The sequence below is a fragment of the Raphanus sativus genome, chromosome 8 (assembly GCF_000801105.2).
Source record: "Raphanus sativus cultivar WK10039 chromosome 8, ASM80110v3, whole genome shotgun sequence".
Lineage (NCBI taxonomy): Eukaryota > Viridiplantae > Streptophyta > Magnoliopsida > Brassicales > Brassicaceae > Raphanus > Raphanus sativus.
In genome coordinates, this window is record NC_079518.1 from 20,273,918 (window position 1) to 20,345,064 (window position 71,147).

The 71,147-nt window shown below is 37.0% G+C and overlaps 9 protein-coding genes and 1 non-coding gene across 10 annotated transcripts in view; 5 read left to right on the plus strand and 5 right to left on the minus strand.

The window, feature by feature from the left end:
* Positions 1–9,002: 9,002 nt before the first annotated feature.
* On the plus strand, positions 9,003–10,089 carry LOC108821101 (cellulose synthase-like protein B6). Its single transcript, XM_056992937.1, has 4 exons — positions 9,003–9,296; positions 9,688–9,813; positions 9,891–9,973; positions 10,059–10,089. Exons 1-4 carry the CDS (start codon positions 9,003–9,005, stop codon positions 10,087–10,089), a joined length of 534 nt encoding a protein of 177 aa, XP_056848917.1.
* An 8,189-nt stretch (positions 10,090–18,278) lies between these two features.
* On the plus strand, positions 18,279–19,925 carry LOC108820227 (cellulose synthase-like protein B5). Its single transcript, XM_018593198.2, has 4 exons — positions 18,279–18,399; positions 18,536–18,714; positions 18,833–19,180; positions 19,279–19,925. The coding sequence occupies exons 1-4, from the start codon at positions 18,339–18,341 to the stop codon at positions 19,855–19,857; spliced, it is 1,167 nt and encodes a 388-aa protein (XP_018448700.2). The 5' UTR covers positions 18,279–18,338; the 3' UTR covers positions 19,858–19,925.
* Positions 19,926–27,018: 7,093 nt separating this feature from the next.
* Positions 27,019–27,125, minus strand: LOC130499266 (small nucleolar RNA R71). Its single transcript, XR_008938146.1, has one exon. It is a non-coding gene; the product is annotated as a small nucleolar RNA R71 (small nucleolar RNA).
* A 15,831-nt stretch (positions 27,126–42,956) lies between these two features.
* On the minus strand, positions 42,957–44,230 carry LOC108821195 (uncharacterized protein At4g13230). The gene is made up of 3 exons (XM_018594240.1): positions 44,074–44,230; positions 43,927–43,983; positions 42,957–43,353 (listed from the first exon to the last, which is right to left on the minus strand). Exons 1-3 carry the CDS (start codon positions 44,164–44,166, stop codon positions 43,132–43,134), a joined length of 372 nt encoding a protein of 123 aa, XP_018449742.1. The 5' UTR covers positions 44,167–44,230; the 3' UTR covers positions 42,957–43,131.
* A 10,986-nt stretch (positions 44,231–55,216) lies between these two features.
* On the plus strand, positions 55,217–56,476 carry LOC130499046 (uncharacterized). Its single transcript, XM_056992938.1, has 2 exons — positions 55,217–56,021; positions 56,100–56,476. The coding sequence occupies exons 1-2, from the start codon at positions 55,217–55,219 to the stop codon at positions 56,474–56,476; spliced, it is 1,182 nt and encodes a 393-aa protein (XP_056848918.1).
* Positions 56,477–56,479: 3 nt separating this feature from the next.
* On the plus strand, positions 56,480–57,472 carry LOC108820222 (uncharacterized). Its single transcript, XM_018593194.2, has one exon. The coding sequence runs from the start codon at positions 56,480–56,482 to the stop codon at positions 57,470–57,472; it is 993 nt and encodes a 330-aa protein (XP_018448696.2).
* A 285-nt stretch (positions 57,473–57,757) lies between these two features.
* LOC108820221 (uncharacterized protein At4g04775-like) lies at positions 57,758–58,201 on the minus strand. Its single transcript, XM_018593193.2, has 2 exons — positions 58,073–58,201; positions 57,758–57,982 (listed from the first exon to the last, which is right to left on the minus strand). Exons 1-2 carry the CDS (start codon positions 58,199–58,201, stop codon positions 57,758–57,760), a joined length of 354 nt encoding a protein of 117 aa, XP_018448695.2.
* A 569-nt stretch (positions 58,202–58,770) lies between these two features.
* On the minus strand, positions 58,771–61,906 carry LOC108820220 (uncharacterized). The gene is made up of 6 exons (XM_056992939.1): positions 61,058–61,906; positions 60,293–60,979; positions 60,193–60,210; positions 59,686–59,991; positions 59,517–59,597; positions 58,771–59,448 (listed from the first exon to the last, which is right to left on the minus strand). Exons 1-6 carry the CDS (start codon positions 61,904–61,906, stop codon positions 58,771–58,773), a joined length of 2,619 nt encoding a protein of 872 aa, XP_056848919.1.
* A 4,618-nt stretch (positions 61,907–66,524) lies between these two features.
* Positions 66,525–68,780, plus strand: LOC130499047 (uncharacterized). Its single transcript, XM_056992940.1, has one exon. The coding sequence runs from the start codon at positions 66,525–66,527 to the stop codon at positions 68,778–68,780; it is 2,256 nt and encodes a 751-aa protein (XP_056848920.1).
* A 1,417-nt stretch (positions 68,781–70,197) lies between these two features.
* Positions 70,198–71,147, minus strand: part of LOC108818851 (probable chlorophyll(ide) b reductase NYC1, chloroplastic) — a 2,425-nt gene continuing 1,475 nt past the window's right edge. Inside the window, exons 6-9 of the mRNA XM_018591798.2 lie at positions 71,036–71,147; positions 70,842–70,964; positions 70,573–70,765; positions 70,198–70,493 (exon numbers count right to left, since the gene is read on the minus strand). The exon at positions 71,036–71,147 is cut by the window's right edge and continues 97 nt beyond it. Coding sequence (XP_018447300.1) covers positions 70,305–70,493; positions 70,573–70,765; positions 70,842–70,964; positions 71,036–71,147 — 617 coding nt within the window. The 3' untranslated portion in view covers positions 70,198–70,304. The remainder of the gene's footprint in view (positions 70,494–70,572; positions 70,766–70,841; positions 70,965–71,035) is intronic.

Consider the following 71,147-nt stretch of genomic DNA (forward strand, 5'->3'; position numbering starts at 1 on the left):
TATTTGGAACTATATTTCTATCAAAATAAATTTGTTAAAGAAAAATAATTTAGTAATGTTGTTGTTTATTTCAAGAGTTTGATCCGTGACCATATAAATATTTGCTTTCATTTTAAATTTTTATTTGTACTAATGGTATAATATATATATATATATATATATATATATATATATATATTTGTAAATTAAAATGTATTACATAATTATTAATAGATCATTTTAAAACATAACAATTTCATTTATTACGTTGAATAATTATATTTTGTGATTTTGATCGTCTATTATACCACAGTGTATCGTATAAACAAATCCAACATTTATAACTAATTAGATTTATATTATGAAACCATTATACTAATAATATATGAATAAATTATTTAATATTTTATTTATATATTATATAAATTGATTATGATGTGTTATTTTTTATTATTATTTTACCAATAAATATTAAAATATTAAAAATATTTAACATGTTAAAACGAAGTATATTGGGAAATCTATTTTCGTAAATATTTGATTAAGAAAATCTACTATTTAAATTAAAAATACATTAAATTTTTAAATTTATTATTTAAATTAGGAAAAGACAAACATACTTAAATATAGGTTCAATAAAGACAAGCATACTTAAATATAGGTTCAATAAAGACAATTATAATTAAGGAAAATGCATTTACAAATCAGAAAAGACAACTATAATTAAGGAAAATTAATTTATTACTTCAATGGCATTCTAATGTAAATAACTTCAAAAACTTAGGGGCATTTTCAAAATGTATTTCTATTTTAATAATATAGATAGATAAACAACATGCCTTTATATTTAGTCACAACATAGTTATAGCCTTATAGGTCTAAATTAAAGATATGCCATAGAAGAATTCAAATAAAACTCTAAATTAATAGGATAGATGCGATCTTAAAGAATATATAAACTGGAAAACCGAAACATTTGAGAAGGAGTTTTCATAAATAAGACCAAAGAGATAAGATATCATCTATTTTTCCTTAAGTTTAAATTGATCTATTAGTATGATGGGACTTAACTAAAATCAAAATCCTAAAACAAAACTATGATAGAACATTCACACATCACTTGAAAATAATCTCTGCGAACTAAAACTTATCTTGGAGAATTTTGAGGATAGAAGATTATTTAAAGCAAAGAAGGAGAGTCACCATATGTAACAGTTGCTGCACATGTGCACTTTAGCTAAAATCATGCAGAAATATAAGAATCTCAATCTAACAAAACTTTCTTCCCAAAGTTCTTTTTTTTTGTTAACTAGGAGTGTCTAGACCTTCGACCCAAATAATCTCTCCAGGCCTGGGATCAGTCGGCGCTAATATCATTTCTAGCGTAAAGTATCCTTCCCAGTGCAAATCGAACTCAGGTGGCGGTTATTGCAGCTGCAATCTATTTATCACCTGGACTAACGCGTCCCGGTAAAATATATTGGGCGAACAAAATAGAATGCATGCCATTTGAGAAAAAATATTTTGTTGTAAAAAAGTTCATGATGTTTTAGTTTAGGCAAGGAAAAGGACCAAAAGCAAATACTAATATGGTTCAGAAACAGATTTCTTTTGTGCACCAAATGTCCAAATCTTACGCCGAGCAAGACAGATGATTATGCGCATATGTGTGGAGAACCACATATGACATATCATATCTATTTTTTGAAAGAATGTTAAATTTAAATAATAAATAAATTTTTTACATCATGTGTGACTTGTTCTGGGATTGTTTAAGTATAATAACTAGAGAGCAAATATAGAGCTTTTGAGCTGGCACTACCCTTTGATGTCAAACCAGGTCTTTAGCGCAGTTGAAAAACGTCGACTTCCTCCTATGCATAGAAATGATATCTGGCTCCTCACTCCTTAATCAATGAATTTGAGTAGAGAAGTCGATGTGTGGTGTACTTCTCGATGTTTTCTTCCATTCGTTTCTCTCCATATTGTATGAATAGAGCTTTGAAAAGCATATCTAAGAAGAAACATATATGTGTCGTTCCTTCCACTTTCAACCAAAATCTCCAGAATACAGCTCCAGTCTTCTGTATAGTGAGAACCCATCAGATTAGCTGTTAAGCCCTTCCAAATCTGCTGAGAATACGAACAACTGAAAAATAGATGTTCTCGTGTCTCCAAATGGCCCAAGCACAAGACGCATTGAGATTCCGACTGGGGGCTCCATCATTGAACTCGTACGCCTGTGGCCAAGCGGTCATGGAAACATAATATATCGGTGTTGCTCCTCTGAACCAAACGGCTTGAGACCAGTTAACTCGTGGCGTCTGCAGTCTTGCGTCTTAAAGGAGTCTCCCACTTCTTTCCATAACTGAATATCAATGTCTAAAGTCAAACCCTGCAATCTCAGTTTCATAATCTCATTCTCAATATCAATCATATGAGCAACCCTGTGGTGATGACTTCGATACCTTTGAACGGCGAACTCAACTGTTACTGTTATAGGTATACCTAGATCGATACATCCTCTAGTGCCTATGATGTCAATAATTCTTCCCAGCTGTGACCATTCATCATACCAGAAAGACGTCTTTGTTCCACTCCTGATTTCAACCCTTATCACGATTCCTTTATTTTAGAATTTTCTTCCAAATCCAAGAACCAAACTACTTTTTTTGTTTGTTTGCCATAAGGATCCTTTTCTTATCAGGTAGCGCTCCACCCATTTCATCCACACAGAATCCGCTGATAGAAGTCTCCATATAAGCTTCAAGCAACTGACTTTATTAGTCTCCTCCAGTGATCACACTCCTAAGCATCCCTCCTCTTTTGGCTTACAGACCACTGACCACGCTATTTTAGCTTTTTTAGAGCTCATTGCAGGACGTGGCCAGAGAAAAGCTGAACAAATCTGATCCACTTCTTTGGTGCATTTGTTAGGTAACCTATATACTGACATCCAGAAGTTTGTGAGACTATGGATGACTGTATTAACAAATTGCAGCCTTCCTGCGAATGACAACTGTCTAGCTGTCCATGATGTTATTTTCTTGCGAATTCGCTCAATCAATGGAGCATAATCAGCCGAGGTCATGCGCTTTGTCATTAGTGGTAACCCCAAGTATCTGACCAGAAGAGACCCAGATGCTAAAGGGATATTGCTAATGATCATTTCTCTGTCTATATCAGTTACACCAGCCGTGTACAATGTAGATTTTTCAAGACTAATAGACAATCCTGATATCTCCTCGAATCTATGAAAACCTTGGAGAATACTTTCTAGCAATTGTTGTTTCCCATCAGCACAAACCAACAAATCATCCGCAAAACAGAGATGTGTGAGCTGTAGGTCTTTACAATATGGATGATATCCTATTTTTCCCTCAGCAGCCGCTTTATCAAGAATCTTCAAGAGAACTTTCATACACAACAAAGAGGTAAGGAGATAGAGAACAGCCTTGTCTCAACCCCTGATAGCTGTTAAAATAGCCTGCTAATTCTTAATTAACCTGAAAAGAGAAAGATGCTAACTCTACACACTTCATGATCCATTCAAAAAACTTATTTGGGATTCTTATTGCCTTGAGTACTGCTCGAATAAAAGGCCATTGAACCGAATCAAACGCCTTAGAGATATCAATTTTAATTGCGCATCTAGGCGCAATGTTGCTCTTGTGGAAACTCTTTAACAGCTGGGACGCTAGAAGGACATTCTCCATCAAGAGATGGTCCTTAATAAACGCAGACTGGTTAGGTGAAATAAATGTCAGCAGTATAGTTTTGAGCCTTCTTGCCAATATTTTGGAGATGACTTTGTATATCACATTGCAACAAGAGATGGGTCGATAGTCTCCCATGTGATTGCTTCGTTCTTCTTCGGAATGAGAGCTAAGATGGTAGAGTTGACACCTTTAGGCAGAAAGCCTTTCTCAAAAGAAAAAAAATTGGATTGCCACCACAAAATATTTGCTGATGATCGGCCAACAGGATTTGTAAAATTTGCAAGTGAAACCATCTGGTCCCGGTAACTTAGTGCTTGCCATCTTAAATAAGACCTGTTTATTCTCCTCCTCCGTGACTGTTTGCATTAGCCTCTCTTTTTATCTCATCTTGAGTGCTGACTATAGAGCCATCCCCTCTCTTTATTTCTCGAATAGAATTTCTAACTTCTCTTAGTCTTGCTGCCTGGTAGAACTGTTTATTATTTCCACACCAACACTTAACAAGTGAAGCTTTTCCTTCTGACTTAAGATTTTTTCTTCCAGCTGCGATAGAAAGCTCCACCTGTTAAATGCTGTAGCTTCCTCCATCATTCTCAAAGAACCAAGGTTTTGTAAAGTTGCAATTTGACAAGCACATAGCCTGACCCATGCTTCTTTAGTTTTGCGCTTTATGTCCCCTATTTGTTCCTTACGCAAGTTCCTGAGCAAAGGCTTTAAATCCTATAGCTTTTTAGAGAGAAGATACAGAGCAGAAGTTGAGTTGAACAATGGTTCTCTCTCAGCCCAAAATGTTTTCACCATCGGAATAAACTCAGGCAACTCTGTCAGAGGATTTGTAAATTTGAATGATCTTTTTGGTTTCATTGATTCCTGTTGGATAATTATTCTACATCTCAGATGATCGTAGCAGCCTCCTGCTTAAAACACACTATATGACTGTGGATAAGTGTGAACCCAAGCATCATTCATAAGCACTCTGTCCAGTTTTTTGCATATCACCCCATTGTCTCTCTTGTTACACCATGTTAATCTGGGACCTTGATACCCCATGTCCATCAATGTACAATGATTCACCATATTCTGAAAATTGTTAGATTCGGGTTAGTTATGGGCTTCCAACTTAAAACCAATTGGCAATTAGTGGACTGTCCCTAACCATTTATATATTAGTTAATGTCCCTTAGAATTCCCGATGTGGGATGTAATATCCCTAATATCCCTCCTCGAGACGATGGCTCTTATCGGCCAGAAATCTCGGAACTTTAAGACAGTTATACTCGGTCGAGCGAGTTAATTACGACCTATAAACCCGGTCGGGAAGGGTTAACTACGACCTATAAACCCGGTCGGGTAGGGTTAATATTAATTAGAAGTTTATGGTATTTTAGGATCTGGGCTCTGATACCATGTTAGATTCGGGTTAGTTATGGGCTTCCAACTTAAAACCAATTGGCAATTAGTGGACTGGCCCTAACCCTTTATATATTAGTTAATGTCCCTTAGAATTCCCGATGTGGGATGTAATATCCCTAATAAAAATCCCTCATACCATTCAGCTGGAATTGATTTTCTTTGTGACCTGAGTGCTCCTCTATATCCAGAATTTCATTAAAATCTCCAAAGATAATCCATGGCTTATTCCTCACCAAGGGAGAATCATGATGCGTTTTCAAGTCTGCCCACAACTCCTTTCTCTCTTCCATTGAATTCGAAGCATATATGAAAGAGCAAAGAATCTCATCCTCCTTACCTTCCAAAAGAATTGAACAAGTAATGACTTGCCCACTCTTAAAACAAGGAGTTACTCTTGTTTTGGGACCCCAAACCACCCAGATCCTACATCTTCTATTGTATTCACAATTTGAAATACAAGACCAGCCTTTGAAAGCCGATGACATATCTATTTCAACACACTACTATATGTATCCATATATACTAGTGAAAGGTTGACAAATTTCTAATGTAGAACTTTTATAAACTTCCATTAGTAAGTTTTGATAAAAGAGCACACGTACAAAACTTTATTTCTTAATATTACCAACATCAAATAAACCCATTTTGCTTATAACAAATATTGGTCGAACAAAAATATCATAAAAATTTACATATTCTCGATTCAAAGAAACAGTGTTGATCATGACGAAGCTGTGGACGAAAATACAATACATATCTAAGGTTTGAGCATATAACATCAAAAGTATTCAATTTAATAAAAATCTGGCTATACGTTCGTCAAAACTTAAGTGTTAAAAATAAGGGTCAATTTGCTTAATATTCATATGATCTCTGACAATTAAGAATATAGCCATACATGGAAAAGTGTGTCAATTTGTGCCATAATCAGACTTTATAGTCCTTTACGGAGAGTGAGCGTGTGTATTATCAAACGCTCGAACTATTTACTATTTTATATATAACATTGATATATAATAGATTATTCCAGACATAAATGTAAACTATAAACCCTAAACCCCAAATCCTAAACTATAAACTCAAACATAAACCCTAAACCCAAACCATATATCCTAAACCCAAACCCTAAACCATAAACCTTAAACCCAAATTATGAATCCTAAACCTAAACTATATACCCTAAACCCAAATCCTAAACCCAAACCATATACCGTAACCATATATCCTAAACACAAACCATAATTCTAAACCCTAAATCCTAAACTCAAACCATTATCCATTACGTGACTATGTTATACATATTATGGTATGGAAAACTCGACACACCCACAAACTTTGTATATATGAAATTCTCTAAAATTTCTTTAGAGCGAGAACTGATAGCGAAAGTGTTGGAGAACAAAACAATGTAACTGATCAAGTAGTGAGTAAGAATAATCAAAAGGCAAAAAAGAAGATACAAAGTGCAAAAGAAGAGAAAAAGAAACGTATCATATTATACTGTAATTTAAAATACAGTATAGTATGATAAATTGAGAGAGAAAGAGAGAATAACCCTAAAGCCTAAACCCAAATCATATAGTATAGGGAAAGACAAATAAACAAACACAAATCCATATACCCTAAACCCAAATCTAAAATCCTAAACCCAAATCTAAAATCCTAAACTCAAATCTAAAGTCCTAAACCCAAACCTTAAACCCTAAACCCTAAAACCAAACTCTGAACCTTAAACCCTAAACCCTAAACTCAAACAATATACCCTAAACCCAAACCCTAATCATAAACCCTAAACCCTATATCCATTACGTGACTATGCTATACATACTATGATATGGAATACTTGACACACCCACAAAGTGTATATATGAAATTTTCTAAAATTTCTTTAGAGAAATAGATGATGAGTGGCAATAGTGTTGGAGAACAAAACAGTGTAACTGATCAAGTAGTGAGTAAGAAGAATCAAGAGGCAGAGAAAGAGATATAAATTACAAAAGAAGAGAAAAATAAATTTATCACACTATACTATCATTTAAAATAATACTAGATTTTGACCCGCACAACCGTGCGGGTATTTATTTTCATGTTTATATATATATTTGGTTTATTTAATTAGTATATATTTTAATATTATTCATATGTTTAAATCACTATTTCAACTACAATAATTTTATAGTTTTCATGTTGTTAATTGACTAACTATTTCAAATGATCACATACAAACATATATATATATGTTGCTTCTTATTATGTATGTATTTTATATTTAATTTATTATGATCCCGATCCGTAATTCAAAGTATTAGATTTCCTTGAAAATTTTGTTTTGTTTATTCAGTTTATATAATAAATTATTGTATGTATAAAAGTTTAAGAAAAGTTAACTTTTTATACATGTATTATATAGTTTATTAATGTTAAACCATTCTACCAACATATTATAATTTTAGAATAAATGTTTTATATTTATGAAAATAAAAATACTAACTTATCAATTTAAAATAATTTTATCATATTTAATTCAATATAATAATTTTAATTAAAATGTTAGATTTGTTAGAAATGACATACTTCAGAATTATTTTGTATTTAATTTACTATAATCCCGACCCGCAATTCAAAGTGCTAGATTTCTTTTAGTAATTTGTTTTGTTTATTCAGTTTATATAATAGAATATTGTATATATAAATTTTTAAGATAATTTATTTTTTATACATGTTATATAATTAAACAGAAATGGATATTGCTCTCCAACAAAATCTTTTTAAAATCTTTGTAAAATGAATTTTTGAAAAGTAATCATTTTAAGTGGCTATTATTATCATTACAATATTTTATATAATTTTATTTTTTGTTTATAAATCAAAACTAAATTAAAGTTAAATTTCTGATTATATTTTATGACAACTAAAATTTAAATTAATCAATTTTAGAAATTGAAAATAAATTTTAAAAGGATTCTTAAAAGATTCTTCAAAGATTTTGTTAGAATTTTTAAAATTTATATTTATTTTATCTTAAATAAAATGAAGATATTAAATGATATTATTTAATATGAAGATTAATAATAGATAAAAATGCAGTGTGACCAAGTCTTGTAAGTAGTCCATTTTTAAAAAAATCATACATGAATTAGAAGTCATGACTTCTGTTTTAATATAATAGATGGAAAATATGACGTATGATATGGAGATATGGATTATGAAGAAAATTAGAGTAGTTTACAAATATCTGTCAATTTTACAACATTTAAAACATGTCATATACAAAAAAAAAATCTATATTTTTAATAAGTATATAACAAATTCAAATTATAATTTTTTAAACTTATAAATTGAATTAAAAAGAGAGGTAAAAGTGAGAAAGTGTAATATGGCAAATATTACACAAATATCATAGCTTTTGATTTGCTATGTACACATGCTTATCGTACAATGTATATGTGATCAAATTTCCCTAAAAATAATCAGATTGATAGTTTTTTTTTTTTGAAAATAATCAGATTGATATTTGTACGTAAGTAATTTTTATTATATACATATACACATATTTATATGTATGAATTTATACAAATTTATCTAATATGTAATGATAAATTATTATTGTGTCGAAATTTATTATTTGATTAGTAACTTACTAACAGGCACGTATCAAGATTGGTGGTAAATATTATCTTGTTTGTTAATTTATTGAGTAATTATTCCCGGCGGTTGTTGTTCGTGAAATCAATATTCTCATTAATTTTGTATCATCACCCTGCTAACTAGCTATGACTTAGCTCTTAGTTTTTCTATCAAGAAATAGTATTCATGTATGTATTGTCTTTCTATTTTTTAATAGGCCTACTAATTCTTAATTTCAGGATTTGTGACCTTCCTTCGGTAGATATGTTCGTGCCCACCGCCAATCCTGTTCGAGAGCCGCCGATAATCGTAGTGAACACCGTGCTTTCGCTGTTAGCTTTAAATTATCCAGCGAATAAGCTAGCGTGTTATGTGTCGGACGATGGATGTTCACCTCTCACTTACTTCTCTCTCAAGGAAACTTCCAAGTTCGCCAAGATTTGGGTTCCCTTCTGCAAGAAATACAACGTTAGAGTTAGAGCTCCTTTTAGATATTTCTTAAACCCTTTAGACGAACCATACGATCCAGAGTTCAGTAAAGACTGGAAAATGACGAAGGTAATGATAGTTGTTTTAGTTCCGCATATGTGTTTGTTTAGAAAAAAACGAGGTTCTTTTAATCGGACCGGGGGTTTGACCGGTCTACCGGGGAACCATTTTTCTTGCCGATATATTGAGTTAAAAATTGGATTTTGTTTGAACCGCTAAACACGGAAAGAGACCAAAAAACCGGTGAACTGGTTTTGAATCTCAAAAATGTGAAACATGGTTCGAAAGTTTGTCAAAAATTCTGAGTATTTACGGTTTTGTAATTTTTTTTTCTGTATCTAAATTTACAAGTTCACAAGAAAATATAGAGTAACTATATTTGAGTATATTAGTGTGCTATGTGTATGACGTTTTGATGTTTTATTAAAGTCTTTGTATGTTTTTGTTAATGAATATTAAGGAGGAGTACGAGAAGTTAAGGCGGAAAGTTGAAGATTCCACCAGAGACTCCTACTTGTTGGACGCGGACGACGAATTGACAACTTTCTCAAACGCAAAACCAAATAATCATTCAACTATAGTTAAGGTATTATACATAATTACATATATATATTAACGGTAGCTTAACTATATCCCAGTCTTGTTTTATGTGTGTATGCGCAGGTGGTATGGGAGAATAAGGGAGGTGTAGGAGACGAGAAAGAAGTCCCTCATCTTGTATACATATCAAGGGAGAAAAGACCGGAGTACGTTCATCACTACAAATCTGGAGCCATGAACTTTCTGGTTATTGATTTTTCTAACACATCTCTTTTTCCTTTTTTTTTTAAGTTTCAAAGTACACAAGTTATGTTCGGCATGACACCATTAATAATAGATTGACATCTTATAATATTTTTTAAAAACCTCTAATATAATTTTATCATTAAAATATTTATTACTATTTATTTAAAAATTTGAAATGGAGTTATCATATAATTTAATAATATGAAAGTGTTGCTTTTAAGAATAATCCACTAAAATTCACTTCTCTACTTAGTAAAGATTTTTTTTTATATTTTTGTCAGCAAAAACGTACATTTTTATATTTTTTTATTCCACGAATTTTCTTAATTGGTAGAATACTTGCGTAATCTTGTTTGAAACGCGATTCCGCCATTCCACCAGATAACCAATCATAGCCAATATGTCGTTTATACCAAAATGTATACCGTGAAACTCTCCCAACACCTGGATAGCGGTCAAGGTTGTACAAGTCAACAGGTTGAACTGTGAAAGGAGAGCAAGTATCTCTCAACAAAACTGCATCTAAGAAATCCCTGAACACAGAAATATTGTCCGACCAATGTTTCTAAGACCAGACTGGAAGCTGAACCAGATCATAGTTCAAAATGGTTCAACAGGGTCAAACCTGGTTCAAAAACTTGATTCAATAAATTTTTAATATATACATTTTAAAATAATGCTAGAAAATATGATATATAATTAAAATATAAATAATTATCAGATATAGAACCTTGTAAATATAAAGTAGTTCTTTTTGTTCATATGGTTTGTTTATGGATTTTTGATAGTTTTAACGGTTTTTATTTTCGTCAATAGCTTAAAAACCCGACACGGCTACGTGTCCGGTTTATGTCAAACCACTGATTAGACTTTACCCGGCTACACACCAGTTCATGGTTGAATCTGGTGCAACCACAAGGCTGGTCTAATTTAAAAAACATAGCATCCAACCCACTGTTATAAGACTGTTGTGACGCGGAAGGGCTCCACAAATGCATTGTTAAGGGCATGGAAAAATTCATTTGGATCTCAGAGATGCCGTGCTCTCCTATATCAGAATAGGGACCGATCCCCCATGTAACCTTAAAATTGCAATGCCTTAAGGGAGCTGATGGAATAGCCGCTTGATAAACCTCCGGACTATCATCCCATGTAAAACTAGGGAAAGACCGAAAGAGAAATAACCCCCAAAGAGCTGCCTAGTCTCAAATAGCTGCCCACAAAAGAACCGAGCAAGAGAAAAATCTCGGATACTCTTTCATCTCCATGGGGCAGCTAAAGTAAATGTCACAGGGTCAATATTCCATGAATATGCTCAAAGCCTATATACCGTGCAATCCATAGAATCAAGCCTAGGGTTTTCCGGAATATCTCAACTATACAAAAATAGGACAATCAACTCAATATATGCCACCTGTATAAAAGGAAATATATCAAAACTCAACGAGGATTCAGTTCTAAAAATTTAAATTTCCTTCGCCACCAGAATCATCATTTTCTAGACCCATTGATAATATCCCACAAGAAAGGGAAATCCAAATGAAGGGAGAATCTTTTAAAAAATTAACTGCAACAAACTAGGGTCAGAACATCTACTACGATGAATTCCTTCTACAACTCTCTTCTCCTACCCCCAGGTTGAGCATTGCTTCTCATATGAAAGGAAGAAAACTTCCCATTAATAATTCTATCAGATATACATGATCATCACCAATCAAACTAAAGTTTCTGCCCATTGTAGCCCTCCATGAGTTATATCTACCGATTTACCCTATAATTTCCTGCTCACAAGTAGGAAGACAGTGTGCTCATAAGTCTATCATCTGGTCTGACCATGCACCCTGTAGATCAGATAATCACAATAAGGCTACGTGCCCATAAGGCCATGCACCATAAAGACCACGTTTCATGTTGGGATTCGAGACTACTTCAGAGACTACCTCAGGAACTACGTCAGCGAATACTTCAGGGACTTCGTCAGGATTTGGTGATGGAAATCAAACAAGATCGCATAACTTAAACCAAGACAAGGACAGTCATATTAGGAAAAGGAAATATCACTTTATTTAAGGTGATAGGTTCCTGGAAATATTACTTCTCATGGAGTTATGGAAGTTGCAAGTATTTTGGAATATTTCTTAATAGGTTTATGGAAAGGGGCGAATGCCCTAATTCAACTAGGTTAATGTAATAAACTCCTACTATATAAGAGGAGTTCGTGTGTACTCTTCTCTTGAACTTGGCAAGCCGTAATAAGGTGACAAAAATAGACCTAGCTTGGTTGTAAGCTTTGGTTGTGAGAGAGAGAGAGAGGTACTATATCTTTGTACTTGAGATTATAGTGATTTGCCTCATTGCCAGGCCCCAGGGACGTAACCACATTTAGGTGAACTCTGGGATATCAAATTCTTGTGTCTATCTTCTATAATTCCGTGTTCTTCTTCTGTTCTCCATAGATCTACAAACTCATATTTTCTAACGTACTACGACAAGTGTATCAGAGAGTGCTATAACGAGTTTGTGTGGTGAGTTTTTCCTAACATTTCATCAGACAGGTTTCATAGACCATTGTTGTAATGCCCCGACCCGTCCACGGCTAATGGGCCATCCAGGCCCGCTCTCTCGATCTGTGAGCCCCATCCCATCCGATGGTCAGTCGTTAATTTTCGAAAACTCGAAATCATTTTTTACTAACCCTGCAATCACCACCCGACCTTTCCTGTGCTCTGGCTTCACTTACACGGTATCGCGCATCACTTCCCGATAGGTCAACCATCCTTTCACTACTCCAGCTCAAGCACGCTTAAATCTGGAGTTCTAAATGGATGTGTGACAGAAAAGGTAAGTCAATTTTGGTGACATAGCTAGCCAAATCAATTTTCTTAAGCCTTTTTTCACATATCACAACTCGGGATGTTACAATTGTAATCCAAATTCGGGATCACGAGTCCCCACGATCATCAGATCATATGTAGCTCTGTGCCAAAATGAGTTGTGATCATAGTCTCTCCTAAGCCTTCGCAGTAGAGCATCTCCTACGGATTCTTTACATTTCATGCCAAGATAATATGGGACTTCCTGCTCACCCCATCCACAAACCTGCTGTAAATGTATGATTCCAGTCTACCATAAGGCACTTGTTATCTTCCGAATTCACTCATGAAATCAGAAGATAAGGGGAAATTTTTTGGAGATAATAAATCCAAAAAGAAATTTCTCCCTTTTAGAGAAGGATGCTGACCTTCTCCTCATGCTTAAACAACTTCTGGCTTCTAGGTCACGTTTTCCTCATACCTCTGGGTAAAGTGAAAAACTTATAATAAATAGAGATTTTTCCACATTTAAGTATATAGAAGGATTTAACCTAGATTTCGACCACAAAGACCTATTAAGGAACGACTAAACCTTAAAAGAGGGGGATAAACTATTATTCGCTTCTGACAATAGAAGGATGCATCTAGAACTAGGGTTTCCGAATTACTACATTGTAATCATGCTCTATTAATCAATAGAACACTATCTTTTATCTACTCATCTTCTTGTTTTACTGTTTTACTCTTTTTCTTAGTAGTATTTCAAAAAACCATGCTTTAATTTACTCTAACATATATTATAATAATAAAAAGTGAATGTATATTTATAATTTTCATTAAACATATTGAAAGATATTATGAGAAATGATGTACAAATTAATTACTTTTTAAACATATAAAAATTTATAATTTTCATTTTAATTTAATATTTTTTGATAATACTATAATAATAATAATAATTACAAATTAAACTAATTATTCAATTCATAAAATTATAAAATTTAATAAATTGAAATATATATCTTACATTAAAGAATATCATTTATAGCAGAATAATCTTATGTGTGAAGATTCTTTTTATTGAAATGGTACAATTATAAATAAGAACAAATATACCTTTATATTTTCGTGAGTTACATGCGGTTTTAATATCATTTTCGTAAGTTACATACAATGTTTTCATATAATTTTGATACAATGTTTCTATTTTATAAGATACTAGATTTTGATCCGCACTTTAAAAATAAAATGGTTATTTTTTTTGTTAACCAAAATATAATTAGTTTAATTTATAATTTGTATTTTAAATATGTTAGTTATGTAGATAATTTAAGTATAAATTTGTTTGATTTTTAATTATTTTTAAGTGGGTGGAAATTTTACGCGTGTTTATTTGTTAACATATTTAATTTTTGATGAGAATAATTTATTTAAAATTTGAAATTCAGTTTTAATTTTAGATGATCAGATTTTCTATTTTTAATGTAATATGTTATAAACTAATGAATTAGTGTTATAGATTTGTATAATTATTTTATAAATTATTTAATTACTATTTTTGTAATTATTATTACGCAATATTTCTATTTATAAATACATATACACTTCTACTATATAAATCATAACTAAATTAATTTCATTTTATAATATTATCGTACAATATGTAATTTCAAAATAAATAATAAAAAAATAATTTTTCCTATAATAAAATGAAATTATAAAAAAAAATTAGTAAATGATATAGAAATATATTATTGAAAATTCAAACTTACAAGAAATATATTTGATATCTTTTGGTTATTTTGTTTAAGAAATATTTAATTTTTTTATATTTTGTTGTCAAATGTAAATGATAAAAATAACCTTAATGAAATTCTTAACATATTAAAAAGTTTAATGACATTTTATATAGTGTAACAAGAAAGACCAAAGTTAATTATAAAAGTATACTTTTAATAAAATTGACGTATATTTATTATTAAAATTAATTGAGGTTAATATACCTTAGAAAATACAAAAGTAAGACATATTTATCAAGTCAACTTTGTTTGTGAATAACCAACTATAACTAAATATAATAACTGGTGTATATAAATGACTAATCAAATTTTCAAATTGCTGATCTTATTTGCGCTTTGCGATAAAACACTTTAGTCGAACAATGGTTTGATTCGTTAAATTAAATAATAATTTGAAAATTAATCTATTTAATTTATCTTAAGTAAATAAAAATAAAATCAAAATTTAATAATATAATAAATATATATGTTTTAAATATCAAATAATATTTATAAATTTCTGTTGAAAAAGTAAATTTAATATGTGGGAATTAATTAAATTTAAATAAAATGAAACTGAAAATAATATAAAGATTAAAAATTTTACATATAACTAATTTATATGGTATATACACTGAAGAAAGTTAAATATATAAAATAAATAATTTAAATGTAACCACTTTGAAATAAAATAATATTAGTTTCAGAAATTAATTTTCAGTGAATGGGGTAGAAAATCTCATATTTCCATATTATTATATTATTTTTTGATAAAGAGACAGTTTTATTCTATATATATATTGTATTATACAGTGACAGTGACAGTGCCGTAGCCAACATTTATCACTAACAGAAGCGTGGTTAAAATAAAATGCTTCAATGTTTTAAATTACAATACAAATTATTACTGTAACTAGCATTTTGTAAAATTAATAACCAAATACTCAAATGTTTCTGAATCAATTTACAATGCAGAAAAAAATACAATGTAGAATAAATAATATTATTTTTTTCTTTATCTATTTTATATATTAAAAATATTTATTTTTATTTTTATTTGATTATTTTACTATATAAACTACTAAAATGTCATTATGTAGCCATAAGACATTATAACCATAACAATCAAGACTCTGTGATTCTCTTCATCTTAGCCTATATTAACTTTACCCTAATTACTATAAAGCTTTGACATAAACCATATATAGATATTTTCTATTATGAAGGATTAAAATATATAATTAATAAAATGCTTAAATCGAAATAATAACCAGTCATATAAGAAAAAACTAACGAAATATGCCCTAAGCAAAGCCCTCATTTCTTCTAATGGAGGCACGGCTCTGGACAGTGAATATACCTCTCATCTTCGTACTTTCATAGTAATTGTTGAAATTAAAGGGAGTCATTATGTGTAGATATATATATAATGATGATTGTGTTTAATATTTTACTAGGTGGTTGCCCGCAAATTTGCGGGTACAAATTTTGATATATATAATATTTTGTGTTTTCGATCTGCGATAATATATTTTAATATTTTAAAATCAAAAGTAAATTTTTGGTAAATAATTTTAAGCATATTTTATTTATTAATACTTTTTAAATTTTAAATAGGATTTTATTTAGTATTTATTTAATTTTTTTACATCTTTTACAAATCAATATTTCATTAAATTGTTTTATAACATTATTTTTAGATCATATATATATATATATATATTATATAATTTAATTGGTTTGTAAATCAAATTTTCGTTCATAAAAATAATTAAAATCCAAAACATCAACTAATTTGACAAATAGACCCACACTTACAACTAAATTATAAACACACAAAAAAATTATTAAGAAAAAACAAAACAATATATATATGTGAATTCTGTTGATTTAATAAAAGGTTAAGAATATACAAAATTTCATAAATTTAGGAATATACTTTATTCATAATATTCTTTGGATTTTTTATGATTAATGTAATTTTCTGGTTACTTTCTTTTAGATAAAATCAAAACAACTTTTTTTTTGTTTTTGAGATTTTGAAATTTTTTTTGAAAATGATGAACATGTAAGAATTAATATTTTGCGATTGATTCTGATTTGATAACATTTAAAACCACTTGGAAAGGAAACTATACAATTATAAATAATACATAAAATATTTACAAATTTTATATTTTATGAATTATTTCTCTGAAGTTTTAGAATCCTTATAAATAGTTTCATAAATCCTAACAAATGGTTTTATAACTCAAGAAAATAATTTGTTATCAATGATAAATAATTTAAAATCTTAACTTAACAATTTTATAAAGATTATAAATATTTTGTAAACTCCTATAAATAATTTTATAAAATATTTTTAAAACTTCTGTGATGATTTAAAAACTATTAACCATCATAAACATTTTTTTAAACTCCTGTAAATAACGAGAAATTCTTCTTTATAAATGGTTTTATAAATATTTATAACATTTTTTATAGATCTTTATATATTGATTTGTAAGCTCTTATTAATGATATAATAATCATTATTGATGATTTAAAACCTTAAAATGATTACCAAATATTTATATAATTATACACTATTATATATCTGGTATAAATCATTATTAATAAATCAATATAAATGACTTTAAGTTTTAAATATATATATATATATATATTAATCACCAAAGATGATTTTAAATTAAATAATTCATAAACTCGTTATATGATGCATCAACAGTTATTATAATATCTTTTATTAAAATTATATGTTCTATATATGTATATTATGACTTATATCGAAAAATAGAGTTTTTACGATTGTTTATAATAGAAAAATAAGCTAGTATATTAGTTTTACTAACAATTTTTAACAACATATTTCATATAATTTATAAATAGCCTATTAGTGAAAAATGGAATGATGGAGTATTGTATAGAATTTTTATATTTGATATCATTTGATACTATAAATGATTATGCATAAAATTATGTAAATAATTTGGCAACTAACATTAATTGATTCTATGATTTCTCTTTTTTTAGATTTGATTAAAATAAAATAAAAATCATCGACCAATGAACTTATAAGAATTTTTCTCAAATTACATGTATGAGTGACATGTCAGAAATCAAAAAGTGACTTCTCATTTAATATATAGGAGAATATTGCTTGTAATACATATAATGAATCCGCCTATGAGTTCAAATACTTTGATCCCTCATTAGTTTATAACAATTAAATTTGATCCAAACTGATGTTTAGGCATTTTAATGTTTTAAGTATTAATTAAACAACTATCAATGTCTTACATCTTTTTCCTTTGTTGCGAGAATAACAATGTGATGATTCATGAAATTGAACAGTTAAGAGTATCAGGATTGATGACAAATGCACCATACATGTTGAATGTAGACTGCGACATGTATGTCAATGAAGCAGATGTGGTGCGGCAAGCAATGTGTGTATTTTTACAAAAGTCAAAGAGTTCAGACCGTTGTGCTTTTGTTCAGTTCCCTCAAGAGTTCTATGATTCTAACTCCAACGAACTAGCCGTCGTACAATCAGTAGGATTTGTCCCTTTGTCTTTCTTTTATATTTTTGGTCAATTCAGTGTACTTTAGCGACTACTAATTAGATCTTTTTTTGTTATTTTTCTTGTTGAAATTAGTATTTGGGAAGAGGAGTCGCAGGAATCCAAGGACCGCTATATTGTGGCTCAGGATGCTTCCATACTAGAAGAGTTATGTACGGTTTATCTTCAGATGATTTTGAAAACAACGGAAATCTTTCGGTGGTTGCTACAAGTACGTATTTTCATTATCGTAACATTCATATTTATATCAAATATACACTTCAACATAACTTTGTTAACTCATATTCAGTTATTTCAGTAGTCAAATTTTTATCATTTATTTCTTCTATTTTTTTTCCATTAAGTAGAGTTTTTGGATGAGGATAGTTTAGCGAGAAAATTTGGGAGTTCGAAAGAGTTGGTCGAATCGATTGTGGAAGCACTGCAAGGAAAATCAAATCCCAGAACTACCCTTACAAACTTCATAGAAGCGGCTCAAATGGTGGGACATTGTCACTACGAACACCAAACCGATTGGGGAAAAACTGTAATTCATCATCAGCTAACTCATTTTATTCTAAACTTAAACTTCTTTTAGAAACGTGCTGTTTGAATAATTTTGAATCATTACACATAACAATGCATTTTGAATATAAAACATGCAGCTCGGTTGTTTATATGATTCTGTGGCGGAAGATATGAACACAAGTATCGGAATCCATTTGAGAGGATGGACTAGCTCATACATTTGTCCAGATCCACCTGCTTTTCTTGGATCTACGCCATCGGTGGGATTGGAGGCGATAGTCCAGCAGCGGCGATGGGGGACGGGAGCGATCGAAGTCCTTTTTAACAAGCAAAGCCCGTTAAGAGGAATGTTTAGCAGCAAAATAAGATTCCGACAACGATTAGCTTATCTTTGGATTCTAATGTGTCTAAGGTCAATCCCTGAGCTATTTTATTGTCTCTTGCCTGCGTATTGCCTGCTTCGCAACACGGCCTTATATCCCAAGGTGATTTTCTCTCTATCACTTATCATGGTTTTGTATAATTTCACATATTTAACAAACATAAAATTTATAACATTTAAAAAAAAATTGTCTGAATATAGGGACCTTGTCTAGCCATAACTGTCACACTGGTGGCGATACACTGCCTCTATACTCTATGGCAATTTATGAACATTGGTTTTTCAGTACGATCGTGGTATGTCTCTCAGTCACTTTGGAGGATTCTAGCCACTTGTGGTTGGTTATTTAGCCTCCATGATATCATACTTAAACTTCTTGGAATCTCGCAAGTCGGGTTCGTAGTTGCTAAAAAGACTATCCCTAAGACCATGCCAATATCCGGGTATGAACCAATCCAAAGAGAAGATGATGGTCCAAACTCATACATAGGTAAATTTGAGTTTGATAACTCGTGCCATTTCGTTCCTGGCACATTTATTATGTTGGTGAATATGGCCGCTCTAGTCAGTAATTTTGTGGGTCTTCAGCGGTCAAGTTGTCATCGTGGAGGAGGTCGTTCAGGTTTGGCAGAGAATTGTGCATGTATTCTGGTGGTTTTGTTGTTTCTTCCATTTCTAAAGGGTTTATTTGCGAAGGGAAAATATGGCATCCCGTTGTCTACCCTTTCTAAAGCTGCCGTTTTAGCAATGTTATTTGTTGTTTTTGCCGTGGGATATTAGTTAGCTATATGGTATATTATGCAAATAAGCTATCTTTATCAAGACATTTTCTTCAGTTTATAATTAATGATATTTATCCTCTATTATTATAGAACCAGCATCTTCATGTCTATCAACTTTTAGTTTTCGTGTTGCGGTTGACAAATTTTTCATCACTCTAGCCAATGGCAAAGCTGAGTGCTATTCCTTAATTTCTTATACGTGGCCTAAGATTTTGAGTATATATTTTAATTCCAATATGTTCCGGAATACTTGAATTGAGTTTGTGTGTTTAGATTTTAGGTTCTTTGCTTAACTGAAGATAGGATGTTAATTAGATGATTCAACATTGTGCGCTTTGTTTAATGAGATATAGAGTTGTTAGTTGGATACATAGACGTACTTCCACATCCTGGATGTAGACATTGTGGTAGATGATACGGCCAGCTTGAGTCGACATTAGTCCCATACATGTCTCTGAGCGGTTAGTGTGGGCACTAGTCCCATACATGAATCCTCCATCGGGAATACCTCTATTTAGGGTGTCCGAGCATTAACCTCGTAAATATGATACTTGCTTGTTATTTCGGTGCTTTATGTGCTGTGTTCATTTTATGTTATGGTTAAAATATTTATATTTGAAGTGCTATGTTCAAGTACTTCGGATTTAACATTTCATACCTTACTGAATGACATTCACTTCTCTTTTTTCGTCATTTCAGTGAGATAAATGAGTTGATGTTATGGATTGGTGCTACTTGACAGTTTTTTTCATTCAGAATTTATTTGGGTTTATAGTGGGTGGAGATGTAACTATGATATATTGTTGGTGGCACACCGTTCTGATAGGAAATAATGGGTGTTACAAAATAATTTCAATGTACAAGGGTTAGAAAAGTGTAGGCAGTATCTAATAACCCTCATACAAAACAGTTTTCATGAATCTTTAATCTTTGTAATACTTCCATTGTTGGGACTAAAATCTAACCTCCAGATTTACATAGATTTGAAGAGACTTTGGTCATGGCTAATTTGGTATATATGGAAGAATATAAATTATTTTCTTTTTGAGGCGCTTTAGATTTTTTAGAGGTGGTGGATAAATCAGTATACGAATCTCGCTATTGGTTCAAGGCGAAAACATATTGATAGTGAATTTAAAAGGGTTGAGAATAGAGGATTACACGGGATAACTAAGAAGTGGACAAAATGTACTATTGATATGGAATGGAGAAAAACAACAAAAAAAAACAAAAAAAGATAGAGTAAGGAGGCTGGGTGCTTCCTAGTGACCACAGCCAGGTCCAAGATCACAGTCGCCATGATCTTTTCAATTTAAAGTGTTTCACCGATGCTAATTTATTTTGTTCTTATTGGCGATTGAAAGTATGCATATTCTCAAGAAAAATAGATTTTTGTTTGATGCAGAATTTGTAGATTTGACTAGCGTTGTTTTAAAACCATCTGCTAGGCCATCCTTCTAATATCAGGTTGGTGAAATTAGTATGTGTCTTAACATTTTACGGATCGTGAGTTGTGAAAGGGGAAGAAATAATAAAAAATAAAAGAGATACTTTCCTAGTGCAAAGTGTCACAAAATATGGGTTAATGCACTCATATGTAGCCTTTAGCCATCCTTCTTAGTTGGCAGAACTCTTTGCCTCCGAAAGTTCTTATCCTTTGAGTTTAGGCTTTTGTCGAATGTGGGGTGATGTGATATGCCAATTCCTTATCTTATTTTGTGGCTGGGGTCTGCTGTTGGTGTAGCGTCAAGCTTGATAGGCTCAAAGTTCACTGATTCCAAGAGGAATATCCATCCCTTCGACGAGAACTTATTGATCGTTGATTCTGAAAAATGGCCGCTCAAATGATCTTGGTAATTGTTGATTCCTAAGAATACTGAAGAAAATACCTGAAAGGTTCTGAGATTTATATTTAATAATAAAAAGTATCTTATATATTTAGTCATCACAAGCTTATATACAAGCTAGTATCAAAAACCCTAATCTACAATGATATACAAGCTAGTATCGAAAACCCTAATCTACAATGAATAAAACCTAAAGTTAAAAAGTCTGGAATCAAAGCTCACAAAGAAAAAACCCAAACGACAAATAAAGAAGAAGCAGTGATAAAGTCCCTTTAGTGATTGGTGATCAATGTAAATATATGTTTCATCAGATTCCTTCAGATAGAAAGGATCCGCCCTCAAATCTGAATTGGGCTTGTTAAAAGCAGACTGGATCCTTTTCTGCGCTTCCCTTAGTAATTGAAACTTGTTAGAGGAATCGAAGATGAAAGTGAAAATGATTATGTATTTCTGTTACAGAGTTGTTACTCTGTTTATATACATATACATGAACCGGCTTATTCAGGTTAAATACTGGTTTACAATTAAACCAACTATACAATTTATATCAACTTTACTACCCCTGTTCAAGGTGGCATGTCGATTGAAGAGAATGCCATCTTTCTAATGAGTATGTGAAAGATTGATGGATATATAATGGCTTTGTAAAGACATCAGCCAGCTGATTGTCTGTTTGAACATGTAGAGTCTTGATCAATCCTTTCAGAATCTTTCCTCGGACCATATGAAAATCAATCTCCAAGCATTTAGTCCTTTCATGAAACAATGCAATGTTAGCTATCTGAATAGCTGCAATAAAATCACAAGAGAACACCACTGCTTGATGTTAAGGAACTGTAAACTCTCAAAGAAGATTGATTATCCAAACAAAATCTCAAACAGTAAGTTCCATGGCTCAATATTCTAACTCTGCATAAGAATGAGAGAGAGTCGTCTGCTTCTTAGACTTTCAGGAGATCAATGATTGTCCAAGAAATAGACAAAAGCCTGATGTAGAACGTCTAGTATCTGCACGAGATCCCCAATCTGCGTCTGTAAAGGCTTTGATAAACAAGTTAGAATTAGAACTGTAGAATAATTCTTTGCCAATAGTCCCTTTCAGATAATGCTATACGCAGCTTTAAGATGTGATTGTTTCAGAGAAGAAATGAACTGACATAACTTGTTAACTGCATAAATAATATCTGGACGAGTTATTGTCAAGAACATCGTCTTCCCAACCAATCTTCTATACAATCCAGGATCATACGATATAAGTTCAACACTGTCTGTACAGAGTTTGATGCTGGGATCCATCGATATTGTTGATGGTTTGCAAGCGAGCAAATGATAGAGTTTAAACTATCGATTCGCTGTAAACTCAATCACACTCCTTTATTGAATCAACGATAACAATGTATAACACTTTGTATCAAGAACAACTGAGAAATCGCTGGCTTAACCCAGACGATAATCTCCTCAAGTCTCTGCGACTCAATCCAAAATACAAAGCTGATTTCATTGTAGACGACACACTCTGTATTTATTCTCATCCAGTTCTCAACTGCAAAGACTCTAGATGAAACAGAGTATCTCCAAGTTGCCAGCTCAGCTAATAAAGCCACTACAAGCTTATCAATACCCCCGCCTTTGAAAAGAAGCTTGACCCCAAGCTTCTAGCTATGGAAATCTCCTGCAACCCATCTATTGGTTTACAACGTTTCTCTTGGCTTGCGTTATACGTTTCTGTCGCAGCAATGTCACGCTTTTGTATCTTGTATCAGAAACCCATAAATTTAGTCTTCCAACGGTGCCACACCAAGGAAGTTATTATAGATTTTTTAAGAAGCCTGCACTTCCACTCACGTAATGTAGACGCTCCATCCATCCAACTCTCATTCTTTTGCTGGTCAGACATAGCTTGCGTATTAAACCTTGACACTGCACAATACTGATCTGACTCTCCACCAAAAACAATAGGAACCATGTACCATAAGACCAACAACGTGAAAGCTCCTCTCCCAGATGCTGATGTCAGGAGTGTTTCTGCATTTACCAAGGCCACGCTACGGTTGCCAAACATGCTACGATTGCCAAACATAATCGTCACTCGAAAGCGCACACACTTATGTATCAACATAGCAACCACTTGTTTCATTCCAAGGGCCTTGATCTCTACGCCCATAATTTTCATAATCCCGTTTGCAGGACTAAGATAAAGAGACAGCTCTCTGCTCTGCATTAGTTTTCTTTCATTCCAGCAATGCCACACAGCAAAATAATCTCCCTTATCAATCAGTGTAAAGTACCGAACAAGTAGATGCAATGGCAAGCTTCTCCACTTCTCAGTTACATCTGACTTCTGTGTAAACTTGAACGACAGAAAATCCTTTCTTTCATCTTTGTATTTGAAATGCCAAGTCTTGTAACACCTCTTCCTATGCTGTATCTGCTCTCGTTCTGAATGTGTCAAAAGAACATCAGTAAACAGTTGCACTTCTGCATAATCTACTGTTGCAGCTTCTTTATCCCTTACATCCCTTGTTTGATGATACCTCTTGGTTTTCTTCTTATTGACACCGGCATCGTTCTTACAGGGAAACCGCACCAAAACATCAGACCCAGAAACTTAGTTGGCAACAGAATCCATTCCATTATTCATCTCCACCAGTATGTCATCCTCTCTCACATTGCTCCTCAACAATAAAGGTGTCTTTCTTTTCTGCAGCCAACCCATTCTGCTTGCCTTCACCTTCATCCTCTTTTTATATTTAAACCGCCAGGATTTTGGAGATAAACGTTGCTTCCTCGTATGCTTTCTTGTTTTATCACTAAGAAACTTTTTGTTGACCAGCTTGGGTACATAATGTATGGACTCAGAATCTATTGATGGTGGTGTCAATTCATCCTCTGTTTGAACCTGTAAAATGTATGGTTCTTCCCCATCCTGAACACATAAACCGACACTGTCCATTTCATAAGGTAACGCCTCCAGCACAAGGCCATAAGATGGCTCCGGTAATGCATTGGAACAAGTCTCAGATGCTGCTTTAAGTGCTTCATTGCTTGTACTGACCACGTGTTTCCCAGACTTCAACATAGGATCTTGAACAATCTCAGGAACGTGAGTGGAAAAATATGAGTGAGAACCATTTTCTTCTGGTGCAAAGCGAGCCAACAGTCTTTTCTTAAAGCTGAACCAAGTTATGAATTCACCCTTGATCACTTCCTCAATATACCAATCCCGAGCAGCTCCTTCCAAACTCGCAGAAACCAAAACAAGCTTATCGGCTTCATTATACTGGCCAGCTCTGAAGACTCTTTCTACTCGACAAATCCAGCCATATGGCATAAAACCATCAAACACAGGAAACTCATTTTTCTTTACCAAACTTCCCTGAGGATGAAAACTGGAACATGCAGAAATGCTGATATATGGTGTTTTTCACATCATTGTATATATGTTTTCATTTGTTTCAAGTCACTAATTCGTGTCAGTCTAGTCCTTTTTGACCTTTTACAGGTCTGGAGTTAGTAGAAGGAAGAAGAGAAGGTGCCTGATGAAAAGAAGTCCTTTTGGAGCATTCCTGCGGAGAACACTCAAGAGAACAGTCCCGAGACTGTTCTATCGCAAGCGGAACAAGCAGACGGAGTGATCCGGAGATTGTTCCAGACGAATATGGAAACTCCTATTTCGGGAATTAAAGCCCTGCTGCCCTAATCTCTTTTCTTCTGATTGGCGCCTCCATATAAAAACGCCATCTATCTATTTTCTATTTTTTACTTACGCTAGTTTTTGCAAGAGACAAGTTTCATACTTTTGGATTCAACTTTTTGTAAGGGCGACGGCTCTCATCTTCACTCGAAGAACAACCTGAACCCTAGTTTACTTCTTCTTAATCTGATCATGAGTATTTCAGTTTCATCTGTTGTTCTTCTCTGCATCATGATTGAGTAGTCGACTGTTGATCTAGGGTGATAGAGTGCATTCGCGACTGAGCATAGATAGGTTATCATTTAGTAAATCTTCATTCATTCATTGTTTCATGCCTGCGTTAAACTGATCATCTAACGTTTGATCCCAAGTAAATCTGTGCATCAAAAGTGTAATAGGTTGCTAGATCCTGTATGAATGAGCACTGCATCCTTAGCCACACGAAAGTAGATGTTAAGGTGCATTGTGAACAAATCGGAGTCATTCATTAAGGTTCACCATCAGATCTCAGACCAAGCGACATCTTAGGAGCTGGGTCTGATCGGTGAAAGGATCAACTACACGACAGTGTGTTGTTCTAGCATGTTCTCCGAGTTCTAGATAGAACTGCATCGGACCTGAATAGTTGCTCGGTCGTGATTGAGATCACTCGCATTCATCCTAGATTAACTCCTTTTAACTTGAATTCATCGCTTGTGCTTTTTTACTTGTTCTCTACGTCACCTTTTTAAACCAAATCTTTATCTTCTTCTTAGCTTGATTTCGGAACTCATAGAACTAGAGTGTAGACTGGTCCTCTGGATTTGAATCTCAATTACTACAATTGCAACTGTTAACTTGGCAATAGCAAGGATTCATTTTTAGTGTATCAAGTTTTGGCGCCGTTGCCGGGGACCAGATTTTTTACCTCTATTTTTCGGTTTCATATCTAGTCTAAGATATCTAACTCGTCTTATTTTATTTGTTTCAGCTGATGATCCAGGTGCATGACCAGTAGACATACTCGGAGCAACGCACAAGGACCATTGCATCAGCTTACTAACGAGGAACTAGCGAGATTGGAACGACAGAACCGTCAACAACCGAGATCAACGAACACCAACATGGGTGATCATCCAGATGATCTCACTGCTGCACTTGCACTCATGCAACAGCAGATGCAGCAGATGCAGCAGACGATCCAAGCGCAGCAAGCTGCTGCCGAGCAAGCTGCTCTGAATGCTGCGAACCAGCATAACCAACAGGAGGAAGTGGTCCAGATTGGGCAGAGAAACTTGCTGCGTAATCTGCCTGCTACGCGATCTGCCATAACCCCTCCACCGTGCACTAGGCAAGACTTCGAGATCAAGCCAGCCTTGATAAGTCTAGTGCAAAGGAAGATCTTCAATGGACTTCCTGCTGAGATACCGATGGACCACATCGAGCACTTGAGAAGATGTGTGGTTTCACTAAAGCGAATGGAGTACCACCCGATTACATCAAGTGTACTCTGTTCCCTTTCTCTCTTGATGGGAAAGTTGCTCGCTGGCTTGATTCACTACCCACAGGATCACTCACCACTTGGGAACAAGTCCGAGAGGCCTTCTTAAGCCACTTCTACACGAAATCGAAGACGGCAGCTCTGAGACAAAAGATCGTGACCTTCAAACAGCTGGTGGACGAGCCGTTCTGCGATGCTTGGGAGCGATTCAATGTCTACCGCAGAGAGTGCCCACATCACGGTTTTGAGGAAGACTATCTGCTGGGAGTGTTCTACGATGGAGTAGGCTGGGAGTACAGAAACGCTTTGAACTCAGCCAGTAAGGGAGATTTCATGACTCAGTCCACTCAAGGTGCATTCGAGTTGATTGAGAACATGGCCTCAAGCTCAGCTGACAATAACCGCGAGACTGATCGCACTCAGAAGGTGAAGAGCATCGACAACAGCAAGATTGATGAGCTCTCTGCCAAGGTCGACCAGCTGATTAAGAGTAACCAGAACCAGGTCTTCATCATGGAAGAATCCCCTCAGGATAAAGCTACCGCGGAAGGCACATCACAGGCAAATCAGTCGGCTGAGGATCAGCATGAAGTGAGTTATGTGAATGGACAAGGATGGCAGTTCAAGAACTATCACCCGAACCCAAACGTGAGGAACAATCCCCACCTGTTCAACGCCCCTAAACCAGACGATAAAGCTCAAGGAAACCAGGGTCAGAACAGTGGATACCAAAGGCCTTATGGCAATCAGGGGAGAACCTTTGTCCTCAACCCAGCTCAGAATGCCCAATTCCACAGTCAGAAACAGCCGGTTAATCAGCAAGCTGCACAACCGACTCAGACTGCTCTGCATGATGACATGAAGAGCCTCGCCAATATGATGAGCTAACTGCTCCAAGGACAACAGATCCAGGGGAAAGCACTGAACCAGGTCACAAACGACATCAACACCAGGATGAATCATATGTTCAATGACCTGAGTGCGAAGTATGACAACCATATGAGACAGATGGATATTCAGATTGCTCAGACTGCTGAGAATGTGAAGAGACAGCAATGAACTCTCCCTGGAAAAACAGACAAGAACCCCAAGGAGTGCAATGCAGTAGGTTTGAGGAGTGGAAAGCAACTGCCTGATCTAGACCCCAGGAGATTCACATCGGCTGAGAAAGGGAAGCAGAAGGAGTCGGATCAACCATCTAAAGCGGTACCCACAGATGAGGAAGATGCAGAACAACCTACTGAGACTGTTCCGACTGAAGCAGAGCGACCCGCTGGGGTTGTTCCACCGACTGCAGCACCTTCCTCTGCTCGTCAGTATGTACCGAAAGTGCCTTACCCTGTTCCAGCTAAGGCTACACGCAAGGATAAGGAAGAGATGAAGTGCAGGAAGATGCTGGAAGACCTAACTGTCAAGCTCCCTCTGATGAGTGCGATCCAGATGATACCATCCATGCGTAGCTTTGTCAAGGGATTGATCTCTGGGAAGATATCTGATGACAGCGAGTTCATGATTGTCTCTAAGGAGTGCAGCGCGGTGCTCCAGAACAGAAGGATCAAGAAGTTGGGTGATCCGGGAAAGTTTGTTCTCTCGGTTCAGATTGGGAGAACACTTTTCTCATGCTCACTGGTCGATCTAGGGTCGAGCATAAACCTCATGCCATATACTGTGGCTAAGCGCCTTGGATACTCGGACTTCAAGCCTACCAGGATGTCCCTAGTGTTTGCTGATCGATCTGTGAAGTCTCCAGTTGGAATCCTATAAGATCTTCAAGTTCTGGTTGGAAACACCATTGTTCCTGCCGATTTCGTTGTTCTGGAAGTTGAGGAAGATTCCAATGATCCCCTGATCCTAGGCAGACCATTCCTCTGCACTGTTGGAGCTATCATTGATGTCCGACAAGGGAAGATTGATCTCCACCTTGGAGATATTGTGATGAAGTTCGAGATGGATCAGATGCTCAAGAAACCGATGCTGGATGGACAAACTTTCACTGTCCAAGAAGATGGTGATCCATTAGAGCCACATGAGGGAATGATAGAGGAGATTCTCACCGAGGATCCTCTTGAACTCGCCCTAGTCAGAGCTGAATCCGAGCAGAGCTTAGAGAGTGTTGATGCTGATGCCTACGCCAAATTCCTGGATTCAGCCAGGAGTATTGAGAGAATGGTGGCGAATCTAAGTCTGGGGGAGAACAGTGAGTCCAGCACAGCGACTGGAACAACCGCGCCTCAGAACCCGTCTGTTCCGGCAGCTCAGACCGATGACTCATGGAGCGAGCTGAAAGCTCCAAAAGTAGAGCTCAAACCCCTTCCCAAGGGACTCAGGTATGCATTTCTTGGACCCAATTCCACATATCCTGTTATTGTGAATGCTGACCTGAACAATGCAGAGACTGCTCTGCTCTTGTGTGAACTGAGAAAATATCGTAAGGCTCTGGGTTATTCTCTAGCTGACATACCTGGCATTTCACCTGATCTGTGCATGCATAGAATACACCTGGAATATGAATCGATGACTTCTGTAGAACATCAGAGGAGGTTAAACCCAAATCTAAAAGATGTTGTTAAGAAAGAGATAATGAAACTTCTAGAAGCAGGTGTGATCTATGCGATCTCTGATAGTAAGTGGGTTAGTCATGTGCATGTAGTACCTAAGAAAGGTGGGATCACTGTGATAACCAATGAAAAGAATGAATTGATCCCCACTAGAACAGTTACTGGTCATCGCATGTGCATTGATTTTCGTAAGTTGAATGCTGCGACTCGTAAGGATCACTTCCCACTTCCTTTTATTGATCAAATGCTTGAGAGATTGGCTAACCACCCTTACTATTGCTTTTTAGATGGTTATTCAGGTTTCTTTCAGATTCCCATCCACCCAGATGATCAGGAGAAGACGACGTTCACATGCCCTTATGGAACATATGCATACAGGAGGATGCCCTTTGGCTTGTGCAATGCTCCAGCGACCTTCCAGCGATGCATGATGTCGATTTTTACTGATCTGATCGAAGACATAATGGAGGTTTTCATGGACGATTTCAGCGTCTATGGGAGCTCCTTTCATGTCTGTTTGTCAAATTTGTGCAGGGTGCTGAAGCGATGCGAGGAGAAGCATCTGGTGCTGAACTGGGAGAAATGCCACTTCATGGTCAGGGATGGGATTGTTCTGGGACACAAGATATCAGAGAAAGGCATTGAGGTGGACAAGGCAAAGATCGAGGTCATGATGAGTCTGCAACCACCAACTTCAGTGAAGGGAATCAGGAGTTTCTTGGGACACACTGGCTTCTATAGGAGGTTCATCCAGGACTTCTCTAAGATCGCGAGACCACTCACTCGATTGCTCTGCAAGGAAGCTCAATTTGCTTTTGACAGTGACTGCCTAGCCGCATTTCACACGATCAAGGGAGCTCTAGTCAGTGCACCAGTTGTCCAACCTCCAGACTGGGATCTTCCTTTTGAGATCATGACGGATGCAAGTGATTTTGCAGTGGGAGCAGTCCTTGGACAGCGTAAAGACAAGAAGCTTCACGTGATTTACTATGCAAGCAGAACCTTGGATGAAGCTCAGTGCCGATACACAACCACAGAGAAGGAGCTCCTTGCCATCGTGTTCGCTTTTGAGAAGTTCAGATCCTATCTGGTTGGATCAAAAGTGATTGTGCACACAGACCACGCGGCTCTCAAGTACCTACTCACGAAGAAGGATGCTAAACCGCGGCTTTAAGATGGATTCTCTTGCTCCAAGAGTTTGATCTGGAGATAAGAGACAAGAAGGGGGTTGATAATGGAGTAGCAGATCATCTCTCCAGGATGAAAGTGTCAGATGAGACAGTTCTAGATGTGGAACAACCGATGGAGTACGTCAATGCGATTGGTCTGCGCAACATGGAACAGTCGTCACCTGTCATCAAGGACTGTTCCCGCGTAGAAGGAGCATTCGTTGCAGTGATCCAGAAGGAGTACCCGAACCTTCCATGGTTTGCTGAGATTGCAAATTTCTTGGCAGCTGAGAAAGAGCCTTTGAGGTTCACTGGGAATGAGAAAAGGAAATTTCTAAGGGAGGCAAGACACTACTTCTGGGATGAGCCGTATCTCTATCGGCAAGGCAAAGATGGGATCTTCAGGAGGTGTGTTCCAGAGGCTGATATTCCAGGGATCCTTCACCACTGCCACGGTTCTTCTTATGCTGGTCACTTTGCCACCTTCAAGACAGTTTCCAAGATCCTACAAGCCGGTTTCTGGTGGCCCACTATGTTCAGAGATGCTCACGCTTTCATATCTCGATGCAATTCATGCCAAAGGATGGGGAGTATAAGCAAGAGAAACGAGATGCCTCAGAACTACATCTTGGAAGTTGAAGTGTTCGACTGCTGGGGGATCGATTTCATGGGACCCTTCCCAGTCTCTCACAAGAACGAGTACATCCTAGTTGCTGTGGACTATGTCTCCAAATGGGTAGAAGCGATTGCTAGTCCAACCAATGATGCGCGAGTTGTAACCAAGATGTTCACCTCCATCATCTTTCCAAGATTTGGAGTGCCTAGAGTGGTTATAAGCGATGGTGGAACTCACTTTATCAACAAGTTGTTCCAAGGATTGCTGAGCAAGAATGGTGTCAAACACAAGGTTGCAACCGCCTATCATCCTCAAACAAGTGGTCAAGTGGAAGTTTCCAACAGAGAGATCAAGAACATCCTGCAGAAAACTGTCAACACCACCCGCAAGGACTGGTCCCTTAAGCTTGACGATGCTCTCTGGGCGTACAGAACAGCCTACAAGACCCCTCTAGGGACCACTCCCTATCATCTGGTCTATGGCAAGGCGTGCCACCTACCTGTTGAGCTAGAGTACAAGGCCGCTTGGGCTGTCAAACTACTCAACTTCGACATCAAACCCGCCAAGGAGAGGCGAACCATTCAGATCCACGAGTTGGAGGAGATCAGGCATCTGGCCTATGAGAGTTCTAAGATCTACAAGGAAAAGACCAAGGCGTTCCATGACAAACGGATCATCAGCAGAAGCTTTGCTCCGAACGATCAGGTCTTACTCTTCAATTCACGGGTTAAGCTGTTCCCTGGAAAGCTTAAGTCCATATGGTCCGGACCTTTCACCATCAAGGAGGTTCGCCCTTACGGAGCTGTTGTGTTGCTGGACATAAGAGGTGGAGAATTTGTTGTTAATGGTCAGCGTCTTAAGCCATATCTTGCTGACACAACAATCGCTGAAGGTGTAGAGATACCCTTAAGCGATCCCCCTCAAGCCTAATCGGCTCATTGAAGTCAAGCTAGTGACAGAAAACAAGCGCTTGGTGGGAGGCAACCCACTGGTGAGTGTAAATATTGTTTTCTTTTTGTCTTTGTTGTTCTTTCTAGGAACTAACTTGCAGGTTGAAAAATCAAGAAAATTCGAGATCACTCCAGGAGAACACTCCAGCGGTTGTTCCGCCGATTGTTCCAGGTAAGTGCTCGAACCAAAAAAAAAATAATAAAAAAAAAGAGAAGAGGAAGCGGTTTTGATGGACCTATTTAAGACCCAAACACTCCACTTCCCCACTTCATCTCTCTCGCCGCAAACCACCCCCTTAGAACCCTAAAATCGCGATCACTCATCTCTCTCTTTCTCATCGATTTTGGTTCTAACCTCCTGGGATTCTCTTGAGATTGGGTTGTTTTGCAGGAATCACCTCTCCAATAAAGGTAATCGGACAAGAACTCTTCCCCTTTAGCGCATGCAAATCGCGATTTGGGAGTGATTTCTTGGGCTCTCTCTTTCCTTTATGCTTGCGATTTCATCCTAGGTTGTAGCTCTTGATAGTATACTTGCTACTAGGATTGAACTCATGATTGATTTTCAATGGAAGAGGAACCGATTTGTTGCTTGTGATTCTTGGCCTTTGCGATTTCTACTGTTGAGATTGAGGCTTGTGTAGGTTGTCTAGTAATCGATGGACTTGGATAGAACAAGAAGATTGGATTGTTCCATCGTTGCTAAAACAACCGACGAACTGTGCTGATGTTGGGTTTTGTTGTTGTTTTGCAGATGCCTCCAAAGATGAGAAACGCTAGAACCGCTAAGAGCACAGCTTCTCCAGCCGTGAGAGCTCCACCTGGTTACCCATGGCCGAACAAGAAAGAGGGCGAACCCATCGACCTCAATGATCCGATGCTCCTTGACTACAATGCTGAGGGATGGGACAAGGAGTCAGCGGGGAGATACAACCGGCTCCTTCAAGCGGAGATCTTACCCACGCGGTTCGCTCACCAGGATACTCTTGGTGATCTCGGCCTTGACACAGAGGTGTTCGATACGATGCAGGCTATGGGAATCATGCCTATCTGTTTCCAAGCCCAGGTCCTGTACCCGGATTTGGTTAGGCAAGTGCTCGCGACGTGCCAGATCACTTTTCTGAACCCCAATGAGCCTACATACGAGAACTGCTTCTTCTCCTTCATGGCCGATGGCAAGTTCTGCTCCATCTCCCTTCACGATCTGAACGAGCTACTCGAGATTGCGGACACGCCAAGGGGAGTTTCAGTGGAGAAGAAGTTCAAGCCGGCTGACACCTTCTGGGACCTCATTGCATCTGGCAAGTTCACCTCTCGCAAGGCCTACCAATCGCAGATCCGGAACCCTGCTATCCGGATCATTGCCAAGATCGTTTCCAACGTCCTGTTCGCGAAGGAGTACACCTCCAAGATCACGAATGGAGAGCTCCAGGTTCTCTACACGGGTCTTGAGGACGAGATGCGCAGAGAGAAGATCACTCCGATCCAGGAAGTCAAGACCAACCCAGGGTTCCATCTCATCTCCATGTTCGCAGAGCGCAAGGATACCTTGATTCAGACTGATGACAAGAAGGATCGTTCCGGCAGTCTGCACACTCCCTTGTTCCAGCGCTTCAACATCAACCTCAGCTCTTACACGGTTGTCTCTGAGATGGAGTACATTGATACCCCTTACCTGATCGCATGCCATATCTTGCGCGATGAGAACACCTACAAGTTCCAAGACAAAGAAGGGAACCCCCTGTACTGCAAGCTCCCTATGCATGGGTTCACAGACTTCTTGTCCCTGGAGAACATTGTGTTCTCACTCAGTGAAGAGCACCTCTGCGATGATCCGCGAGCACCGGTACAGAACGATGACGATGACATGGATGATGTGGAGCATGTGCCCCAACCGGCTGATGGTGAGTATGACCTGGAGGACTTCACCGATGTGGCCGATGATCACGCCTACAGACGCTGGATGGTTGATTCCTAGAAGAAGAACAACAGCCTCATGAAGAGGATACTCAAGGCGATCACAGGCGGCTGCATTGGAGTGCAGGAAGAGCGTACGCCGCAGAGAACAAGGCGCCCAGGCAAGGAACACGCGGGAACATCGACTGGAGCAGAGAGACTGCCGCGGAACAGGAGGACAGCTGGTCACTCCGGTAGCGGCGATTCAGACTGAGTCCGAAAGGACTATTTCTATCCCTTGTCATATCCATCTGAACTATTTATTATTTATGTTATTTGCTTCTGTTTGGAGCTTCCACTGATTTATTTTCACAACCAGGGATGGTGTGAACTAAGTCTGGGGGAGCGATTGTACTATTTTCGCTTGTGTGCTTTTTGAGTCAGTCCTTGTGTCATTTTAATGTTTTTATCGAGTCAGTTTTTAGGATCGAGTCAGTCAAAACTATTGTGGGAATCAGGACCTTATTTTGTGATGCTCTTTAACCACCTCGTGCTTTAACCTTCTTATTCAGTGACCTTAGCAGTGATGAAAGACTCACACATGGACCTGGAACACCCTGACTTATCTCATTTGACACTCCAGAAGTTCTATACCGATCAGGTTACACTGGGCAGACTTAACTCCACTTTATCTGAACCTAATCTGGACTCTAATTCTTCTTGTCATGGGCACTAGATCAGGGTAGAATGAGAACTACACTCAGGACTTCTTATCCGATTTTTATCCCTTTTGCTGTTCCTGAGTGGCTAGCTCATCTTTAGCTAGTTCCCACCTTGAACCCAGACCTTTTATTCCACCCTCATGCATTTGCTTTTCTAGTACTTTATGTGCAGATATGTGCAAAAAGGTCGGAGAGGAAAGGATCGACGCAGTTCTTACTCATCAATGCTCACACAGTGGAAGCAGGCAGAACAACCGGAGCGCTTGTTCCGGCACGAAAGAGAACAACCGAGGTGCCTGTTCTGATACCATAGAGAACAACGAAGAAGTAAGTGGCTAGAACAGAGCAGAATGAATCACCAGTGGCATCATGTACATCACTTGTTACCTCCTTGCTCGTCACCCCAGCATTTTGTATTTCAGTTTAAAAAAAAAAAAATTGTTTTTGCTTTGATTTACTGGTGACGAGAAGGGGAAGAATCTATGATGCATGCCACTGGGAAGTTGAGAAGGTAATGGTGGTTTCAGTGAAGTGTTCTGAAGGGGAAGATGAATCACGCAGAGCAGTCCTATGATCGATCTATCGGAGAGCAGTCCGATTGGCAGAGATGAGTAAGGACTGTGGACCTCAATGGAGCCGTCCTCTCACGACCATTTTGTGCGATATCCTGCACCCGCTCTTGGTAAACCCTAAATACTCTTGAACTCCACCATAAAAGTTAGCATGTTCTATACCTAGCCCGTTCTCTCTGAGTAGAGCCTGTGACAAGAAGCTCACGCTGATCTTAATTGAACATAAGGAGTTTTGTCTCGAAAGTGTTGCCTTTTCAGGTTGAGATGTAGAGTAAGGAGCCGATCTTCGAACAGCGATCAGGGGGTTCTCAGTAAGTGTGTGTGGTCCTAATCTACAGCTTGTATGGTTGCTGAGAATAAGCGAGTTCCCACGCTTTCAAACCTTTCTCCATGTTCTTGGTACTTGCCTTGTTCGAGGACAAACAAGGATCTAAGTCCGGGGGAATTGATATATGGTGTTTTTCACATCATTGTATATATGTTTTCATTTGTTTCAAGTCACTAATTCGTGTCAGTCTAGTCCTTTTTGACCTTTTACAGGTCTGGAGTTAGTAGAAGGAAGAAGAGAAGGTGCCTGATGAAAAGAAGTCCTTTTGGAGCATTCCTGCGGAGAACACTCAAGAGAACAGTCCCGAGACTGTTCTATCGCAAGCGGAACAAGCAGACGGAGTGATCCGGAGATTGTTCCAGACGAATATGGAAACTCCTATTTCGGGAATTAAAGCCCTGCTGCCCTAATCTCTTTTCTTCTGATTGGCGCCTCCATATAAAAACGCCATCTATCTATTTTCTATTTTTTACTTACGCTAGTTTTTGCAAGAGACAAGTTTCATACTTTTGGATTCAAGCTTTTGTAAGGGCGACGGCTCTCATCTTCACTCGAAGAACAACCTGAACCCTAGTTTACTTCTTCTTAATCTGATCATGAGTATTTCAGTTTCATCTGTTGTTCTTCTCTGCATCATGATTGAGTAGTCGACTGTTGATCTAGGGTGATAGAGTGCATTCGCGACTGAGCATAGATAGGTTATCATTTAGTAAATCTTCATTCATTCATTGTTTCATGCATGCGTTAAACTGATCATCTAGCGTTTGATCCCAAGTAAATCTGTGCATCAAAAGTGTAATAGGTTGCTAGATCCTGTATGAATGAGCACTGCACCCTTAGCCACACGAAAGTAGATGTTAAGGTGCATTGTGAACAAACCGGAGTCATTCATTAAGGTTCACCATCAGATCTCAGACCAAGCGACATCTTAGGAGCTGGGTCTGATCGGTGAAAGGATCAACTACACGACAGTGTGTTGTTCTAGCCTGTTCTCCGAGTTCTAGATAGAACTGCATCGAACCTGAATAGTTGCTCGGTCGTGATTGAGATCACTCGCATTCATCCTAGATTAACTCCTTTTAACTTGAATTAATCGCTTGTGCTTTTTACTTGTTCTTTACGTCACCTTTTTAAACCAAATCTTTATCTTCTTCTTAGCTTGATTTCGGAACTCATAGAACTAGAGTGTAGACTGGTCCTCTGGATTTGAATCTCAATTACTACAATTGCAACTGTTAACTTGGCAGTAGCAAGGATTCATTTTTAGTGTATCAAATGCCTTTGACCTTTGATTCATTCCAAGGACGAAAGCTTCGCAACTCTTCCAAACTTTTCTGGATTTCTCTTTGATTCTTCATACTGTACTCCATCTTCTCAGGATCGCCATCTTTTCCAAACCTCAACCACAAGGATTCCTTCAGCGCCTCCCAACTTTTGAACAACCACAACGATTGTCGCCATTGAAACCAGGATACAGCTTCACCATCCATGAAACTTTGAGCGAAATTAAGTTTATCATCGTCATCAGTGAAATCTTCTCGCACAAAGAACTTCTCCAACCACGAAATCCATGATCGCAAGTCCTCGCCGGTGAAGATTGGAACCTCAATGGATCCAGTCGCCATTGCTTCTGATCTAGACGTCACTATGCGATTCTTCGATTCTCTCACTGTCTGAGTCAACACTTCACGCGAACTCGAAATCAGCTAAAGCACCACCGTCGCGCTGGCGCATTCACTCGATCCGAGTCCACCGTCACCGTCGCAGCGATCGAACGGCTCACCGCACCAATTGATAGAGTTTGAACTATCGATTCGCTTTAAACTCAATCACACTCCTTTATTGAATCAACGATAACAATGGATAACACTTTGTATCAAGAACAACTGAGAAATCGCTGGCTTAACCCAGACGATAATCTCCTCAAGTCTTTGCGACTCAATCCAAAATACAAAGCTGATTTCATTGTAGACGACACACTTTGTATTTATTCTCATCCAGTTCTCAACTGCAAAGACTCTAGATGAAACAGAGTATTTCCAAGTTGCCAGCTCAGCTAATAAAGCCACTACAAGCTTATCAATACTGTAACAACCTGTCCTGCGGAACCACCTGCCCATGGACCCCAGGTTCACAGCGCTGCAGCGCACCGACCCCAACCCCTCTATTATGAGATCTCACTATCTCCATAATTAGGTTGTTGGTGAGACTCGAACCCAGGTCCTCACCCTTTAACAGCATTCCCACAGGACAAGCTGTCACCAATTGATCTGCTGTGAACCTGGGGTCCATGGGCAGGTGTTCCACGGGACGGGTTGTCACAAATACCCCCGCCTTTGAAAAGAAGCTTGACCCCAAGCTTCTAGCTATGGAAATCTCCTGCAACCCATCTATTGGTTTACAACGTTTCTCTTGGCTTGCGTTATACGTTTCTGTCGCAGCAATGTCACGCTTTTGTATCTTGTATCAGAAACCCATAAATTTAGTCTTCCAACGGTGCCACACCAAGGAAGCTATTATAGATTTTTTAAGAAGCCTGCACTTCCACGCACGTAATGTAGATGCTCCATCCATCCAACTCTCATTCTTTTGCTGGTCAGACATAGCTTGCGTATTAAACCTTGACACTCCACAATACTGATCCGACTCTCCACCAAAAACAATAGGAACCATGTACCATAAGACCAACAACGTGAAAGCTCCTCTCCCAGATGCTGATGTCAGGAGTGTTTCTGCATTTACCAAGGCCACGCTACGGTTGCCAAACATGCTACGATTGCCAAACATAACCGTCACTCCAAAGCGCACACACTTATGTATCAACATAGCAACCACTTGTTTCATTCCAAGGGCCTTGATCTCTAAGCCCATAATTTTCATAATCCCGTTTGCAGGTCTAAGATAAAGAGACAGCTCTCTGCTCTGCATTAGTTTTCTTTCATTCCAGCAATGCCACACAGCAAAATAATCTCCCTTATCAATCAGTGTAAAGTACCGAACAAGTAGATGCAATGGCAAGCTTCTCCACTTCTCAGTTACATCTGACTTCTGTGTAAACTTGAACGCCAGAAAATCCTTTCTTTCATCTTTGTATTTGAAATGCCAAGTCTTGTAACACCTCTTCCTATGTTGTATCTGCTCTCGTTCTGGATGTGTCAAAAGAACATCAGTAAACAGTTGCACTTCTGCATAATCTACTGTTGCAGCTTCTTTATCCCTTACATCCCTTGTTTGATGATACCTCTTGGTTTTCTTCTTATTGACACCGGCATCGTTCTTACCGGGAAACCGCACCAAAACATCAGACCCAGAAACATAGTTGGCAACAGAATCCATTCCATTAATCATCTCCACCAGTATGTCATCCTCTCTCACATTGCTCCTCAACAATAAAGGTGTCTTTCTTTTCTGCAGCCAACCCATTCTGCTTGCCTTCACCTTCATCCTCTTTTTATATTTAAACCGCCAGGATTTTGGAGATAAATGTTGCTTCCTCGTATGCTTTCTTGTTTTATCACTAAGAAACTTTTTGTTGACCAGCTTGGGTACATAATGTATGGACTCGGAATCTATTGATGGTGGTGTCAATTCATCCTCTGTTTGAACCTGTAAAATGTATGGTTCTTCCCCATCCTGAACACATAAACCGACACTGTCCATTTCATAAGGTAACGCCTCCAGCACAAGGCCATAAGATGGCTCCGGTAATGCATTGGAACAAGTCTCAGATGCTGCTTGAAGTGCTTCATTGCTTGTACTGACCACGTGTTTCCCAGACTTCAACATAGGATCTTGAACAATCTCAGGAACATGAGTGGAAAAGCGAGCCAACAGTCTTTTCTTAAAGCTGAACCAAGTTATGAATTCACCCTTGATCACTTCCTCACTATACCAATCCCGAGCAGCTCCTTCCAAACTCGCAGAAACCAAAACAAGCTTATCGGCTTCATTATACTGGCCAGCTCTGAAGACTATTTCTACTCGACAAATCCAGCCATATGGCATAAAACCATCAAACACAGGAAACTCATTTTTCTTTACCAAACTTCCCTGAGGATGAAAACTGGAACATGCAGAAATGCCTTTGACCTTTGATTCATTCCAAGGACGAAAGCTTCGCAACTCTTCCAAACTTTTCTGGATTTCTCTTTGATTCTTCATACTGTACTCCATCTTCTCAGGATCGCCATCTTTTCCAAACCTCAACCACAAGGATTCCTTCAGCGCCTCCCAACTTTTGAACAACCACAACGATTGTCACCATTGAAACCAGGATACAGCTTCACCATCCATGAAACTTTGAGCGAAATTAAGTTTATCATCGTCATCAGTGAAATCTTCTCGCACAAAGAACTTCTCCAACCACGAAATCCATGATCGCAAGTCCTCGCCGGTGAAGATTGGAACCTCAATGGATCCAGTCGCCATTGCTTCTGATCTAGACGTCACTATGCGATTCTTCGATTCTCTCACTGTCTGAGTCAACACTTCACGCGAACTCGAAATCAGCTAAAGCACCACCGTCGCGCTGGCGCATTCACTCGATCCGAGTCCACCGTCACCGTCGCAGCGATCGAACGGCTCACTGCACCAATTGATAGAGTTTGAACTATCGATTCGCTGTAAACTCAATCACACTCCTTTATTGAATCAACGATAACAATGGATAACACTTTGTATCAAGAACAACTGAGAAATCGCTGGCTTAACCCAGACGATAATCTCCTCAAGTCTCTGCGACTCAATCCAAAATACAAAGTTGATTTCATTGTAGACGACACACTCTGTATTTATTCTCATCCAGTTCTCAACTGCAAAGACTCTAGATGAAACATAGTATCTCCAAGTTGCCAGCTCAGCTAATAAAGCCACTACAAGCTTATCAGCAAACCAGTTTCATCAAGAAGCTCCAGAATATATTTTCGTTGACAAACCAAAATGCCTTGGCTTGCTCTTGCTATCTCGAAACCAATGAAATATCTAAGAGGACCAACTCTTCTTAAGATCTTCCTCAATTGATCTACAACATCATTGTTGCTTGCGATGACGATGTCTTCAACATGGACGAGGACAGCCACATATTTATCCTTCACATTCCTTATGAACAGAGTATGATCTGAATGAGAGGATTGAAATCCAATAGATAGCAGAGTTGAAATCCACAACCACACATACATAGTGAATATAACCATAGCTCTTTTGTTGGAGGCGGTTTTTACCTTGAGAATGTTATTTCTTGGCATTTTTGTGGTTCCTTAGTTTTTGGAGTCATCTCCGTTTTCTTCCTCTTTGTTATTTTTATTCCTTTACGCAACTCAGCATTCATATGTGGAATGACTTTTTCGATCGTAAAAGGTGCAGTGCTTGCTATTGTCGTAGTTGGGTTTGCCTTGACTGTTTTCTTCCGGTGGAAGTTCTTCTTGGTTTCATTGACTTCTATATAGATTTGATACCAATTAAATATAAACAGAACTGAAAGTAAATAATACATTTTTAACTAGGTGTTTTTCTGCACCATGTGCAGTAAAAAAAATTTAAAATATTTTTTAACAGATAAATATAAATTATATTTAATTTTTATTAATATTATAAATTTTCTTTTTCTTATCAATATTTTAATATAAATTTGATTTAACTGAACTTTAAAATTAAGATAAAAAACAATTTTTTTTATTTTGAATTGTATTTAAGAATGTGCATGTATATATTTAAATTATAATCTTAGGTAGATTTTTCTATCTATTTATTTTAATTAAATATATTAAATAAATATGTAAAATTGCATAGTTGTCAAAAATTAAAATTAAACAACATTTATAAAATCTGTAGATATATATAAGAAATTAATGATTTTACGATTTAATTTGATTTTATGATTTAATTTTTATAAATTTCTAAAAATATGTATATATTTTTGAAATATTTTTAATTTAAATGATATTTCGAAATTTGAAATTCCATAATTGAATATATTTATTTTAATGATGATTTATGAGTTATTACCATATTTTAAAAAGTCCAAAAATATAAATCAACAATAAATGTAATATATGAGTTATTACCATATTTTAAAAGGTTTACCAAAAAATAAATTAATATTAAATATAATTGTCCATGTCATATTAATCTATAAGACATGTCATCAATTTTAATAGCCATGTCATATTATTTTTGTCAAAATAATTGTATAGAAGACATGTAGCAAAATCACTTCTCAAATATGGTATAATGAATAATATTTTGGTTGATACTTCTCTGGATTTTTTTACTGAAAGACAACACAAAAATTTATAGAAAGAAGTTCATAAATGCATCCATTAACCAACTTAATTATATCTTATAGTTTTCTAATTTGAATAGTAATAAATTTAGAAATAGTAATTAAAGCCTTTTGTAACATTCATACAGTCTATTCCTATGTTCAAATCACATTTAGCATAAAATGAACCCAAATGATGTAATTTCTAGTTTGATCGTGGGACGAAACTTGAAGGTATCCATAGAGGCATGTTTCACCATTAAACCAAAACACAAGGCACCAGCTCTTAGCGTTGGCCATTGATTACTTATTACTAGGCCTAGGCGTTCGGGTACCCATTCGGATACGGATCGATTTTTTCGGGTATCCGGTTTTTCGGGTTTTGAAATTAACCTCCATTCGGATATTATAAAATTTTGGGTTGGGTTCGAGTCGGGTCCTTCCGGGTCCGGATGGGTTCGGTTCTCATGCATAGGAACCTGAAAAATAACCAAATAACCAAAGTATCTAAAACGGGTTCCGTTATTTATATCCAAAGTAATCAAAGTACCTGATTCAGTTCAAATTTTTGTATCTAAATTACTCAAAAATAACAAAAATATTCATTATATACAGTTTTTTTGGGTAAACTTTTATCCAAACTATCATATTTTATCCAAAAATACTCAAAAGTACTGAAAATAACTACTATAGTTAACTTATAATATTAATTTAAAATATTAAAATAATTATAAATATAATTATAACATGTGTTCTTATACATGTATTCACATTTCGGATATTTTCTGGTACTCACTCGGTTCTCGGTTCGGGTCGGGTTTGGGACCGGTTCTTTGGATATAGCAATTCAGAACCCATTCGGATATTTATCCTGGATCTAATCAGGTTCGGGACCCTGATTTTCGGATCAGTTTCGGGTCGGTACTTCGGATCCGGATATTGTGCCCATGCCTATTTATTACTTATTATTTTACGAATATATTATAACAAACATAAATTTCCACATGTTCGATAACCCCAGATTTATTCTTACCTGATAAAGTAATTTATTTTGTTAATACAAAACCAGGTGTAAACATACTGAACCAAGCTCCATACATTACGTAAGTACATTTTATTTGATTTGTTTCTTAAAATTAATTATTTGATTTATGGATAACTTAAAACTGACAGTATGTTTATTATTTGAGGTTCTTGGTATTCATGCTTTTCTCGACGGTCTTGGCTTTGGCTTTGATAGACTCCTTGGTTTCCTCAGTTTTTCCTGTGACGGTATCTTTGATCTTTTCTGTAGTGTCCTTCACCTTATCCCAGGCCTCCTCTGCAGTGTTCTTCGCCTTATCCTTCAAGTTACCGGCGGCCTCGGAGATGGTTTGTGCTCCTTCGTCCGCCTTCTTGGCCACCTACATAATCCAATAAAATTGGTTATTTGAAATCCGTTTGTGAAACGATACAGTGGAATCAAATCACACACAAACACATATATGTATATACATCATTTTTCTCTCTCTATGGTATACGTATCCATCTGATTTTATCTTTCTCTGTACTTTTTCTGTTTCTAAACGAACTCGATCGCAGTTTTAAAATTTTAAACAAAATATGTTTGGTTCTTATAAACGCACAGTCAAACACAAGCTGGATGCTATACTTTCTTTTTTTTTTTGGAAAATATACTTTCAAAATATTTAAAATTTGGATATGCAAGCGCAGTAATATGTATGATTAAAACAATTGATTCCTAAGTTAAATATAACCGGGCGTAGCCCATTAAACAAGAGAACATAAGACCCATAATTGAGAACCCAATTGAAAAGTAAACAACGACCATAATTGAGAACCCAATTAAAAACGTTTACAAGCTGTGGGCTTGTAAATGTTTTTATTTCTTTCTGCATTTATATTTGAAAGCCAGTTTATAAAAAAAAAAAAAGTTAAATATAAACCGAGGTGAAGTTCTTAGGAAAATGTGATACCTTTTGTTGAGCCTCGGTGGCTTTGTCACAGACGGAAGCTTCTTTCATCGTACTCCCCTTTGAATAATTTAGTCAAATCATCAAGAACAGAGAAGGTTAACTACACGTATCTTATCATGGATACATAAGAAAAACAAAATAGATTACATGGATGAGTCTTGTCGGGACGGAAGAGAAAACTCTTGGAGTGATGAGTGCCTTGTTGCGGAGGGAAATTGCAATAGCTGATAAGCTTGCCATTTTTAGGGGCTGTTCTTTTTTTGATTAAATATGGGATGAGTTTATTAGTGAGTTGAGGTTTCGCGAAGTATTTATAAAGAAACTGAAAAATGTATAAGAGTTGAAGTCCTATGTGAAAAAGACATATGGATTTTTGGTGGGACATGCGGAGTTTGACTCGGAACATCGAATGGTTCCAGTTTTGATTAGCTACTTTTAGCTTTGTCTGTGCGTAACACAATCCTTGCAGTCTATTTCATTTCCTTAATTGATGCTTATTTAATGAATTATTCTTGAGTTTATATCCTATAATGAATATATATAGGTTTATATTTTTTTTTAAATACTGTCAACTTATATTATGTTTTTTTAAAATAATAATAATAATAATAATAGTAGTCACAACAAATATTATTTTTTAATATTTTTAATGTCGTCAGCAAAACCCTAAATTCTAAATCCTAAATCTTAAACAATAAATCTTTGGGTAAATCAAAAACTTTTGGATAAATCCTAAATCCTAAATCAAAAACACTAAACACTAAATCTTAAAAAAACAATAAATCATTAATCATGAACTTTAAACCCAGGATAAATCCTAAACCATAGAGTTTATGGTTTATCCAAAGATTTAGAGTTTAGTGTTTAAGATTTAGTGTTTAGTATTTAAATATGATATAGTGTTTTGCTGATAATGTTAAAAGTAATTTAATTTTTTTTAGCAACTACTACTACTTTTATATATTTTTATTCAAGGCTTTAAAGGTTATGATTAAGGGTTTAAATTTTTTAAAATTTAGTGTTTAGGATTTTTTATTTAAGTTTTAGGATTTATCTAAATATTTAGGGTTTACCCAAGAGTTTAGGGTTTAGTATTTTCCTAACAATGTTCAAAATATTTTTAAAAACAATTTTTTTCAACTTCTATTATTTTTATTTGTTTTTAACTTTTATTTTAAAAAATAATATAACTTGAAAATATTTTATTTTGTTTTTAAAATATATTGAATATGAAATAATTAAATCATATTGGTTGCTGAAGCCAAGAATAACTCTTGTTTTATTGGATTTTTTCCTCGTTTCACCCCTAAGGGTGGACCTGTAGGTTCACCAATCAATTGGATATTGTTATTTCATATTCAATATTTTTTAAAAAATTAAATAAAATATTTACTAGGTTATATTATGTTTTAAAATAGAAAAGATAAAAATAAATTAAAAATAGTAATAGTTTCCAAAAAAAAACATTTAATTTTTTTAACACCATCTTTATAAACCATATATCCGAAACACTTTTGGATAAATTCTAAACCATAAATTATAAACACTAAATCTTAAAAATACTAAACCCTTAATCCTAATCCTTGTATAAATCCTAAACCATAGAGTTTATGGTTTACCAAAGAATTTAGGGTATAATGTTTAAGATTTAGTGTTTAGGATTTATGGTTTAGTGTTTTGCTGACTGTGTTAAAAAATTAGAAGTTTAGGGTTTAAGATTAAGAATTTAGTATTTTCAAGATGTAATGTTTAGGTTTATGGTTTAAGGTTTATGATTTATCAAAGGGTTTAAGCGTTTAGCAGTGGCGAATCAGGAAAAAAAAATTTGTGGGGACATAAAAAAAAGGAAATAAGTAGCTTTAGAGGAGGTTCGAACTGTGCTCTAGGGGGACAAGCCAAAGGTTGAAACCAACAATGCTACGGAAAGCTTATTGTTTCTTATACAAATAGACTAATTTGTAGACTTTTGTGGGGGCAGCTGCCTCCTTGCTGGACAATGTAGGTTTTACCCAAGGGTTTAAGGCTTATGATTTAGAGTTTATCATTTATCCAAGGTTTAGTATTTTTAATATTTACTATTTAGTGTTTATGATTTAGGATTTATAATTTATCCAAGGTTTTAAGATTTAATGTTTAAGATTTAGGGTTTAGTGTTCTGGTGACAGTGTTAATAATATTAAAAAAACATTTTTTTGGCAATTACTACTATTTTTATTTATTTTTATCTTTTCATTTAGAAAAAAGTTATATAAATAAAAAAATTGTTTCTTTTTTAAAAAGATATTGAATATGGAATAACACAATCCTATTAGTTTGTGAATCTAGAGGTTCAACCTAAGGGATGAACCCAAGAAATAACTCATTTAATTGACAAGTTGACTATAAATTACTAGAAATTCTTGAGTTCACCTCTTAGGTTGAATTTATAGGTTCACCAACCAATAAGATTTAGTTGTTTTAGATTCAATATCTTTAAAAAAACAAAATATAAGAATTTGTCAAACTATCTTATGTTTCCAAAATAAATAAAATATTATTATAATTGCCAAAAAAAAACTTTTTTAATATTGTTAACGCCGTCACCAAAACACTAAACCTTAAACTCTAAATTCTAAACTCAAACCTTAAACCTTTAGGTACACTCTAAAACTTAAATCCTAAAAATTAAAAAACTAAATCTTAATAACATTAAACCCTAAATCATTAACCCTAAACTCTAAATCCTTGGATAAATCTTAAACCGTAGAATTTATTATTTATCCAAGGGTTCAGGGTCTACCCAAAATTTTAGGGTTTAGTGTTTATGATTTAGGGTTTAGTATTTTGCTGACAGTGTTAACAAAATTAATTTTTCTTTTGAAACTATTACTATTTTATGTATTTTTATTTAATCCTAAATCATAAATCTTAAACACTAAACCTTTGGGTAAACCCTGAACCATTGGATTCATCCTAAACCTAGGGTTAAAATTTTATCTAAGGGTTTAGGGTTTAAGTTTAACTGTTTAAGGATTTAGGGTTTAGTATTATTAAGATTGAATTTTTAATGTTTATGATTCATGATTTAGGATTTGCCGTAATTTTAGATCTTGGATGCCCCCGTAAAATCAAGATCTGAAATTCGAAAGCTTATTACAGTGCTTAAGTCTTGAAAAAAATCGGGAGAATGTTATCAAACACACATAAGTTACTTATTGTATAATATTAACTATTTTGGTATTAGTCACCACAACTAAAAGAAATTTTTCGAAGTAAAAGCTGATAAAAAAATATGTTCTACAATATCACAAAAGATGTTAAATGGATTTTCTATATTTTCTGTTGAAACAACTATGATTTAAATACTTAACTATATAGATATAGTGGATGATTTTACGGAGAACAAATGTAAAAAAATTATATTTCAACAATAAAAGTTTTTATAAACTATTTTTGAAATTTGATTTTTTTGTTGTTTGATATTATTTTGTGATCTTGATAAATATGTATAGAGGCATAAATTTTAAATTTGGCTTAGGACATTTTAAACCGTTAGAACGGCACTGTCCGTAACGAACAAGAGTTTCAAACTCATCTTTTGGAGACGGCTAAGGTGCTGACTGGTTTTCCCGCTACCACCCGCAAACGCAGCTTTTGCGGTTCATAGCGGTTGTTGGCGTTTCGAAACAATCATAGTAAACGCTACAAATCGCTTCAAACCGCTCCGAACCTCTTAAAATCAAAAGCTGGTTCCAGCTAGCGTTTGCGGTTGCGGGCGGTTACGGGAGGGTAAATTTTTTTTCTTTAAAAACAGAATAAATAAAAATAATACTAAAAATATCCAATAAAAATTTTCAATTGAAATAATAGAAATTGTAAAATGTATTCATATTATATTTCAATTTATATTATAAAAATTCAAAACTAAAATATTTTCTATAATTTTTAAAATTGAATAATATGATTTTATAAATATAAATTTTATATTTATCATATTTTTATGATTTTTAATATTTTTATAATTACATAAAATGTAAATATTGTTAAATTATTATTTAACAGATGTTGCGTTTGGTAGTTTACCAGTCATAAGAGTCCCGCAAACGCAACAATTTCTAACAGCTGTACCAGTCGTACAAATCTCTAGAAAACGCTTAAAACCGCAACCACCCGCACCTGCAAACTCCCGCAACCGCAACCGCAACCGCTGCGGTTACACCAGTCAGACCCTAAGTCGAAACGATTGACAACCATGAAACGCCAAGAGACTATTTCTATGGTATTTTTGGACTGACGTCATTAATAAAATATTTACTAAATTTTGATACACAATTAGAAAATCTAAAATCAGTTTCTGGTTGACAAATTTTTTACATATACATGTAATAAAGTATATACATATATAAATATTATATAATTAAAATAAAATATTTTTTATTTTATTTATTATTAGTTTTTGTTGTCATACAACAATTAAAAAAAAAAAATCCTCACACGCAAAGTTTACAACCATCAAAATTGAATAAGAAAAACCTTCTATAATGTTAAAAACATGACCGAGGTTGCATGGAAACTATGTTCAAGGTACATTTCTTATTTCAGAAACATTTCAAAATCAGATTCTTTTATAAACTTATGGAAATACATTCAAAACATGTTTCTTGAAATTTTCATTTTGAAAAAATGATGAAAATTTGTGTATCTATTTTAAAAACTTGTGATTATGATTAGGAAACGCAAAAATAACTAATGACTATTTTCATTTAATTTTAGTGATTTCTTGTTTAATTTCATTTTTGTATACTTCTCCGACTAACTTATTAACTTGTATTTTAATATATATTCGATATTTGTTATCAGTTACATATAATAATTTGACCTAGAATGAAGCTGAGTCGTTGTTTTATTGAAAAATAACATGTTTTAATTTATTCATTTTTGATTAAAAAGTTTACAAAATATGCAAAGAAAACCAATACTTTTATTACTTTGTTTTCTCTATTAGATCAATCGAACAAATAAAATAAAATCAAACTTATAAGTTGATTAATCGTATATATATTATAGTCATTTCTAAAACATTTCCATTTTATTTTAAAATAAAAAATCATGTTACCACTTTTCGTTCCCGGATGCATATCCATTTCTGATTTCAAAATAAGTGGGGCTTATTGGATTAGGTATTTGAAAGAATTCTAATTTTTAGAAAATCTTACCTTATTGGATTTAGTATTTATAAAATATTTTACAAATCCATGGTTATTAAACTTATCATTTGTATAGATCTCATGAAATTGTTAGTGTATATTTGTATAGATCTCATGAATTGTTAGTGTATATTCTATAGTTAAGATAATTACAATAGAGAGTTATCTATAACTGTTGTACTTATCTTTAGATTTGATCTTATCACAATCTTGTACAGCTTGTATAAATAAGCTCTTACGCTATCAATAAAAAGTACACTTGAAACTAATCTTACATGGTATCAGAGCATACAATCAATACCTAAATTTTTTTTCTCTCTTTCAATCGACACATATGGCAAACTCATCTAATGCCTCAGCCGAAATGACTCTTGTCTTTAACCCTTACGACAAGAAGACGTCGATCATCTCGCTTAATATGAGTGGGATCACCAAAATTACCTCAACAAACTTTATCACTAGGAGAGTTCAGGTCAAAGCTTTGCTTGAAGCACATGAACTTCATGTATTCGTTGCTGATACGAATCAAACCCCTCCAGAGAGAGTCACAGATGCAGACAGAGTCGCCACACCAAATCCGGCATACGCAGTCTGGAAACGACAAGATCGTCTACTCTATAGTTCCATCATTGGAACTCTTACCCTCAACATTCAAACAGTGGTCGCTAGAGCAACAACAACTTGTGAAATTTGGACTCTTCACCACAAAACCTATGGCAAGCCATCAAGAGCACAAATCAAACAACTCAAACAAAGCTTGAAAAGAAGCAGCAAGGGAACACAATCAATCACTGATTATATGCTTGAGATCCTATCCAAAGCGGATCAGTTGGCTCTTCTAGGAGCAACTCTTGAACACGAAGATCTTCTTGATTACATCGTTGAAGGTCTGCCCTGCCAACTACAAGGCAATAGTTGACATGGTGAAGGGTCGTGACATTCACATACCCTTAGAAGAACTCCATGAAAAGCTTCTCATTAGAGAAAATTCACTGGCCACAACATAGGAGATCACAAATTCATCTGCTCCAATAACATCAAATACAGCTAAAAGTCGCCAGTATCAACAAAATCAACGACCTCAATACCATGGATCAACACCAAATCGTGGAGGCTATCAAGGCAGAGGTCGTGGCTATCTCGGAAAATGTTAAATCTGTGGAGTTCAAGGACATAGTGCACGGTGTTGCCCATAGTACTCGTCTACTCCAGAAATGCAATACCGACCAGAACCTCCGCAAATGCAACCACCACGATGGAATGCTCCTCCACCGATGCAACACGCTCAGTGGAATCCGTAAGCTCACTACACTACCGCAAGTACCTCTGACATGTCTATATCACCATGGTTGCTTGACAGTGGAGCCTCTCATCACATAGCATCGTATCTCAACAACCTGTCTCTACATGCACCATATCAAGGATGTGATGATGTTATGATAGGAAACGGCACAGGTCTCCCAATCACTCATACTGGTTCAACTAAACTTCCCTCATCATCCAGATCGTTAATTTTGAACAATCTACTATGTGTTCCATCGATGAAGAAGAATCTTATTTTGGTGAACAAATTCTGCAAAACTAACAATGTTATGGTTCAAATGTGTCCTTATGATTTCCAGGTGAAGGATCTAAAAACGGGGGAAACACTACTCAACGGACAGGCCAGTAAAGGAGTCTATGAATGGCCGACTTAAACACATTCTTCTTCCTTTAATAATGCTTTGGCTTTCTCTTGGTTTAAAACCTCAAAATCGGGTTGGCACTCTCGTTTAGGCCATCAGAATTCTCAAATTATTAATCATATGCTTTCTAGTTTTCATTTACCAGTGTCGTCTATGTCATATGTACCTTGCAATTCTTGTTTCAGCAATAAAACACACAAACTTCCATTTTAAAAAACCACTCTATCATAGAGCTCTCGACATTCTCTTTTCTGATGTCTGGACTTCACCCATTCATTACATTGATGGATAAAAATATTATGTTCTGTTTGTTGACCCTTTTACAAGTTACACATGGGATTTTCCGATGAAAACAAAGTCGCAGGTGGCTCAGATTTTTCCGGCTTTAAAAATGCTAGTTGAAAACAGATTCAAAACAAGCATCACCCTCTTTATTCGGACAATGGGGGCGAGTTCATTGGACTTTGCTCTTACCTGGCTTTGCACGTCATAGCACATCACACAACGCCACCACACACTCCAGAACACAATGGTATTGCCGAATGTAAGTACAGACACATAGTGAAGACATGCCTAACTTTCCTTCAACACGCATGCATCCCAAACACATACTGGAGCTATTCTTTTGCTGCAGCGGTGTATATTATCAACCACATGATAACTCCCGTGTTGGCGTATTCATCACCCTTTCAAGCTCTCTTCCAAACACTACCAAACAACAGCAAGATTTGGTCCTTTGGAATGCTCTGCTACCCTTGGATACGACCTTGTGGCACCAACAAGTTCACTCCTCGATCGGTTCCATGTGTATTCTTGGGTTACTCTATCACTCAAAGTGCTTTCATTTATCTTGATGTTCCTAACTCGAGAATTTATATATATCTCGACATGTTGTTTTCCATGAAACTATTTACCCTTTTCAGCTCTCTCTAAAGTTTCCTCTGTTTAATTAAGCTGATGAAATTATCGTTGAATCTTCTTCTCCCTTAGCTTCCCTTGTTCCTATTTTCATTCAGTCAGTTGCAGATTCCTTGGCGCCTATGTTAGAGTTACCTCCGGTCTCAGACACTTCACCGCCTGCAACATCAACGACATCATCAAATCCTCTCACTACATCAACAACATCACATGCCACAACATCAACTGCGTCTGATCTTCAACTTGCAGTAATAGCTCCACCTCACAATACACACGCCATGACAACACGTTCAAAGAAGAACATCAGCAAACCAAAACAAAAATATGGTCTTGCAGCTATTTGGCAGAACTCTAACTAGTAAATCTTGCTCAAGCATTGAAGGACAAGAGATGGAGACTATCAATGAGTGATGAATACAATGCCATGATTCGTAACAGAACATTTGATCTTTTCCTCGATCTTTTGCTACCAACATTGTAGGATGTCGTTGGATATATAGCATCAAGTACAATCCAGATGGGACAGTGAAGAGTTTCAAGTCTAGACTAGTAGCCAAAGGATTTCATCAACGGCCTGGAATCAATTATCATGACACTTTTAGTCCGGTAATCAAACATGCATCCATACGGTTGGTACTTGGTATTGTTGTTGCACATGACTGGCCTCTTAAACAGCTAGATGTCAACAATGCCTTCCTCCAAGGTGATCTACACGAGGAAGTCTACATGACTCAACCACCAGGCTTCATAAACAAAGACAAGCCTGACAATGTATGCAGACTACGCAAGACTATATACAAACTCAAGCAAGCCCCTAGGGCCTGGCACAGTGCACTAAGAGAAGCTCTCATTGGCGTTGGCTTCATCAATTCCTTGGCTGATTCTTCTCTCTTCGTGTACAGCTCAGGTCGTCTGCTAATCTATGTCCTGATTTATGTTGATGACATCATTGTCACAGGGAATAATCTTTCTCAAATCACCAGCTTCATCAAGTATCTCTCCTCTCGCTTCTCACTTAAGGATCTCGGTAATCTCTAATACTTTCTGGGCATGGAAGCTCGCAGAACTAGCACTGGTCTTCATCTTACTTAGAGCAAATACATCACTGACATACTCGCCAAGACTAAGATGACAAACGCCAAAGCTGTTGCCATTCCCATGTGTTCAACACAGCATCTAACGCAGAAGGGAGGTGTCTCGCTAGATGATCCTCTCACTTTTCGAGAAATTGTAGGAAGTTTACGATATCTCTGTCTCACACACCCAGATATTGCCTTTGCAGTAAACAGGTTTTCACAATTCATGCACTGTCCGACAACTCTGCATTTTGAAGCTGCAAAACGAGTGCTCGGATATCTAGCATGCACTGCCAACAAAGGCCTCTTCTTCACACGCAATACACCTCTCACTCTTCATGCTTATTCAGATGCAGACTGAGCAGGAGACCAAAATTATTACACCTCTACAGGAGCTTACATTGTGTATCTTGGCAAACAGCCCATCTCTTGGAGTTCTCGGAAAATGCAAGGTGTTGCTCGCTCAAGTACAGAAGCTGAGTACCGCAGTTTGACAGCCACTGCAGCAGAGGTTGTGTGGATCGGGCATTTACTGAAAGAACTTTGTTTCCCTATCACAACAACTCCTACACTGTAATGTGACAACATTGGTGCAACATACTTGGCTGCAAATCTGCTATTCCACTCAAGAATGAAACACTTAGCCTTGGACTATCATTTTGTATGAGAACTGGTGCAACAGAAGTTTCTGCGGGTTTCTCACATCAGTTAACAGATCAACTCGCCGATGCTTTAACAAAACCACTTCCCCGGGCTCGGTTTCATGATCTTTTTGTCAAGACTGGTCTGTCTCCGACAAGTCCATCTTGAGGGGACGTGTTAGTGTATATTCTATAGTTAAGATAATTATAATAGAGAGTTATATATAACTGTTGTACTTATCTTTAGATTTGATCTTATCACAATCTTGTATAGCTTATATAAATAAACTCTTACTCTATCAGTGAAAAGTACACTTGAAACTAATCTTACAGAAATCCCTACTTATTGGAGAAATGGGATTTCATCAATAATATTTATTAAGATTTATTTTGGATTATCTAAAAAATGATTTGTAGTTAAAGTCAGTTAGAAGAAATACCATCTAATGAGATGGTATTTCACAAAAATAAACTCTGTAATCCCATCAAGCCGCCACCACCACCAGCTGTTGTCATCCCCGACCACCTTCCATTCTCACTAGTCGGAGACATTTATTCCATGTCGGTTATTGGATCCACCGCTAGAGATACACTTGACATGATTCTGTTCTATTCATTTAACAAAATTTTGTTTACTTGATCTGATGATGATTCAAACGGACAAGTATTCAATTGTGATAAATCAGAAGCTAAAAAGAATTATTTATGTAGAGAGGTTCTATTGTTGACGTAGTTTCACTTAAAGCTTGAATGATGTGGACGTGTCAAAGGGAAGATTAACAAAGCTTTTGTCTAGTCGTGATAGAAAGGTTTTTAGTTTCAAGATTTTCCGTGTTCAATTCATTAAAAAATTAAAAAGTTTACTTATATCTAAAACTCTTAAAATCCTTTTTTAATCCCCTCCTAAAGTTTTGTGTAAATCCCCGAATTTCTAGAGATTCTTTTTAATTTTGTATATAATGAATTCATCTCAAATCATCACTTCAATAAGCCTCCTAAATTGTCACAAAAGTTAATCACACTATAAAAGCCTTTTTTTTTGGGAAATTTGCCAATATGGAACAATTTAGCTATAGTATTGTCCCCTTAGAACAAAATCAACTTTTGTCACATTTGGACATTGAGTACCCTTGTTGTATATAAAAATTCATATAAATTTTTTTACAAATCCAAAAAATATGAAAAAATAGTAAAGTTGATGTAGACAAGCATATGCAAGTGTGAAAAATATTTTGTAATTCAAAAGATGTTTGAATAATAATTTCAAAAATGGGGTAAATGTGTTAGTAAATCAAATCTACCATCTACGGCGGTTTAGAAGATGTAATCTACTAGGCACACAATGTTCTACGGCTGGTATGAGGCACAATATACGGAAGACATATACAACTACCACCGTAGAATATAGAAACTAAACTTCCTCCTACTATCTTCCGTTGCCGCAGATTATTAAGTGTAAACATTTCCTTATTACCCACTACGCTAGAAAACACACTCTAATAATTGTCTTTTTATCTACCATAGTATCTTACGTACTCTACCATTTGTTCTATTTTCTATATTGGTAGAATGTATATTCTAGACGGTTTGTAAACATAATCCGAAAATCTTGCTAAAAACGGTTATTAAATATTCTCTAAATCTTTTAAATCTTCTATTTTCCTTTTTTAATTGTTATTTCCTAAAATTAAGTCATCTTCCTAACTACTACACGATTTGGAAAAAATCGTGAGTTCTTCTCCTCTCTTTTCCTAGTTTTTTCCAAACATTTGTCTATCTAAAAAATGAAGATTCACATATACGCTTCATGTGGTTTGTGGAAATCGTCGGTGAAGAATGGTTGGGGGTTTCTTGTTGATGACGAAAAAGGAGGCAGGTTACTTACTTTGGACACAAGTTCCACCTTTGATGACCTAAAAGTTATGGTGTGTGAAGACTTTGGACTTGATATAAACGTGGTCAAATTGGAGCTGAGTTACTTACCTTCTGATCTGATAAACAGCATCGACTCACCACCTGTTATCATCACCAATGATCGGCAAGTTAGGAATTTTCTTACATATGTGAAGAACAAAGCCTCAACGCGGTTGTCTGTGAGTATTCAATCTAAGGTCGTGAAAAGCAATAGCATAGACGATTTTGACTTGAATGAAGAAGCTACTGAGTCGCCTAACAGAGAGGAAGATCCAATGGAGTCTGACGAGTCAGATGATATGGATTCAGAAGAAGATGTCGAGGTACATGACAATGATGCTGACAAAAAGTGTGAGAAAGAGAAGAGCGATGGAAATGGTGTTCGATTTTCTTTGGTGGACTTTGTGAAGGAGGGTCAACATTTTAGTTCCAAGATGCTTTTGAAGGTAGCATTCGAAATCTGTGCAATGAAACATAATTTCGACTATAAGCTTGTCAAATCGGATAAAAAGGTGTGGTACATTCGTTGCTCAGATGATGATTGCAGTTGGCGTGTTCGTGCAGAGGGTTTAACTGGGTCATCTTATTTTATCATCAAAAAGTATGTACCTGATCACTTATGTGCTCCCTCTAGAAGGAACGGTTCTGTTCGGACAGCTTCAGCAAAAACAATTGGTACTCTGGTTATGCATATGTATTAAACTTCTAAGGAAGGGCCGAGATCTAATGATATAATTCGGTATATGCGTAAAGAACATGGAGTCGAGATATCCTATTCTTTGGCTTGGGACGCACGTGAGTATGCAATCAACGCAGTGAAAGGTATTCCAGAGAAAGGTTATGAAAAAATTCCAAAATACTTGCACATGATGAGGGAAGCTAATCCAGGGACACAGACGTCTTACGAAACGGATTCTAAAGGGAGATTCAGATTCCTCTTCATCTCATTTGGTCAGAGTCTTCGCGGTTTCCATGCTGCTATTCGAAAAGTTATTGTCGTGGATGGGACGTTCTTAAAGAGCAAATACAGAGGAGTATTATTGGTTGCTACTGCATTAGATGGAAACTCGAATTTATATCCTATTGCATTTGGTGTTGTCGACTCAGAGAATGATCTCTCGTGGAACTAGTTTATGAGACAACTTAATCTGGTCATTGCTGACGAGCATAGTTTGGCTTTTGTGTCTGATAGGAATTCCTCAATTGCTAAAGCTATTGCGATAGTGTACCCGCAAGCTCATCATGGAATATGCATTCACCACTTGCTGAATAATGTTGTAACATATTTCAGTGGGAAAGGTATGGCTGGTTTGGTTGCAAAGGCTTCTAAAGCTTATCGAACTGCTGATTTTCGTAAGCTGTTCACTGCTATTTACTCTATTAGTCCTGAAATTGGAAATTATCTCATAGAAGCTGATGTGAGGAAGTGGGCTCGTTGTCAATTCCCTGGTTACAGGTATGATATCAGGACTACAAATCCTGCAGAGTCGGTAAACTCTGCTTTGCGTACGCCTAGAGAGTTTCCAATAATACCTTTGTTGGACAATATTAGGGAAATGATGACTCGATGGTTTTTCGAACGTAGAACTTTAAGTTCTAAGCACTCTAAGCCACTGACCATTGCTGTTGAGAAGAAGATTGACAGAAGGATTGAGAAGGGTAAAACGTTTAAGGTCTTTCCAGTTAGCGATGACAGATTTTTGGTTCAAGGTGACACTTTTGACTGCTTGGTTGACTTGGTCAGACGCACGTGTTCTTGTGGGAAGTTTGATCTGATGAAAATCCCATGTAGGCACGCCATAAAAGCAGGCTTCAGTGTGGGAATAAAAGCACACACACTCACGGACGACATATACACTACTGCCTCATGGTACTCTGCTTATGAAGAAAGCATAAATCCTATTGGGGTCCCTGAAGATGCATGGACTGTTCCATCTGATGTGGAGCAGTCGAAAGTCCTTCCTCCAAAGAGTAGACGAGCTGCAGGTAGAAGAAAGAAACGCAGATATGAGACAGCTGAAGATAAGATCCGTTCGTCACAAGGAAATCAAGGCTCTTTAGGTCGCAAATGCAGCCGAAGTGGGAATCGAGGGCACGATAGGAGAACATGTGATCGAGCACTATAGGATACTCTGGTCGTTTCATGCAAGATGTGTTCATCTCGTTTATGCAAATTGTGTTTCAGTTTTTTTTCTTGTTGAATTCAGAATTTCAAAGTTATGTTACTAAGTATTTCTTGTTGAATCACCATTTTGAAAGTTTTGTTTAATTTTTGTTCTTGTCGAAATCAGAATATCAAAGATATGTTTCAGATTGCTTATGATAATCTGTTCGAGACATGACAATAAAACTGGAAATCAGATTGGTTCAATCTTTGAAAATTCAATTTGTATTAGAAAACCATTACAATATTAATCATTTTTGGACCAGAGACATAATAAACCGAAAAAGGTTCCTAGGCATCCTACATCAAGCGCAGTCTTATGGTTCATAACTTCTTCCTGCACTGTTTTCTTCATAGAAATTCTCAGATCTTCAATTTCCTCGTCAACTCTCGCCTGATGCTCAGTCATCCTTACAATCTCATCAACCAGAGCCTCGTCTACCCACTTAAAAACATGATTTTCTTTTTTTCTCTGTTTCAAAACACACAACAATTGAATTTCAATATAGTAGAACGAGAAGTAATGGAATATTAGATTGAACAAAAGTGACAATCCATATACCTGTAAACAAATCTCACATCTGAAGAATCGTCTGTATGGGTTCTCCTCCGTTTTTGAAACAAAAGTGACAATCCCCTTTCCACACCAGCATCTTGAAGCAATGCCTTCATTGATGTTCATGTTCGTCATTCTTTTTTGAGAAGGGGAGATTTTTTAAGAACAAGTCGGAGAAAAGATATGTAGGGTTTGTGGCCGTTGTATGGTCTTATATAAGCCATATAATTAGGGTAAATCAGTACTTGTAATCGGATTGGATTTTAGGGTCAAGTTGTTTGTATTTCCATTATAAAGATTTGAATTGATTATTATGATTTATTTTGATTATTCTGATTTATTCACAATGACATCGAATATATGTACTTTAGTATCATTTAGGGTATAAATAAGGGTTGTCAACATTTGATTTCTTTACTGTCATTTAGGGTATAGATATGCCAAAGATAATGTTTGCTTACTTTACTTTAGGGTATAGATAGGGGTTGAGAACGGTTGCTTACTTTACTGCAATTTAAGGTATAGATAGGGCTTGACAACGCATATGAGTGTTTTAGGGTATAAAAATGGGTTGAGAAACTTAAAGACTCAAATAAAATAGTGAAACAAGGTAGTAACTAAAGGAGTAAAAAGAGTAACTAAAAGAGTCAAATTACATAGACAAATGACAATTACTTCCTACACAAGTTATAAATGAAAGCGCATCATTCAAGTTCCACAAGAGGATTTGTAAATGTCTTTGAAGGAGTGAATTTGGCCATTCTCGAAATAAGGACAGGATCGTTTGCAGCTTCCCATAGATCATAAGCAATCTTGTGCCGCGCTTCACGAATGTTCTCGTCATTAACCACAGAAAAGTCCAAGCCTAGAAGATGGCATTCAATGTGCTTCAAAGCATATACTCCACAATCACTGCTACTCTTGTTCAGAAAGGGCATTGAGGCGTACGTGATAGTATACTTCCTGACATTAAGCTGCCGACTGTTAGAAGACTGAACTGCTTTGACAATTCTAGGGATGAGAACTGCAAATGGCTCCACTGCGCTTTTGTGTTTCAGTCCCTCACAGTCAAATACCTCTATCGACCGAGTAGCAAAGTTGACGCACATAGAGATCCAGTGGTTACCGACATTCAGAGGCACATACATGCGGTCAACATCAAGATCCCACATTAGTCTTGTTCGACCGTGTGCTGGAAGTTCGCCAATGCCGTACTGTTGTAGCAGTTCTGAAACTTTGAATTTCTGGATGTCCTTCTTTAACTCTAGGAAAGAATTCTTCACTTGATTACTGAACAAACATGTCATGAATGCCACATTATTTGGAAGCCATCGCCGCAAGGAAGTCCTCTCAGTGAATAACCACATTATAGCATCAATTTCCTGAATTTTTTTTTTAAAGATTGTAAGTTGGTGTAATGAAAATAATAAGCAACATGTAAATAACTCACATGATTCTTCAGCCACTCTGTAGGACCCATGACACGAGCTACTAACTCACTTGTGAGCATAGATGGTCCAATTTTCGTTCTCTGCAGTGCACAATTAATTCTCAGAATGATACAATTGTAAAATTAAAAAAAAAGTATAAACTTACTTGGAAGTTGTGGTCCACTGAACTAGTTCGGCCCATGAATCCTCGGGGACAAAGACCAGTGAGTAATCAGGATCATGCATCCGGTCCTCATGTGACTCCACGTCTTTCAGAGTAGGTGGTCTCCAATCCGCAGGTTTAAATGAAGACAGTGGAGTGGCCCATTCACCTGGTTCTTCGCCATTGAGTTGTTGTGAAGCATCAAAACTTTTAACATGAGACGCTTGAGAAAGGTTTCCCATGGCATCTTGTAAAGACTCTTGGGTCCCCTTATCTACATATGTCGATGGTTTGGTCAAATTCCTCAAAAATTCCGACAATTCATTTTCATCCTGTTAATAAAAACAAGTATAACATTAATATTGAAACAAAATTGTCCATAGCAAAATACAGAAAATAAAATATATAAGTAGATGACAAAAGCTTCAAAATACAGAAACAAGCATAACACTAATACTCAAATTCAAATGTCATTGTCATGAGTTCATTTCATACAAGCCGATATACAACATAGCACAATACAAGGACATTACAACAAAAGATAACTCATCCTACATATTACAAAAGAGTCAACATAGCAAATAACAGATACAAGTACATCATAGAGCTTCATTTTTTAGTTACCTCTCTTACCTGTCGAGAGCTTCGACGAACCGGAGTAGGAGTCGCAGTTGCAGCTGCCTTGCCTTTTCCTTTTGCTGCTGAAGGACCCGGAGTATGAGATGTGTTTGCTTGGTCTTTCCCAAGGGTTGCCGAAGGACACAGAATCTCAGAGGCATTACCTTTTCCCACTGTATGTGAAGGACCCATAAGCTGAGACACTTGTTCTTTAAGTTGACCCACCTCATTGGTGACCTTCTCAAACTGCTGATTGAAGTCCTTTTGCACCAACTCCTTAAAAGCGTTGAAAGAAGAGGTGAACAAATCTTCAATGAAGGTCTTCATTTCACCGGAGACACCACTGTTGTGTTCAGCCGCCCGTTCACAAAGAAGTTGTTTCTTTCGAGACTCGGCACCAGGATCAGTTAGCTTGCGCTTGCCCATCTTTGGAACCGCAGCTGCTTCCTCCGCAACAACAGCCGGTTCCTCCACATGTGTTGCTGAGACATCTTTGCCTTGTACTTCCTCAGAATCAGAAAGCTCCATATGTGCAGGCAAAGCCTCAACTTCCCAAGCGAATTGCTTCCAATCATGTTTGGCATTGATCAAATCAAGAATACGTCCCACTCTTTCGTCCTTCTTTTCATCTTCCCTAACGAAGTCAGTACTTTCAACCACATCTAAATTTCCAGTAGATGATATAAAAGCAAACACCTCTCCCTGCAAGTAAAAACGAAACTATAAGTACAATTTAAAAAAAAAATTTAACTCAATACTACTAGAAGAAACAAGAGTTACCTTATCGAAGTGGGACTCTAGACTGGCCACGTCTTGGTACGATACTTTTCCACTACCTTTCCAATTCCTACATCTCATCTTCGTCATGTTTTTTCTGATCTTCGTACCCACCATTGAACCAATGTCTGGAACTGCCTCCATAATCCATATCTGAAAGGCATATGAGAATCCATCCAAGACATAACTGTTCTTCGTATTCAGATCTTCCCTAGCTCTGAGAATCGAAGCAATCAGCTCATCATAAGCGCGAAGACCCCATGGATACAACCTCAACTTCTCAAAATCCATGACCAACCGAATGTACTCATGAGGGATGTATATTTTCCAATCCTTAGCCATGAGGAAGGATTGCAAAATACACAGATAGACTAACCTCAGCCTGTCCACATACGACCACTCCTTACAGACTTTGAGGAGCTCATCCCTTACACAATATAAGTTAATCTTCCGATTTGTCTTCAGCACAGTGGCCCAGAACCCCTTATCATCCTTCCAGTTGATGAAGTCTACATCTGGTTCCTCCTTGAACTTCAATCCAGTCACAGCATAGAATTCTTGCATAGAAAACCGAAGAGGCCTCTTCGCAAAAAGAAACCAGAGCTCGTGAAGCTTCGAAACCCTGAGCTGCTTGCATATGAAGCTGTGAATAATCTTCCCCGAGTAGATGAGCCGGTTCTCTACAATTGCAAGAATCGGACCGAAGACGGGGTCTTTCAACACTTCGTCATACTCATCTTTGAGAGCAATCTTCACTGCGTCCAGAAGCGTCCGTCTACATGTGTTGTTAATCTTGTCAATCTGTGACTCAACTCCTTCTTCGTGAATGCGTTTAGGAAACTGATAACCCATTCCTAATAAACATGAAATCAAAAACTCAGTTAGCCATTCCTTTAAGTAAACAGAGATAAGTAAACTGATAAGCATCTCACAGTTAGTAGTCTATTACACAAATCAACTAGAACATGAAAATCGAGCTCTCACATGTCAAGTATAAACATGAAAATCGAGCTCTCACATGTCAAGTTAGTTAGCCTTTTCAAGTGTAATTAGAATTATAAACCTTAATAAAGACAATATCACCAACAAAATACAACTCAAAATCAACTTGACAACAAGCTACCATCATCTCGACAACAAGCTAGAAGCAACTCACTCGCAACTCAACCACAAACTACAATCAATAACAATAAGTTCAATCGATTTGGGGTTTAAACAATGTCATCTCTTTCTAGTACATGCAAATAAACAAAAACGAAAAAAAAAAATTTATAATCCAAATCGAAAAGGGGATTTCAAACCCTAACCTTCAAATTGTGGGAAGCGAGATGAAAGAAGAGCATAAGAAGCCAATTCTGAACCTAATCGTCCTTTCTCGGAGAGTAGAAGCTATTCCGGAGCTTCAACAACTCCGATGGTTCTCGAGGAGGAGAAGCTATTTCTCGGGAGTCGCTTAGACGGTTCTCAAAGAGGAAAGAGCAAGAAGGAGGACGATGGAGGGATGTGAAGAGAAGATTGACGCCTCCGACCAGCAAATAATTTCAGAGCCGGAAGCTGTCGACGGCGAGGAAGAACAGACGAGTTCGAGAAGAAGATCGCGAGTCGGAGACAAATGAGCTTTCCCTTTTTTTTTTAACCTTTTATGTTTTTACTTAGCATATTTTATTTGTTTTTTATTACTTTGGGTTAAAGTGAAGGACAAAAATGTATACTCATTAATGTTAATTCTATGGGGACAAAGTTCATAGATTTAGTTCTAAGGAGACAAGAAGTGGTGTGTTTTGTTCTATATCGGCAAATTTCCCTTTTTTTTCTGTACACCCACCATTTATGTATGACTTTAGTTTGCAACATTTTAAACTAGAAATATTTTTTTATGAATTAGGTAACTCATAAATCAATAAAAACAAAAAAAATCGTATGAAAAGGAAAACGATAAAATAAGAAAATTAATTAACAATAATTCTTTTAACAATCGAAAGACCACTATATTACTCAAACAAAAAGCTGTCTCGGAAATTAAACGAGAATAGAACAACCAATATAAATAAAATATTGAACTATAATGGTTGTTGTCGACTAATTATCAATTAAGAGAATTGTAAATTTTAATTTCGCATAGATATTTCCATAAAGGTAAAATATAAAAATAAACTAAAAATAGTGTTTACATTCAAAATGGGTTTCAACTGGTAAAATATATAATATATATCTTAAAAATTGCATGTATAAATATATATTAGCTAAATTAAAGTAAACTAAAATACTAAAAGTAGTTCGGCGCTTTTAAGTGCGGATCAAAACTTAGTTCTAACTAAAGAAGCAAGGCAACAGACCCTACCACTCTAACCGATGGATGCTCCTCCTGCAACGATGGGAACCGGTTATCTCAGCATCATTCCCATCTGAGATCCCGTTCTGGATCAATATTAAGGGGCTCCCTCTTCACTTTTGGCACGCTAGAACAATAGAAGACATAGCGAAGGAGCTAGGTCACCTGGAGGCCACCGACATCTCTAACACAGCAATTCGTATGCGTGTCCTTTTGAATGGTCTCGAACCACTGGTTATGGATACAATAATGGAATTCTCTGCAGAAGAGGAAGCTATAGTGACACTAGAATATGAAGAACTAGAGAACTTTGCTCTAGATGCCACTCCCTGACTCACGCTTCCAAGGAGTGTATGAATGCAGCTGCTGAAGCAGATCCAAACCCTCAGCCATATCACTCCAGGGACGACATAGATGCTGATGTAAGCTCCGCTCGGATGGTGAGAAGAGGCTCCCTAGACCGATCGTTAAGCAGTGACAGACCTAGTAGAGGAGAGGAAAGACGGCAAACAACCTCTTTTCACCAACGACTTGACCACCACGGCAGACCGTTCGGAGATCGTGTATCTTATCCCTCTAACCATCTAAAGCCGCTCAAGAACAAAATAATTCCTTCCTACTCTGGAAATCAAGCTGGTAGAAACAGAGAATATGATAGAAGAGAGACTAGAGCACCTGAGGTGACGCGTTGAAACAACTACCAATGGAGACAGAAAACCCTTCAAATAGGATCTCCCATTGTCAACAACGCCACACAGGATATTGCCAGCCAAGCACCCGCTGCTCAGGATCTACCACCTCCTAGACCTCTTGGCAGGAACCTGGAAGTTTGTGACTACCCTCAACTCCCCCCCATCCCAACAACTGAAGAGGTGATGACGGAGCTACAGAAAGTGACTATCCAGTATATTAACTGTCCTGATCCTGTTGAAAGCGCCGCCAGACGTCAGCGAGTGATACAGAGTGATGCTCGTGGCGATATGGAAGAAACAGCAGCCAACATCATTGCAACAGCCAGAGCGAATAGAACGGCTATGCTCCCTCCCATAACCCTCCCCTCAGATTCTACAATCATACTGGGAGATTCACAAAACGCTGGCCCATCTGCAGCACCAAGAAAAAGAGGTCGCCCCCCTGTTAAAAAGAAGCAATCCCCTGCACCAAATAAGCTAACATGGGTCAATTCTAGGAAAAAGAACTTCAGCATTACACAAGCATCTCCTGCTAGAACTTCAGACCCCTCCCCCAGACTTGCCACTACTCGACAAGGAACCCCTGCTAGAAACAACTCGGCTGATGCAACTTCATCAAAGGTATCGAACTCCCCTCCGGATTTTCACGACCCGGAGCCTCCTCTTCCTTAACTGTATGCAGCTGGAATTGTTGCGGTATGGGAAACCCCGAAACAATTCAAAGAATCGGAGAGCTGGTTAAGCGCTACTCCCCCGACATCCTCTTCTTCACTGAAACTAAGAACGATGATGCGAAGGTCACTCAAGAACTGAACAAATCAAATCTGCTCTCCCAACATTTAGTTTCCCCCCACAGCCCAGGCGGAGGAGGCTTGGCACTCCTGTGGGAAAAAGACATTGACAGTCAAATTCTCTCGTCAAATCAAAATTTCATAGACACTCAGGTTGTTTACAAAAAGCATACCTTCTTCGCCACCTTTGTCTATGGAGCCCCTGAGGTTCCAAACCGTCAGGCCGTTTGGGATCAGCTCTCTGCTCTGGCAGTCACAAGGGACTCTGCGTGGTTCCTCACTGGCGATTTCAACGAAATCATAGACAACTCTGAGAAGTCGGGTGGACCTGAACGACCCGAGAGCTCCTTTGGTCCCTTTAGAAGTTTCCTCTCTGCAGCAGACCTCTTTGATTTGCAGCACACTGGGAACTTTCTCTCCTGGAGGGGAAAAAGAGGCACACATTTAGTACACTGCAGGTTGGACCGCTCCATTGCAAACAGTCACTGGTCAGACTTATTCCCGACTGCTCGAAGCCACTACCTAGAGTTTGAGAACTCAGATCATCGCCCGCTCCTGTCAACCTTCGATCCTACAAAGAAAAAAACAAAACGTATTTTCAGATATGATAGAAGGTTAAGATACAATACTGAAGTCACACTGATTATTGAGGATGCTTGGAGAAAGGGTGAATCCTTACCAGTCTCAAGTAGAATCGCAAGCTGCCGTAGAGCTATCTCGAAATGGAGTAGGGACCACTACGTCAACAGCAGGAAAACAATTGATAAGCTGAAAAGCTCCCTCGATAAGGAGCTATCTCGTCCTACGGCAGATGACCCTCTCATCTCTGACCTCAATCGTCGACTGCTCCTAGCCTACAAAGCAGAGGAAGAATATTGGAAACAAAGGAGTAGACAACTCTGGCTCACCTTGGGTGATAAAAATACTGGATTTTTTCATGCTTCTACTAGAGGAAGAAGAGCAAGAAATCGACTTACTGTTATTGAGAATGGTAACGGAGAGGAAGTCTTTGAGAAAGACCAGATCACATCAGCCATAACAGACTATTATCAGAGCATCTTCACCTCTCTCAACTCGGAGTCCTCAGATGTGATCTCAAGAGCAATCCAGCCTTCGATATCGCAAAGCATGAATGATAAACTCATATCACTTCCGTCAGCTGCTGAGATTAAGGAAGCTCTATTCTCGATCCACCCCGATAAGGCCCCCGGTCCTGATGGGTTTTCGGCAAGCTTCTTCCAAACAAACTGGAGCACAGTCAAATCTGCAATAATACAGGAAATTCAGGACTTCTTCTCCACAGGAAATCTACCTAGCTCTATCAATGAGACACACATTCGACTGATTCCTAAGATACTAAACCCGAAGAGAGTAGTGGACTATAGGCCTATTGCCTTATGCAATGTATACTACAAAGTCATATCAAAGCTGATATCCCTACGTCTAAAGCCAATACTTGAGGAGGTCATTTCTGAAAATCAATCAGCTTTCATACCGGGGAGGGCAATCTCAGACAATGTATTAATTACACACGAGATATTGCACTACTTGAAGAACTCAGAAGCACAAAAACAATGCTCCATGGCTGTGAAAACAGACATCAGTAAGGCATACGACCGTCTAGAATGGCAATCCTAGAGAGGGTTCTAATTCAAATGGGTTTCCATCTCATCTTCGTCAACTGGGTAATGCAATGTATATCTACAGTGACGTACTCCTTCCTAATAAATGAAGAGGCTACAGGGAATGTCGTACCTTCACGCGGAATCCGCCAAGGGGATCCCATGTCTCCTTACGTGTTCATCCTCTGCGGTGAAGTTCTATCTGGCCTATGCAGGGAAGCTCAACGTGATGGCTCTATGACAGGAATCATAATTGCTACAAAGTGCCCACGCATCAACCACCTCTTGTTTGCCGATGACACCATGTTCTTCGTGCGTTCTAGTCCCCAAAGCTGCACAGCCCTTAAAGATATCCTCGCAAAATATGAAAGAGCATCAGGACAAATGATTAACACAAGTAAATCGTCAATTTCTTTCTCAGCTTTGACGACACAGGAGGACAGGAACAGAGTAAAGCAAACACTTGGTATCGATCAAGAAGGCGGGGTAGGGAAGTACCTTGGCCTACCTGAGTTATTTGGCAGGAAAAAGAGAGATCTCTTCGCGTCAATCATCGATCGAATCAAGCAAAGGGCAGTATCTTGGTCCTCTAGGCAGCTTTCTCCAGCAGGAAAACTGACCATGCTGAAATCCGTACTCACAGCTATCCCCACTTTCTCCATGACATGCTTCTTGCTCCCTGTCAGCCTCTGCAAAAGAATTCAGTCAGTTTTGACTCGCTTTTGGTGGGATGACAGTGATTCAACAAGAAAAATAAGCTGGGTATCGTGGGAAACGCTTACCAAACCCAAGAGCATGGGAGGGCTAGGCCTCAGAGACATACAACATTTCAACAAAGCACTCCTAGGCAAACTCGCGTGGAAAATCCTCACCAAGCCTAACTGTTTACTATCGAGAATGCTCATAGGGAAGTACTGCCAATCAGACTCCTTCCTTAGAGTAACCTGCAGCTCCTCTGCTTCTCATGGCTGGAGGGGGATCATTGAAGGCAGAAACGTCATCATCCAGCTTCTGGGTAAGATTATTGGAAACGGGAACTCCACTAAGCTATGGCATGAGCCATGGCTATCGGTGTCGACTCCTACGTCAATGATGGGCCCTATAACAATGGATGAAAAGGATCTTATGGTATCAGACATAATGACAAGAGAAACCGGAATGTGGAATAGAGAAGCTTTGATGAAACATGTACCTCACCTGATAGATGAAATCCTTCTCATACACCCGAGCTCAACTGGTGCAGAAGACGCCTACGCTTGGCTCCTTAACCCAACAGGCGACTACTCCTCGAAATCTGGCTATCTAGCACTACATCTCAACGACTCCACAACCACCCGTAACAGCAATATCCCTGATGATTTCAACTGGTTCAAATCAGTATGGGGCTCTGCTATGATGCCTAAGATTCAACTCTTCCTCTGGAAAGTGCTACAAGGAGCCATCCCAACAGGCGAAAATCTTCAAAAGCGTGGAGTCCTGACAAACACAAACTACATCAGGTGCGGCGCTCAGGAGACGACAAATCACCTGTTCTTCCATTGTGATTTTGCGAAACAGGTATGGGAACTAGCGCCATGGACCTCTCCTCTGCAATCGGAGACAACAATCTCCTTTGGAACTGAGCTCCAAACATCAAGCCTCCGCATCAATCTCCCACCGGTGGGAGTCTCAATCAACATCTTCCCCTGGATCATATGGGCGCTATGGATATCAAGGAACCTCCTGCTCTTCGAACACAGAACCCTCACGCCAACTACTACCATGACTAGAGCGCGGGTATCGGCAAGGGAGTGGACGCTAGCGCAGACGACATTACCAGCACCGACGGGATCGATCATTACCCCGATAGCAACGGAACCGACCACACCCGATTCAATGATCTCTTGCTTCACTGACGCTTCTTGGATCGCGAGAACTAAACATGCAGGCCTGGCTTGGATATTTACGGATCGAGACAAGAAGGAACTCAATCGAGGATCGGCGTCAACGAATCATATATCTTCTCCCCTCATGGCTGAGAGCCTGGCGATTAGAGCAGCGATGCTTCATGCCTCCACTCTCGGCTACACAAACATCTGGATACACTCAGATTCTCAAGAGCTCGTGAGAGCAATTAATGGGAAGCGAGGTGTGATGGAAATCTATGGAGTTCTGTCGGACATCGTCTCCCTGTCTCTATCTTTTTCTCTTTGTCGCTTCACTTTCATCTCTAGATCAGAAAACGGACCTGCTGACTCCTTGGCAAAATCTGCTCTCTCATTTGGGCATATTGGGCCTAGTGTTGTATGAACCCATTAAGTTTTCTTAATCAATTAATCAGTTGAACAAAAAAAAAAACTAAAGAAGCAATATTCTCCATTAAAAACCTAATTTATTATTTGAATTCTGCTAGTAACCATAACTGGTTTAACGGGGAAGACAAAGGATGCACGTAGAGTCCAATAATTTTTAATTACACAAAGGATCCATTATATATACATATATACTAACAGAAAGAGATAGATTTTGTTTTGGGTACTTATAATACTAATTTTACATAATATTTTAGTGACATAGTAACATAATTTTTTTAGAATTTTAATAATGCAAACGGTAGTGATAATGTTATTTAATTTTTAGTTAAACTTTTAATATTATTTTAATAACAATAACAAAATTAGTTGGTTATAGGGCCTAAACGCTTTTCTTTTGCCCCAAGGCCCTTGAGAATGTTAACCCGGCCTGTGAATAGCAATGATTAAATGGGTATCTACTTAGTCATGTATCTATTTGACTTTGAACATATATATAAATGAATTTAGACCATCAATGTCTAGAAAAAAATAAGTTTATTGAACGTGTAACCAGTGTTTTGAAACCCGACCCGGATCCACGGTTAAACCGGTAAACCCGGTGACCCAAAATAAATCCGGGTTAGGTTTTGTTAAAAACCCAAAATTTAAAAACCCGCAAAAACTCACTAAAACCCACTAAAACCTGAAACCCGATACCGGTTGAACCGCCGGTTGAACCAATAGATAACTTTTTTAGTTGTTAATTATATTTTTAAATTCTGTTTTATATTCTAAATTTGCATGTTTATATAAGTCTCTCTTTTTGTGTTTATATAAGTCTCTCTTTTCGATCGAATTGACATGTTTTTAACGAAATATGTTTTGTTCTGTCGTGATCGTGAATGGAAGACACTGATTTTTTTCTAATTCTTTATGAAATAACCATATTATTTTGTCGTTAAGTTAAGTTAAGTATTTATGAATTTTATTCTTAATTTTTTAGATGTCGTAACTCAAATGAAAATAAAAATATAAAAAGTTAAGTTAAATATTCTAAATGTTTATTAAACATAAAATATATACATATCCAAACTATTCTTTTATATTTTAAAGAGAAAGTATTAATTTTAGTTTCTATATTTTTATTTTTTATTTTATTAACTAATATATTATTAGCTAATATATTATTATATAATAAAATTCATTAATTTATTAACATGCGGTTCATCCGTGGTTCACTCTCAGTCGCGGTCGACCCAGTGACCCAATAATCCGGTAAGTCGTCCGGTTCAGTGTCTGGGTCAGTTTTCAAAACATTGTGTAAAACCCTTAGAAACAACTAACCTAAACCAACTACAAACAAAAGATCTTAATTTTTCTTTTGGCAAACAACAAAAGATTCTACGATTATAATCATGCGTATTTGATCAAAATAAAAGTAAAAATCATGCGTAGAAGGTGTGTCATCACCAGAGAAGAGTTGAACAAATTGGTCCCGTTACATATAGTTTTTATACATAACATGTAACTTTACATTTGGTCAAGTGCCTGGGAAAGAGCTAGGTGTGGTGCTTGATACGATGATGAATGCACAAACAACAGAAAGAGAGAAAACAGAGACCCAAGTATTCTCAGTATACATCTCCATCGCGTCTGTTAACGACAACCTCGTCCGGTTCTCTGCCCAGTTCCTTAGTCTGTCTGCTTCCGCTGCATATAACGCCCGTCCCTGCAAACACAAAACACACACTTTTTGCGTAAGCGCAGGGTAAACTTTTGGAAAGATTAGCCAAACACCTGTCACTTACTTGGTCGTCAAACCACCGGCCTCTCCTGAGCCAGGAAGTGACGATAGCTAGCAATATCCTTGGAGGAGTTAGGTAATTGACTGATTTCCCTGAACCTTTGACAACACGCATTCGTGGTACTAGCGTTCTAGCTACCGTCTCGGGAAGCTCGCAGATTATGTTAAACATCTGCTTGTTTTTTATACTCGAACCACTGTCAAATAAAACAAAGTAATTTTTTTACCAAGAAGAAAAAAAAAGGATTTGGCGGCGTAGAAGCAAGAGGATACCTGAGAAGAAGTTCGGTGAGAACCATGCCCGGGGAAGCAGTGTGCAAGCCAACTTTTGTCTTTTGGGATTCTTTCACAACAGAACCATGAAATTGCCTAAGTCCACATTTTGTTGACCCATATCTGCAACCATGCTCGAATCCATTAAGTAAAGATGAGTACCATTGAATCAAATGATTTTTTTGATTACTTACACAGCCGTGAGAGGAGTGCTAGAGCCTCCAGAACCAGCACCATCCATGTTAAAGATGTGTCCACCATTGTCCTGTCTACTCATCACTTCCATCGCCCCTCGTGTGCATAGAA

Excerpts from the sequence above, each read along its gene's own strand:
- LOC108821101 (XM_056992937.1), top strand. The coding sequence starts at position 9,003 with ATGTTCGTGCCCACCGCCAATCCTGTTCGAGAGCCGCCGATAATCGTA. Across the intron at positions 9,297-9,687 it reads AAGACTGGAAAATGACGAAG|GAGGAGTACGAGAAGTTAAG; the intron begins GTAATGATAGTT and ends ATGAATATTAAG. Across the intron at positions 9,814-9,890 it reads ATCATTCAACTATAGTTAAG|GTGGTATGGGAGAATAAGGG; the intron begins GTATTATACATA and ends GTGTATGCGCAG.
- LOC108820227 (XM_018593198.2), top strand. The coding sequence starts at position 18,339 with ATGTACGGTTTATCTTCAGATGATTTTGAAAACAACGGAAATCTTTCG. Across the intron at positions 18,400-18,535 it reads TCTTTCGGTGGTTGCTACAA|AGTTTTTGGATGAGGATAGT; the intron begins GTACGTATTTTC and ends TCCATTAAGTAG. Across the intron at positions 18,715-18,832 it reads AAACCGATTGGGGAAAAACT|CTCGGTTGTTTATATGATTC; the intron begins GTAATTCATCAT and ends TAAAACATGCAG.
- LOC108821195 (XM_018594240.1), bottom strand. The coding sequence starts at position 44,166 with ATGGCAAGCTTATCAGCTATTGCAATTTCCCTCCGCAACAAGGCACTC. Across the intron at positions 43,984-44,073 it reads TCCCGACAAGACTCATCCAT|GGGAGTACGATGAAAGAAGC; the intron begins GTAATCTATTTT and ends AATTATTCAAAG. Across the intron at positions 43,354-43,926 it reads CCACCGAGGCTCAACAAAAG|GTGGCCAAGAAGGCGGACGA; the intron begins GTATCACATTTT and ends TGGATTATGTAG.
- LOC130499046 (XM_056992938.1), top strand. The coding sequence starts at position 55,217 with ATGAAGATTCACATATACGCTTCATGTGGTTTGTGGAAATCGTCGGTG. Across the intron at positions 56,022-56,099 it reads AGCTTCAGCAAAAACAATTG|AACATGGAGTCGAGATATCC; the intron begins GTACTCTGGTTA and ends ATATGCGTAAAG.
- LOC108820222 (XM_018593194.2), top strand. The coding sequence starts at position 56,480 with ATGAGACAACTTAATCTGGTCATTGCTGACGAGCATAGTTTGGCTTTT.
- LOC108820221 (XM_018593193.2), bottom strand. The coding sequence starts at position 58,201 with ATGACGAACATGAACATCAATGAAGGCATTGCTTCAAGATGCTGGTGT. Across the intron at positions 57,983-58,072 it reads GATGTGAGATTTGTTTACAG|AGAAAAAAAGAAAATCATGT; the intron begins GTATATGGATTG and ends GTTTTGAAACAG.
- LOC108820220 (XM_056992939.1), bottom strand. The coding sequence starts at position 61,906 with ATGGGTTATCAGTTTCCTAAACGCATTCACGAAGAAGGAGTTGAGTCA. Across the intron at positions 60,980-61,057 it reads TAGAGTCCCACTTCGATAAG|GGAGAGGTGTTTGCTTTTAT; the intron begins GTAACTCTTGTT and ends TTTTACTTGCAG. Across the intron at positions 59,449-59,516 it reads CAGAGTGGCTGAAGAATCAT|GAAATTGATGCTATAATGTG; the intron begins GTGAGTTATTTA and ends AAAAAAATTCAG.
- LOC130499047 (XM_056992940.1), top strand. The coding sequence starts at position 66,525 with ATGGGTTTCCATCTCATCTTCGTCAACTGGGTAATGCAATGTATATCT.